At 31.8% G+C, this 60,948-nt stretch overlaps 6 protein-coding genes across 6 annotated transcripts; 2 read left to right on the top strand and 4 right to left on the bottom strand.

Moving 5' to 3' along the window:
- Positions 1 to 21,198: 21,198 nt before the first annotated feature.
- Positions 21,199 to 41,601, bottom strand: LOC130895089 (calphotin-like). The gene is made up of 5 exons (XM_057802221.1): positions 41,566 to 41,601; positions 40,307 to 41,164; positions 35,726 to 35,817; positions 22,160 to 22,190; positions 21,199 to 22,000 (listed from the first exon to the last, which is right to left on the bottom strand). Exons 1-5 carry the CDS (start codon positions 41,575 to 41,577, stop codon positions 21,266 to 21,268), a joined length of 1,728 nt encoding a protein of 575 aa, XP_057658204.1. The 5' UTR covers positions 41,578 to 41,601; the 3' UTR covers positions 21,199 to 21,265.
- Positions 41,602 to 46,054: 4,453 nt separating this feature from the next.
- On the bottom strand, positions 46,055 to 46,816 carry LOC130897447 (cuticle protein 8-like; the record flags this gene model as incomplete). The annotated part of the gene is made up of 1 exon (XM_057806344.1): positions 46,055 to 46,816. A coding segment is annotated over one exon (723 nt), but the record flags the coding sequence as incomplete, so codon positions are not given.
- Positions 46,817 to 47,890: 1,074 nt separating this feature from the next.
- Positions 47,891 to 49,077, bottom strand: LOC130897299 (histone H1, gonadal-like). Its single transcript, XM_057806114.1, has 4 exons — positions 48,861 to 49,077; positions 48,582 to 48,716; positions 48,378 to 48,518; positions 47,891 to 48,054 (listed from the first exon to the last, which is right to left on the bottom strand). The coding sequence occupies exons 1-4, from the start codon at positions 49,060 to 49,062 to the stop codon at positions 47,951 to 47,953; spliced, it is 582 nt and encodes a 193-aa protein (XP_057662097.1). The 5' UTR covers positions 49,063 to 49,077; the 3' UTR covers positions 47,891 to 47,950.
- A 487-nt stretch (positions 49,078 to 49,564) lies between these two features.
- On the top strand, positions 49,565 to 50,578 carry LOC130897370 (uncharacterized). The gene is made up of 4 exons (XM_057806235.1): positions 49,565 to 49,695; positions 49,781 to 49,997; positions 50,105 to 50,239; positions 50,409 to 50,578. Exons 2-4 carry the CDS (start codon positions 49,796 to 49,798, stop codon positions 50,510 to 50,512), a joined length of 441 nt encoding a protein of 146 aa, XP_057662218.1. The 5' UTR covers positions 49,565 to 49,695; positions 49,781 to 49,795; the 3' UTR covers positions 50,513 to 50,578.
- Positions 50,579 to 52,468: 1,890 nt separating this feature from the next.
- LOC130897214 (cuticle protein 8-like) lies at positions 52,469 to 53,456 on the top strand. The gene is made up of 2 exons (XM_057806000.1): positions 52,469 to 52,489; positions 52,699 to 53,456. Exons 1-2 carry the CDS (start codon positions 52,478 to 52,480, stop codon positions 53,413 to 53,415), a joined length of 729 nt encoding a protein of 242 aa, XP_057661983.1. The 5' UTR covers positions 52,469 to 52,477; the 3' UTR covers positions 53,416 to 53,456.
- Positions 53,457 to 54,637: 1,181 nt separating this feature from the next.
- LOC130895097 (cuticle protein 8-like) lies at positions 54,638 to 55,425 on the bottom strand. The gene is made up of 2 exons (XM_057802233.1): positions 55,414 to 55,425; positions 54,638 to 55,330 (listed from the first exon to the last, which is right to left on the bottom strand). The coding sequence occupies exons 1-2, from the start codon at positions 55,423 to 55,425 to the stop codon at positions 54,638 to 54,640; spliced, it is 705 nt and encodes a 234-aa protein (XP_057658216.1).
- Positions 55,426 to 60,948: the final 5,523 nt, after the last annotated feature.

Raw genomic sequence — 60,948 nt, forward strand, 5'->3', positions numbered from 1 at the left:
GTTGAAACGTGGGTCCATCACTTCCCACCCGAAACAAAAGAACAAAAAAAATGGACTGAAAAGAGAGAACCGGCTCCGAAGAAGGCAAAGAGAGTTCCATCTGTAGGCTAGTTCATGGAGTCGATTTTTTCGTAGACTATCTTGAAAAAGGAAAAGCTATCAACGGCGGGTATTATACGAACTCATTGCAGCGTCTGAGCGAAGAAATCAAGCAAAAACGGCCGTATTCGGCTAAGAAGAAAGTGTTGTTTCAAGACAATGTTAATAATTAATGAATTAAAGTTTAAATTGTACCTAATGCACTCTAGTCGTCAGATTTAGCCCCCTCGAATTATTTTCTGTTCTCATACTTGAAAAAATGGCTCGGTGGTGAAAGATTTTCCAACAATGATTATGTGATGTCGGCAATTAATGGTTATTTTGAGGAGCTTGACGATTCTTATTGTAAAAAGGTATCGTATAACAAAATGTCTGCAAACATGTATTTATTTAGAATCCTATGACGATATTTTGATAACGCTATATTTTAATTACATTGTAGCATGTTCAAAGTATGCAAAATCGTTCGTCCCATTTATTTGTCTATGTTTTAATATCTCAAAAAGTTTTAATAAGAAAAATAAATGGACTGGATTGTGGTTGTATTCTCCTTTTTTGAAGTATTTCTCTTCATATAATATTCAGAATTTGCATTAAACTTATTCTAAAATTGATTCACGCATGAAAGAGAAGCAGCGACCGCAAGTTCTCATTTCGATTATAACGACATAACATCAAGAAAAACTGATCAAACAATTAGTATTTCTATAGGAGTAACCATGCAGGTATTTGTTGCGTTGTTATGATTTGTTTAGAATTTTAATCCTTCCGTTGAGAGGACCTTGTATCCTGTTATTATTATTATTTTTTTTTAATTAAAAAAATCATTTTGTTTAATCGAGCTTGAAGATCATCTTAATCTATATTTAGTTTCCTTACAGGGAGTGAATAAGTCACGGTCAAAGTCAAACTAAGTAATACATTTTTAATCACATAATTGACCAATTATATTGCTGTTAATTCGTTTCAATTAATTTGAAACTAATGATGTCGTACCCTAAGTTACCTTTAATATAATTGTATTTGCGTCCCGCCTATGTTTTACTTCGTATACATCTGTCATATCGTGTTATGGTTGAACAGTTCTATGAACCAAACAAACTAGAAATGTGCATCTCGATCTTGTTTATTAATTTTTTCAACATTATGTATATAGAAACGTATATTTCTAGAATTGTAATGGATATTGAAATATTATTGAGAAATACGATAGGAAGAGAACAAACATTTCTTATATCAAATTGATCCTCTCTTATTTCTGTATTTAAGTACATGTAATCAAGGTCAGCAGATTTAACTTCGTATGGAATGTGGGGAACCTAATCTCGATGATTGGTGATTTTTCAATCCAATCTAAGAGAAGCAGATATTATTAAAATCAAATATAAAAGCAACGAGATAATAAAGCGTATGTCTTGATGATTTTAATTATCTTATATTCCATAATCCATTATCGACGTTTAAGTATATCGTTGTAAGTTTTTATTTGGTGAAAATCAACATTCCTCTTTGTAATTAAAGATACTGTTTTCTATTTCTTCGAGAAAGTAGGTGTTTGAGATAATAATCATATTCATCGTATTATATTTTACAAAAAACTCTAGAAGGTATGAAATTGGTTGGTGATATTTTGTAGATGTCCTTCAAAATCGAAAGTTGTCCATTGTAAAAAGGGTTATGTGGTGTGTCTAATGAAAAATTCTGTTAAATCGCTATTGTTATTGCTAAAGATAAATTTTAATAGTAGCAGATTCCAGATAGAAATGACAATGACATTTACTTAACTCTCTCCATCGAGTTTATAGTTACTAAGAGGTGGGATCTTCTACCACTGAATTTTCCTGTATATATAGACATTTAAAACGTACATGGCGTCTGCCGTATACCAAATAGAAACAAATAATTAATTGAATTGATCAATACAAAACGATTCTTTTAAAATTCCTGATTTTTTAAAATAAAACAAAAAAATATTTACTAGCTCTAGTGTTGCGGCTTCACATCTTTTTTTTTTCAAACACTCTCTTCTCTCTTCTAGCCGTTTTCTATCCTTTGGATATAGGCCTCTCTCATATTTTTCCAGTTTTCCCTGTTCTGTGCCACTTGGTACCAGTTAAGTCCGGCTGTTCTCTTGATATCATCATACCATCTTTGTTGTGGTCTGCCGGTGCTTCTTTTCTCCCCCCAAGGTCTCCATCTTGTTATTTTTCCGCTCCAGTTGGTGTTATTTCGAGCAACATGTCCGGCCCAGTTCCATTTAAGACTACCTATTCGCCTCACTATGTCCTCGATTTTGGTTCTATTACTTATCCACTCATTGGTTTTATGGTCTTTAAGCGTTATTCCTATCATTTTCCGTTCTATTGATCTTTGATGTACCTTTAATTTATTCAAGATTTTCTTTGTTAGGACCCATGTTTCACATGTTTTCAAACACTGCATACCATAAATTAAATTTGCAGGTGATCTAGTCATTTTATGGATGCTATAGGTAATAATTATATAAAAAAAAGAAACATTAACAAAACGAACAACAGATAGTGACCAAGGTACAATAAACTGATCGTTAAATTTCCCACCTTTATTACATTTTGATTTCGATCTCTGATTGTGATTATTCGTACTTCAATTGTTAGCTAATAACCGTCATTACGAGAGGTGTTACTATGTGCTTGTGGGTGTATTTGTTTTTCTTTTTTCATGTCAACAATAATTCACCGAATGAGTAGAATAAAACAGCTAATTTCATTGTTAGTAACAATACTCTAATCTGTTTGGAATTTAGTATAAACCGCTGCAAAAACAAACACTTGGAATATCGTAGATATACTATAATAATAATAAATCTTTTTGATATGAATTCACAAATTTTCCAAAATATTTTTTTCTTTAATATTTATATTTCACACTATTATTGTAATTGACTTTTTCCTTGTAAATATAGTTTTTGTTTAGAATTTATGTGTGTACTTATTTAATAAGGGCCCAATTTATTCTAATAAACAGAAAATTCTAAGTGCCTAATGTATGCTACACAAGTTATAGGTTTGAACAATAAATAACTGTCCTTAAGCAGGACTCCATCACCTTCATTGCTTTTTAACAACATTATTACTTTTTCCAGCATTCGTTTCGGTTTTATTTTCCAAATTTTTGAGCATTCTTCATTACTTTCTCAGTTTTAAGTATAATTTACTGTCTTTTGTTTATAACTCACGCTTTATCTCTATACTGGTACTGTTTTGTGAATTCTATTATATTTTGCCCATGCAAATAGTTTTGATTCATACTTTGTAGTTCCCTTCTAGCATTTGGCAGGGTTAAAAAATCATTAGTTACTTTATGTTTGTTTCAAATATCAGCTTATTGTCTCCTTTATGTCATTTTGCATTTTCTCAGCAGCTATTGATCTAATGTGTGAAGGAAAAAAATCTAATATCTAGTAATATCTATCTTCCTGCATTTAATAATAAGGCGTCTCAGTCTTTGGGTTACTTGTCTTTTATCTCCAGGTTTCATGAATTTTTTTTGTGTTTAAGTGTCGTTAAAAAGTTTGTAAAAACTTGAATCTCATCTTTGTTCTCTCGCTGTCGTGAACAGTCTGAATCTTGTAAGTAATAATAAAATTTGGTATACCCACCATTTCAAGTTTTATAATGTTTGTTATTTGGACTGAAATTGTTAATTTCAATATTTATATTTATTTAATCTGTTTTCACTTGTTTTAGTAACTCACGCACTACTTCTCAACAAGAATTTGTCTTTACTTATTTCGATTAATCTTCATGATAATGTAATTCCTGGAATCTATTCTCTAACCGCTATAATTTTGTTATTGAAGGTAGAAGTAGTTACGATTATCTGATAACTTAAATTTGAAATTATGTGAATATATATGTGATAAATTTATGATTTCGAGGTCAAACTGAATATTTGAAGATGCTTCTGCTTACAGCCAAAGAATTAAAAGTTACGCCTAAGCAAGCATAACTATAAAAATGTTGACCATCAACGCCATTATAATAATCAACCTACTTACACCACGATGTGTATCGAATCGAATGGCAGTTAAAACAAGAAAATTAAGAGCATTTTTAAGATTTACTTTTTTATAATCGTTATCGTGGTCCGAATTTGCATAATTGAATCATAAAATTCGTGTTGTTGCTTTAACACCGATTTCTTAAAAATATTTTATCTTTCAAAGTAGAACGCAGATATTTGGAAAAAAATAATTCTATTCTACAGGATATATTATGTCGAAGTTATATCACGCAATCAACTGACTTGTATACGAGCATCAATATTTTTCTTAAACAGTAAAAAAAACCAAACGCATATTTACTGTTACAACAGAGCAGTCCTTCTGGTAAATATGTAAGGTTGACAAAGATAGCTAAGACTGTTCCGTATGCGCTGCATAAGTTAAAAAGGTACTCTCATTTCCTCTTGGTACTTCATTTTCAAGTTGTTTTTCCACTTTTTATTAATAAAAATGGACAAACCATTTGGTGGTCCATGAAAGGAAGTTAGATTGAAGCAGAATTAACATTTATACAATAAACAATAAAAGGTATTTGATAATAAAATTAGATGCATAGTATAAGATAGAATGAATGAAGAGGGAGAAATAAGACTGACTAAATTCGAGAAGAAATAGCTTTAATTACAGATGTAATAATATAATATGACGGATCTGTATGTATGTGCACCTATAAGAATTCTAACTACCAAGAAAACATTAACCACGGAGAAGACTGAAGATAAGGGCGAAATCGAAGAAGATCTATTAATAATGAAACTAGATAAGTTTAATAAAAAGCTGAAAGGACGAAAACACAACAGAAAGTAAAGTAATAGGAGGAAATATGAGGGAAAGTTTGGACGCATTTTTAAACAAATGGAATTGATGAGATCAACAGCAAGTAGAAATGTAAGTAATTTTAGAAATTCCCACAATGTTATTATAATCACAATTATTAATAACACCATTTATTTTACATTTATATTTATTTGGCAGCTTCTCTCCGCATGATAAAGTAACTTTATTTACTTTCAAATAATATTTTTTCAAACGGAAATGACTCCATCACCATCTGACGGATTATTTATTGCATTCACCTAATACAAAAGAAAATAAATATACAGTTTGACTTATTATAATAATAAATACATTTTTTATGCCTTGAATTCATTAGCTCTGAGTATATACCACAATTTTCAGCAATTCAAGGTTCATGCCAAAGAACTGAGTGCAATAGTTCGTCACCTTTGTGGAAAGATATCAATGCGCCTTAATTGATTATTTGATGGTTAAAAACAATTTGAGTAATATACTTTTTAAAAAACTCTCAGGGTGAGCTAGAGGTCAAAATAATTCTAATATCATTTTTACTTGCCATTTTGAAACTTGGTTCTTGTAATATGTTCGAAATTTTTCAGAATATCATAATTATCACTTTAGTTTTTTTTTTATTTTTTCCTATATATCCGAATATTTGCTTCGGCGGGTATAATTTGGGTGTTAACCATCCTTCTTTACCTGTCTGACCAAGAAGGGTAGATAATCCGACACGTATTTTCGGCGCTAAGAAGTGCAGGTAGGTCGAGTCATAAAATAACCCAATAGAGGGAAAGTTGATAAATTTTTACGTAGGTTAGGTTAGGTTATGTAAATCTCTTATTTTATATGTACTTAAGTACTAAATAAAAATATAAAGAAATATAAAATTTACTTTATTCTGTAGAGTGTTACGAAAATGTTATGAGGAAACTTTATTAAGGGCAGATTTTTCATTTAAAAAAAGTGCAAAGTAGCCCCCTCTAACGGTAAATTTTTTCAGACCTTAAGTGATAATAGGTCATTTCTCTTATAGGAAAATCTAAAAATATATCTTATTATAAATGTTTAATAAATAACTGTATTTCATAAATCATGTACTTCAGTCGGTTAGCGCCCAAAATACACATAGGATTAAAATGACCCTTCGGTCTTGGCGCCTAGTTTACATGTTGTAAAAAGTACATTAATCCTTTAGCGCCCAAATTACATCCGCCCATTTGCTTTGCCGATTTTGTTATGAAATTACTCAAGGTACAAAATATTAATGAGAACACCTATCGGAGTTTGGGTCAAATTCCATCTAATTTACAAAACTTTGATGCTATTTAGAGTCTAACTGCAAAAACTAGCCTGAGGGTAACATTTTTAGTCACTCTCAAGAACAAACAAAGTAAATTGTATTAGATTTCTTAGCAGGTGGTTCGTCGTGTGCAAATATCGTGAGCGGAAAACGACTTCTCTCCATTCTAGTAGAAACTTCAAACGTTGTTAAAATTATTAGATTTAATGTCACGGTTAAAGGTGAACACACCGTGATAATGTTAATTATTTGTTTATTATTGAATGATACGCGGTAATGGGTTTGGTTGTGGAATATGCTTCATGTTTGCCACTCTCTCATATGTCGTACTCGCAAGATATAATTAATATTAACATTTTAATTGTTCCATTAATCAATTTATCGTTTCACAAAATAGACAGACTCACTTTATTGTTTGTAACATTCTTACTAATAACAAATTAATAGTTCATTTATCCGTATTAGTTAAAGTAGGTTCCTGCCTGTAGCAGGATAAGTATTGTGATTGGACTCCCAGTGTTCTCGGTGACTTATAATCACTAAAAAAATGTTGTAGTACTTGACTAGCTCTACTTCTTATTAATTGGCTTCTATTTATTTCTCATATATCAGGTAATTTTTCAAATTAGATCAAGTCAATGATTCCAGGTATTCACGCGGGGTAATTATTTTCAGGATTTTGTTACAAGACTTCTGCTTTTCAGAATCTGAATAGACTTTTTGAAGTTAGAAGATTATGAGTAATTATTTTGATGATAGTTACGCCACTGTTCGATACACTTAAGTATAGTTTCAAATAACTGGCTTTATTTTTAGAGAAGAAAGAAAATTGATCTAATTATCTTACACGCTACCAACAATATTTTTACCGATCTTTCATTGTTTTTTTGATAATCTACTTTCACTGAAAGACCTTGTTATAAATAGGAAGAGAATGATTCGGTACTTTTGGTGAAATAAAAATTATGGTCGGTCAATAAACTTTACAACTAGAAATCGACTTCGTAAAAATAGTCGATAGGTTCTCTCCATGTCAAGTTAAGTATTGAAATAAGTATCTTTTCATTTATAACGACCAACAAGGGAGCAATAAACAACTATAGCACAACTACCAACGAAAACAATCAGAAGAATGAGATAATAGTAAGAAGAAATACCACATGATGCTCTCCAGATGTGGCAAATAAAGAATTCTGGTTCAGGTACTTAGTCATCTCTTCGTGGGGGCAGGTAAAACAGATATCTACCCACAATATAATCTTGCGTGATTCGAGGTATTTATTAACATTCACCTTGTGCTCTTTCTTCGATCATCCAGGCACAGTGGAATGAACTGTAGTTCGGAGTTGACGGATACTGCGGTACGCACTCCAATGCACTCAGCTAATAGATTAATGAGACGTCTATGTGACCATGGAGGTGGCTACTGATTACAAAAGGGCTCTTCTTTGATTTGTACGTACTATGTTAGGTGTCCAAATCCAAATAAGACATTATTTACTCTAAATATTCAAGAAGTCTACTGGCTTTTCGAAGTCTGTTCGATCATCAATCAATCATCAAGTATTGAGTATCGGTAGAGATATTACAAAAAGAACTGACGTACTATCTAAAGAAATTGTCAATATGTGCACTATATAAGATCGATTGAAATAACCATCTACAAATTTGGTGTTAGATATTTGACTTGGAACGACAAAACTTAATTATTATCTAATTTCAGTTTTAATTAACCTCCGATCTCACATCCGTTGTTTGTTTGAACATTCAATAATATATCATTACTAAATAGTGCATATGAATAAACGAAAGTTGAAGTTAAATTTGAGGTCCGAATGAAGAAAGTTATTTAGGTGTGTGAGAATTATTCAAAACTATAAAATAATTATTAAAAACAGAAACGGCTACGAGAAACAGTAATGATCCGGCAAAGTTTAATAAGTCAATGCATTTAATGAAACTTTCTATTTAAATTAAGTAAGACATGATATGTCGAATGTATTTTCTATGGAAAATTTTTCCAATTATTTTATTATAATTGTGCATTCAGATTAGTAAACTTCGTATTTCTATGCACGTTACGAATGTATTTACTTCAATTTGTAATCCATATCTATTTTTACTAGAATTAGATACACTTTTACATTACATTGCTTCATTTAAAAGTAATCTATGAGAAATCATTTTTGAATACGAGGGTTAGCTTATAACTTTTTCATAATATGACTTGACATTGACAATTTGCATACTTAATGAATATAATAATGATTTTAGCTTAGTTATGACATTTCAAAAATATGTAGCAGCTATCAATTAAATTATTCGTAGTAACATTAGAAAACATAACTATAAATTTCACTTTTTTTATCAAAAAAATAAGATTCAGAATGTCACCAAAAGAGATACTAAATTCAATGTTATATTTATTAAAAAAATGAAAACGATAGAAAAAATTTAGGTAATTATACACTTTCACGGTCATCTGGTTTTTTGGCTCTAGAAAATCGAAAAATGGATGGATTTTAATGATCTTGGTCTCAAAATGTTCCATTTTACGGAGGATTTATAAAAAAATTAGTAGAAATAGCTGGAATGAAAATTTCTCATAGTTTTACTGTTTTAAATCGTAAAAAAAACGGTTTTGCAAAATAATCCTTTACAAAAAATTATGGTAATTATACACTTTCGCGGTCACCTGGATTTTTGGTTAGGTTAGGTTAGGTTAGGTTAGGTTAGGTTGGCTCTAGAAAATCGAAAAATGGATGGATTTTAATGATCTTGGTCTTAAAATGTTCCATTTTACGGAGGATTTATAAAAAAAATTAGTAGAAATAGCTGGAATGAAAATTTCTCATAGTTTTACTGTTTTAAATCGTAAAAAAAACGGTTTTGCAAAATAATCCTTTACAAAAAATTATCTCATTATCAGATAAAGTTCTTATATTTTTTTTTGTATTCTACATAAATTAATAAACAATTTAAAAAGAAAAAAATCCAAAAAGAATGATTTTTTCAGTTTTTATAGCTTAAAATGAAATCGATGAAAAACAATCAATTTTCGTGGATAGTTTCGTACTATGCTCTTCAATGTTAATAGTTTGCATTTAAAGTCATGAAACTGTAAAAAATATTTATTTTTTTTAATTTTCGTATTTTTTTTTATAAATCCGCCGTAAAATGGAACATTTTGAGACCAAGATCATTAGAATCCATCCATTTTTCGATTTTTTAGAGCCAAAAAACCAGGTGACCGCGAAAGTGTATAATTACCCTTTATTTTTAATAGAATACATTTTAGGCTGTAAAATACCGAAAAATTAACTTTTTTGAATTTTTTTTTTCAAAATATTCATTTTTTTATGTAAATTGCGAAAAAAAATATACGAACTTGATTCCACGACGTCAGAAACAGTTACGAAGGATTATATGTAGAAAGTCATTTTTTTTGCATTTAAAGTCATGAAACTGTAAAAAATATTTATTTTTTTTAATTTTCGTATTTTTTTTTATAAATCCGCCGTAAAATGGAACATTTTGAGACCAAGATCATTAAAATCCATCCATTTTTCGATTTTCTAGAGCCAAAAAACCAGGTGACCGCGAAAGTGTATAATTACCAAAATTTAATTATACTAATAGGATTAGTTCAATTTGAATTTTCATTGATTATCAAATACTATTAATTGAATTAATTATGATTTCACATATGAATTTTGTCGCTCAAAGATGTATAGTTTGTATTTTTGTAAATTCAATATTGTAACCTATCCCCAACTGATGATTCGTGAATATAGCTTACATTTTTATAGTTCTTAGATTGAATCTCATTAGACTTATCCCTCCAAAATTATGTTTAGATGTATGAAACTAAAAAGAATAAAATAAATAATTGAAGCAACAATACTTCATTTCCAATGCACTAGAAAATGAAGAAAGAAATTTTTCAAATAGTAGAAGCTGATGATGACAGTTAAAAAAGTCATATATGATTAATTGATACTAATAATTAGCTGAAGAATCCGCAAATGAGTAAAGTTAATTTCATTATATAGATACTAAAGTACGATGTAATAAAGTTAAAATTATTGAAAAATGTTTGTAATATGTGTAGTTTCCTAAGTCATCAGCTTTCTTTAATATTTCTGTATCTATAAGCTTCCAGTATACTTTCTCAACTTTGTCATCATTAGCTTCCATTAATAAATACCAATTGTACTTGTAGGTTTACCCATAAAATTCTATTTTCCATTGTTTATTGCATTTTAGATTAAATTATGAAAAAAAAATACTTAATTTTTCTATTATAATAATTGTTTATGATGCATTTTATCCTCATGCATTGTTTCCGAAACTTGTCTCGCAATAGTTCTTCTAAAGAGGAATATAATTACAATGTAAGAAAAAACTTCAGATGTACTGAAAAAATGTTTAATTGCTTCTTAAAATCGGATATTATAGCAAAAAACCTTAACCTATATTATCTGCTATTTACTAGTGTTCAGAAAAGGGCAATGAGACTATTGACAGAGGTGGTATATTTTAGTATTTTTTTCGAAATTATATCACGTGACTTCATTTGACGCTCTAAGCCAACGTAGAGCTTTAACATGAAATAGCACCTTAAAGTCACTAATTTTCCGACAAAATATTGAGTTTATTACCCATTTTCACGGTCAGTAAGTATGTACTCACATACATTTATCCACAGATCCTGACAACAATGGCGTCTAGATTAATTTTGTAAAACGTACATTGTGGTTACAATCGCCTATAAAATTTAAAACGTACTCGCTACTATTTTTCTATGAACTTCCTATACAATCAGTCAACCATTCATTTCGGACGATTCCCAAGAAACCGAATGACATTCTTTCCGACACTCCGAGTAGCGTCACATTGATTTATGGTCGATTTCATCTTCAGGGTCAATATCGGAGAATTAACAGTTGGTCATGCACCTTTTCAACAACTCAATACTATACGCTATAAACCATAACAGTGGATTGTTTTTTCGATCGATAACTGTTTTTGAAAAATATTATTCAGTGCATAAAAACGTTTTTATATTTATCGAGACCAATCTGTCACTTAGTACTTACTGGTTATGAAGATTTATTCCTGGATGCAAGGATGCACAAAATAATTACTACTTCGTAGAAGCTGTCATACGAGGCGTGAAAAAAATTATTATTGATTATTAATTAGGTTTACGTGAAAAAAAAAACAGTAGCTAATAAGATATGAAATAAATCAATTTATAACTCAACATTCAAATCACATCCGTCCTCCAAACGTACTTCAAAATAATGTAACGGTTCTTTGTCAAATAGTTTTGATCTAAGTACCTACTCTATTTTGATGTCAACGGTATCAATATGTTAAATATAAAATATAATGTTGCCTACCTACGTTAGAAATTAGAAATATTATTTTTATACTTATTAAATTGATTTAAAAATTCAATCAAATAAATATTAAAGTCATCAGTCTAATATTAACTGTCTTGTCATTTAGATTTATATCTAAATGACAATTTTTAAAAAAACACTATTTTAAATAGTGTTTTTTTAAAAATTACTCTTTTCTTCAAGAAATTCAAGACAGATTGAATTTCTCCACAATTCCAAACGTCTCGCCTGGGTTCGTGTAAGTATGGAACAGGTAGAAGGTTTTTGGTTTTTCCCAAAGTCAGGTATATGGGGGAGGTTTAATTTAATTGTATGCTATTTAGAAATTAAGAAAGTTACTTGGAATTTCCTGGGTCAGGTATCGGTCAGTCAGGTAGGGGTGGATTATCGTTTTTAATGGGAATTTGTACGGATAAATGTTTTCCTGTATTAAGTAGTTTTAAATATAAGGTCGCATGGCATGGTCGCCACAGTACTATAAAAAACCAAACTGTGGCAATTTTTAGTAAGTAATTTATTAATTGACTAATTTATCCTATTCAATAAGTAGCAACAACAATCGTTGAATTTTTATAGATAGTAATTTGATTTTATATGTACTTCCACGGAGCTCTTTGATTCTTTTATTGTGGTTATTTTGTTTTCTTCAGCTTTCTATCAATTTTGATGGCTTTTAGTTTCTTCCGTCTTTGTGTTTCACTCCAATATCTGATCTTGTAGCCAATTCTTTTATGTCTTCTCTCCGTTCATCGATCTTCCATTTATCTCCAGTTTCACACTTTTTTTATTATGGAATCCAGTTGTCGTCTCTCGACGTGTCCATACTATTTGAACCTCTCATAAAATTACTACTGTTTTTGGAATATTTCGACAGCTAAAATCCCTCACATCGAAAGAGATTTTGAAAACACAGATGATTTGGAGAACAACCTAGGCAACGAATTAGTATGATTCGCGGAGCTGCTGAAATGATATCCCATAGAGGAAAGTTCCAAGGGCCCAAGCTTGGTACAACCATGTAGAACTCTGGACTGGCCCACAAGTTTGGCCCAGTATTGGTAAAACTGGAGTGATAACGATGGGCCAAGCTTGGTCACCAAGACTGGGCCATGCTTAAATGCCAGGGCTGGGCCAAGCTTAAATTGCCAGCGCTGGGCCAACCTTAACTGCCAGGACTGGGTCGAGCTTAACTGCCAGGACTGGGCCAAGATTAAATACTAAGACTTATTCATTATATAACTTTTTCTTCTTTATCTTTATTTCATTCCTTTATTTATATTTAATCTTACTCTTACTATAATTAACAGTATAAAAATATCATTTAATTAGTTAAATAAAAATATTAAACGCTTGTAGATTGCACATATGATGTTCACACTTAAATTATTTAAGCTTTACGCGTTCACAATTGAGTTTTATTTTCTCTATTCAATGCACGCCATCTTTGAACTCGAAGATACGCATCAGACATAGTTATTTTTTGTAGTAATGAATAATAAAAAACACACACACTGAATAAACAGAGATCGGATTGATCAGACCCATAATAAAAAAAAGTATGGCTGCCGACGGGCGAAAATACTCGAACCACGCCGTATGTGACCGAACAACCGAAGCTTGGGTCCTCAATGAATGGCCAAGGCTGAGTTAACCAGGATTGGTAATCATTGGTGTGGCCGAAGCTGAGTTAAGTAGTCTGGCTTCCCAGGACTGGCCCAGGCTTGGCCCCTTTGTCAACTCTGGGGTTTCCTGTGTGGGATGTTGCTACTGTTATTGGCAGAATCAAACAAGAATCTCTGGAACTGAAATTTTATAAACTTTTATTCAATAACTCTTTAGAGTCGTGTTTTCCAAACACAGAAATTGCTTTGAGAATTTACTTGTTTCTCTTTATGACTAACTGCCGTGGCGGACGTTCTTTTTCAACATTAAAACGCATAAAAAATGAATAAAGGAATATAATACGCCAAGAACGACTCAATCATATATACTTTGCTGCTTGAAGAAGTTGACATTGAAAGTGTTATCTCTAAATTCGATCGTATTCAATCCAGAAAAGTTCCTTTGTTATAATTTTGTTACTAGTCTTAAAAATCGTTTTTTCATCACCAAAGGGTGAATCTAATGAAGTTAATAATAGAAGAAATCTACTTAAAAGTACGATTTGGAACTATATAGTTGTCGTCATTTGAATACCAAACGGCAATATTAAAAACTTGTGGACAGAATAAGGTTGCTAAGGTTGCATATTTGATCTCGTGGCTAATAAAAAAGGGTAGCCAAAATTTCTTGTCAGCTCTCATGGTTTAACCCCAATAAGTTAACTGTCCCTAGGCAAATTGGCTCGAATAGTAACTTTGATTTTATGCAATAAATATTTAAAATTATATACGGTCTGAACTATTTTCTCGCCCAAAATTTAAAAAAAAACCAAGTAACTTGATTTGTAAAAGTGATAGAAAATCTGGGGAGTTTATTACAAAAAATGGTATCGTTACCATCTTAAGTTTAATACCATAAACTTAAGAACCTGAAGCAAACCAAAGGCCCCTTCGTCGAATTTGCTACAGCCCCGCACTGAATTAATCCTGCACTATTTGTTCTTTGAGTTCTTTTTGTCTGTTATAAATATATTATATCAGAATTGCGTGCATATTTGTGCAAAGGTCCTTGTGATTTCTGCCCATTTTATTGCTTCTTAAAGTGCTATATTTGATAGCATTTCCACGTTTCCTCTGTCAAACCTTCTATATAATTATTACTTTGGCTTTTGATCTTTCTATCGTCATTTTTGTTAATTCGATAATTTTTCCTTGCACTTCCATGTTTCTTATTATCTTACTCCTATTTATTGTACCAATAAATGTATTATGTCATGTTCGTAGCACTTTTCCAATGTTTTTCATTTGGATCATTAAGAAAAATGAAACTGCATTGGAAGTTGATTATAGGAAGCAAGTGTCAGGCCGACCATAAAATTTAATTTACACTTGACTTTTGAAAAGAGAGAATAATTATTGGCCAATTAATTTATACTTGTAAACATTTGTGAACAAGGGGGATTGGAAAAACAACCATATTCCAACTTTTAGTTTTATATTTGGGATAAAATCATCACGTCAAGTTTGTTAAAAAGTGATGAACCGGTTATGTAAATGCATGTATCTCCGTTGGAATGAGTCACGACCCAGAAATTATTCATAATACAACTTTGGGAATAAAGTATTCATAACAAAATCACTGTCCACTGTGAAGATATTTCTCTTAAAGCTTTACATACTTTAAACGATCTTTAAGATGTAACCAAGCACTCCTGATACTTTCAAAATTACCTACCTGTCTATATTTTCTTCTTCATACGCTAATATCTCCTCATCAGCGTTTTTCATTTTTTCTATGAATAATTTTCTTATATTAATAAAGAGTTTTTATTCTTTCTACAAGATTCCTCCTTTCTCGAACGAGAGTATCGCAAAAGTCTCGAAGTATCGCAGATAAAAATAACAAATATTAATTAATTGTTCTAATTGTTGTTACTGAAACATATTTTTTCAAACCTCATAACAGCTAGCAGCTTGTGTTTACAATAACTCTTACACAATGTTACCTTTTTAAGATTTTTGAGAAATTACCACGTGTACTGCTATTATATATACTATAATTATTTCCTGGAAAGAAATTTGGTGATACGTGCTCATTTAATATTTATTTTAAAATTGAAAGTCGGCATAATAATTTTAGATATCGCAATAGGTTACGACAATCATTTTTGGAAATAAGGTCATAAATTTTATTTCTTCAACGAAATATATAAAAATATAAAGCAGCATCGTTAAGAAACGACCTAGAACGGCCCTTCGTTAATTATAAGGAAATATCTGGCTAAATAATACATACATTAGCTAGATGGTTAAAAGTTAGGTTAAAAATAACAAAATAATTAAAACCGTACTGCAATAATAAAAAATATTTATTTGATGCCTATTCATTCATTTGTCCATTTCCTTACATACATCCATTATTACCAACGAGAGTTTGAGAAAAGAATTGTATTATTGATATTGATGAAACATACAAAATTTACGAGACTTCTGCGAGATCTCTGCCGGAGTCTCGCGCGAGGCACGAGTCGAGATTCTCGTCTGCTATCGTAGCCAACACTAGGTGAAATAACTTGAAATGAAGAATATTAGAATTCTTCCTTGTTTGAACATTTTTGAAACATTTTTATTAATATAGTTTTCTGTTTTCTAATCAAACAAACGTTTGTTCTTAATTGCTTGCTCCAAGTCGTTCTGTTTACTCTTTGGCACATGTACGATTGTAAGTTTTACAACTTTCTGCAAAATAACGTCGACTAATTAACGGACGTACTAAAAATTATACGACGGAAGTCACAAAATAGTTATTTTTAACTACTTTATGCCGGTTAGGTTCACGTACCGCAAAATAAATAACTATATGGTTATTTACAATAGCGTGTCAACGAACCACTAGTATCACTGCAGTGGTCAGTATAGAGGGTAATGCGTCAAAATAAATCTTCAAAAGTATAATTGAAATGAGTGTTCTATGGTGTTTCTCATAAATCTGTGAAGCTATTATATAAACAGGCTAGTTAGAAGTGAAACTCAACATACTAATGTTAAACTGTATTATGAAGAAATTTTGATTTTCTGGGTGGATCATGTTTCTGTTTGTGTATATGAGAATATAGGAAAAACTTAAACAAAGAGAAAAAAATTAGTTGTATATTCATATAATAAAATATAAGATATAAATGAATAAATTATTCTCTATCACCCTGTGAGAGAATACAACCGATAATTCTTGATGATTTAAAACATCGTATTATTCAAAATAGTGCGGAAATAAGGCTTGAAATTCAAAAAGCTCGGCAGGAATTTGAAAATAGATTTTATTATTGTATGGAACTTAATGATGGTCGTTATGAACATCTGTAAACCTTTCCTTATACGCTGAGAGCTCGAAACTAATAAGTTAAACTATGGCAATTTGAGGATTTTTCAGATAACGAAAGAAGCCAATTTAATCAAAGACGGGAGTCAGTTTTAATTTATCAAATGTTTCAAATGGGTGCAGTAGGAAAAGTCTATCCATCTCCCAACTTCAATTTTAAAAATGCTTAATTAAATCGGTTTAGGAATGATTTTGGAATAGCCCTGTAAATGAGAAATGTTTTAGACCGGATAATTGTTAAAAAACATAATAATAACAACTGTAATTATGATTGGTTTTTGATGAATAGTTTTCTAAACCGGCTGGATCATGCTTGGATAACCAAATGCTTTGTAATTTTTATGAATGACATTTTTGGAGAGTTTCGCCTAATATTATGAATCATCTTAGAAATTTCACCTAAATACAATCTCTTTCAATGAAAATAATTTGATATAAATATCCCAAATATATAAAAATACTTATTACTTACTCATTTTCTTTATCTTTCTAAAAATTCTCACTTGCATAAAATCTGATTCAACCGATATCTTCGATATTATAATAACTATTCCACCGGTAGAACGAAAGGTAGTTCTTTTTGAACAAATTGTTCAATTTCACATGCTCCATCAATAATTGCTTTTACTTTTTTTCTATAGTTTATCCCGTTTATTTCTATGCCTTCCATTTTTTCCCTCTTCCATTTATTTAACGGTGGGAATAGTTTAAGTCTAGCCTCGACTAATTTTCTATCCTATCAGATATTTCATCTTTGATGCTCTAAATTTTTCACTATTGTGTTTTACGTTTTTGTTAAGATTTGTTATTATCCTTTTTTTATCTATCTCATATTTCTATTGGTCTTTTTTTCTTTCCATTCATTTAAGTAGTCCAATCGACCAATAGGTATATGAATGCTTCATATCAAAAATGAAAATATTTTATAAAATAATATTGATAATTATTTCTTTGTAGTTTTTTTTTTAAAATCGCAATAGTCGATATTGATTTGCAAAGGTTGGGTCGATTGTTAAACCATTAAATTTAATTGGGTAATCACTGTAATTGAAGCATAATAATTGGCAGTCTCTTAAACAAATTGCTTCAACCCACCCAAAGGTACGGAAAATATGATCATGATTAATTCTCTTCGAATATCAGCAACTAATGAAATGTAACGTGGGATTCTTGTGATATAATTTAAGTACGTTTTCAAGGAGTTTCAGACAAGTTTCTATTATTATCGACCAATTTTTCTTCATATATTTCATATAAATTTCATTGATTCGACTATATACAGTATGTTTTTAACAAAGGTTCGAATAAAATATTGATAAAAACTCTTAAATATATACGTTGTAAGCGAAAAATCGAAAGGAAAGAAATAATATGTATATTATAGCCCACGTGTGCATTAAGACGCAAAAACAGTTTTGGATTGATATTTTCCTTATTAATAAAATATAGATTTACATTTACACATTATTTAATTATACTTACACACAAATGGAAATTCTGGAAGGTTCCACTGATAGCTAAATATTCCACAGCAAAGGTTAACAAAGATTTGTTGTCTTGGTCATTAATATCTGAGAGGAAATGTTAGAATCAGATGATTTTTTTTAGTCGGTACTCTTTCGACTTTTAAAAACTCACATATTTTGTGGAAATTGCAAATATTAATATTCTTATCTACCGTTAAAATCTATCATTGAATATTTAACCCGCAGATAATTTTTCGGATTTTCATTGAAGTACCACATCAGAGTTTCGTTAATGTTTTAAACAGCATCCACTTCAAAAATTGGTTATATTTTATTGTAGGAGTTTCTGGGGAAATTTGAAAATCTTACATATTCAATTTTTTAAATCAACACATTATATATTTTAATACTTCTCTATCTCTCTATCGCTGAACTACTAAGTTTTTATTTCAAATATTCACATTGATAATTCGTAATAATATTATTCGTTGTGTGTAGCGGTATTGTTAATTTAGTTTCAGTTACATAATGTGGGTAGGTAAATGGTCGATGCATTAAATGCAGAAGCAATACTAATTTTTTTATAATTTCTTGTTATCGTAGTCATAAGAATTCAAACAAGGAAAACGGTATCCTCATAAACATGACTTGATGTTCAAATGAGCTGTTATTGGACAATAAATATGTACTAGACAAATCATTACGTGAGAAAACAGCGTATAATCATTTTTTTAGAAACCATTCGCGTGAACTTTATCTTGTTCCGAAGTGACAAATAGATCAGACAGTTAACCTAACCTAACCAAATTATTATTATATTGTATGTAATAATTTATGAGAAAATAAATTAAAAATAAATACTGGACAGTTTAAAGATATGGAAATAATGAAAAATAAAGAGAAACTATTACCTCAGTATATCTTTCATAAACAAATTGTTGACTATCGATACGAATAGACTTTATTACTACAAAATTCAATGTTATACATCTGATAAACCTTCTGGGCTTTGATCAATAATAGTTTTTTATAATTGAAGCAATTAAATATTATGAATCGCATCGTGTACTTCTAACAATGGACGAAGTCATTAATTTTTTTAATAACTGTTTTCCACAAGTTCCCATATCTACAGATAAACACTGAGGTATTCTTCTGAGTTAATAGATTATAGGAACGGCATCAAGTTCAGTAACTGTCACTTAGTGTTTTGTAGAAAATATAACTCTCTTACTTTAATGACGATAATTTATTGTCCTGTTTCTTTTAAGGTTTATTATGTATATATAATATAATAATAAAATGTACGGATCGTTTCGTAAACTATAAAATATCTGGTTTTTAATTATAAAGAACGATTTTGTATTTAGTATCCCCTGTCATAAAAAATATTTGCAGAACCCCGCGGTCTTGCCAAGGTTTGAATGTTTCAGATATCAATAAAGACAGTATGATCTACAAGCATACCTGTAGCAAATGAAATTTTCCAAATAGGAAACAAATTGTTTAAAGTATTTCAGAATTCACAGACGAATTGATCTCCTTATACACTTTTCCACCCAAAGATCTCAATAAATGCTAAACGGAGTGTGATATTCAAAAAAAGCTTAAGAAGGATACTTAAAATTATTTAGGAATGTTTATAAATTCCTATCTAAATTCTTCAAACTATTCCAAAACGTTTTTTTGTAACAATTGATTTGATTGATTTTTCAATAGTTGTGCTGCCATCTTTTAACGCATCAAACAATTTTAAGCATTGAAAAAATCGGTTTCTACAAATATATTTGTTTGCTATATCGTTATAGTTTCCTTTCAAAAATGAGTATACTGGTTGAGTATATTTTCAACAGAGGGCACTAGAAAACAAACCATTGTTTAGAACTACTAAAAAAAGGATGTGAAGCGTTTTAACTACTGAATAAATACCTTTGTTTAGGATTCATTACATTTAATTTGCTTGATTACAATATATTTTTCTATATTTCAAAAGAATGGTAACAGCTTATTATTATAAATGATAGCCATAAAAATGCATGCTTTGAAATATCAACATTTTGTATATTTATAAAAAATATCGTATAAAATGATGAGATCTTAACTTGATACAGGCAGGTTTGCTCTAATATGTCTAAGATATAATCCTACCAACTTTTACAATTATTTTTATGATCAATAAGTCAATAATTCGCAGATATTTTTTTTGTTTGGTTTGAACAATGACAATTCTAAAAGATAGCTCCAAATTTAATCAAATTCCATATCATCTAAATCGAAAACTGATTAATTATTTGAGAATAGCTTGGATAGAACATGTAAAGATTTTATATAGGGTATTCTTTTGCCAAACGCAAACCCATATTATGTCCAAATGGCAGATGGTAGTCAGATTTTGATTGTTTATCCCAGAATCTGTTACCTACATATATCAAACTTGATATTTGATATTTAGCCTTCAATGATAAATGTTCATCATAAGCCATTCGGAGCTTTAAAGAGGAAGATGATAGATTCAGATTCTATGCAGATACTTAAGTCATCAACTAATGATATTGAATGCCAAAATATGAATAATTCAAATTGATTTTTCTTGGGAAAGGTACTTTTTTCATGAGATACTAAAAAACTGTGAAAGTATAGAAAGTATATTAGTTTAATTGAGGATAGATTTACATTCAGTACCTCTCGTTTGCATTTGGTAGAAGACTTCTGGACATTCTATTTACAGATAAATAACTATTTGAGAAAACGTAGCCTAGTATCAGCCCAGTCTTTCCTCTGCCTCCTGCAAACTTAAAAATATTATATCAAAGGAACATATAGCTTGACGACTGATTCAAGAGTGTATGTTGAAAGTTTAAATCAAACATGAGATGAATTCCAATTTTTCGATTATTTTTCGCACCCAGTCTGAATGGTTAGGTTAGAATAATGCATACAGAGCATTATTCCACTATACCACGACTGAAATCTTATACGTATATGTAACCAAAATGTGACAGTTTGCAACGATTTTTCCAAAAGGTAGTACGAAGACGCTTATTTTGAATACTTTGAAGTATTTGGAATTTATTTTTAGAATAATTATGATTAGCATTTATTTTTTTAACAGTCTTTATTCCAATAAGTTAACTGTATATACAATATAGTATAGGTATATGGTCATCGTTTAGTGGTAGTATCCTCCGTGGGCCAATGGAGCAGCGTAAGATAGAGGGCTGGCTACTTTGTAGGCTGGTTGAGCGTAAGCGATTGGAGCAGCTACTTTTGCAACAACTGGAGCAGCAGCTACACCAGGATCTTTGTGAACTACAGCGTTGAATCCATTGTGGGGGTCAGCAGTGTATTCAACGGTACGTTTGCTACCATCAGCTTCGATAAGGGAGTAGCTGCCTTGAACGACATCACCATGACGAGATTCTTGTTGGCTTTTACTATCTCCGGTGTGGGGATCGCTTACGGAGTATCCGAAATCGTAGTTAGCTGGTGCTGAAGGTTCGGCATAAACAGCTTTGGCTACTGGAGCTGCGTAGGATACTGGAGCTGCGTAGGATACTGGAGCGGCTACTTTATAAGCTGGAGCTGCGTAAGAAATTGGAGCAGCATATTTAGCTACGGCTGGTGTAGCGTAAGCTACAGGAGATGATACGCTGGCATAAGAGACAGCTGGGGCTGAGGAGTAAGCTACTTTAGTTGGAGGGGCGTATGAGATGGGTCTAGAATATTTAGCAACAGCTGGTGTAGCATAAGCTACTGGAGATGATACACTGGAGTAAGATACAGCTGGGGCTGAAGAGTAAGCTACCTTAGCTACTGCTGGTTGTGCGTAAGCCAACGGTGCCGTGTAGGCTTCTCCAAGGATACCAGCTCGGGCTACTGTTACAATGGCGGCGAAAGCTAAGAGCTAAAAATAAAAAAGTCATTATAAATATGTAAATATTTGGAATAAATTCTAATTTTTTTGATTATATAATAATCTCAAAAAAATACTGACGAGTTAGTTTCTCTCTAAGAAAAAAATATTATTAAAAATTTTGTGCACTGCCGTACACTGCAAACTTACTTTGAATGCCATGTTTGCTTGTTTGGTGATACTTTGATAATTTTTTCAATGGTTGCATGGTATATATAGCGAATATGTTTGGCCCGAGGTTCGATTTTAGATTACTTTCACTCACAAACCGCGAATCAATGGAAAATGCTATACATTAGTTCTTATTGTTGGCATTGACCTGTTAGACATATTTGGCCAACGCCAATTATTGCAGGATGTCGTATGACATTATTGGGCGTTTTTCTTTTGTTCCATTGTTCAATTTGATAACCGTGTTAATTTTTTTTGATTTCGAATAAATCAAATTATACAATCGTTTTAATGTTTATATCATGTTGAAAATATAATAATATTAATACAATTTAGCAACAAAAACATATAAAAAGGGTCAAATAAAATAAAAAACTGAAGGATCCTTTATAAAAATTGTCATAATTTGCTTGTCAGTGAAATTAACACAAGAGAGATACATCCATCGGAATTTTTGAAATTCTCTATTTAGTTAGACGTGGTTTAAAGATGGAAATCTCCATACTTTGACTCGAATAAAAACTTTGTTACCAGTTACTATTTAATTTTGAAACACTTCAGAATCTTATTAAAAACTGGAAATATTTTTCGAAAAACAATTGAAAAGGAGTTAAGTATAGACAGTTTATAATAATACTTTGATGGTGCACTCAAAAATTAGGATTATAAGTAGTTCCAAGAAATGTTCTAGATAAGTGCTTACTTGTAATATTTGTTTTTGTTGGCAATGAACGTTTTATCCAAACGTTGCGTTGTGTAGTTAGAAATGAGTATTTCAGTTCAGTTTTAGTGGTAATTTTCCATTTACAACACCAAAGCGCACAATGCGGCATTATGTGAAGAGTTCAAAGTACACCAACTCCTCACACCGTCGAGTAGAAACAAAATCTTTTTTCGTGGATGTTATGCGCAAGTGTTACTTATAACTTGACGTAAAGTATAACTTAATGATGAGTAACTGGATTGGTCAATTAATACCAACTTGTTACATTCATTATTTCAATAGCTTTGTTCGCGATAGATATCCTGAATATGTTCTGTCCCCAGATTCATGCGCAAATTGAGCGTTCGCAGTGCTTATAAGACTGGATTCAAAATACTGTGTTCGTGGAGCACAGATTTCTAATTCCGAACGTGTTCTGACTACGTTCAATGTATCTTCGGACATGGATAAGGATTTTTAATCTGGCGCATGTGCCATTCATCCTTTTTGTGATATTTACCGCGAAATAACCTTTAACCTATGTGGTTTTCTATGTATTTGTATTCCAAAAACGTGGTAGTTGACTGAATATTTACCAATATTAAAAATAAACATTTGGCCAGTTAATTATATACATTTTATTCTCCTAGCTAGTTTTAAATTCAAATTACAATTTTAGAAGTTCATGAATCGTTCGTGGTGGAATATATTCTGAATAACAACATCCAAAAAATATTCAGAATACATTCGGAATGTGTTCAAATAGGTTTGTTCCCACTAAGAATAAATCGGATGGCTTTCTTTCTATTGATAACCATAGTAATTGGTAAATAAAAAAATCAACTTTTCTACAAAAATAATAGAAGATTAATAATATATTTTTGGAAAATAAAATCGACAAAATGAGGTGTTTAATCACGTGACATTGAACACCAATCAGAAAAGTGACGTTATTCAAGACGCCATGACAGTCTTGGCCTTTTTCGTGGTGAATTTCAAGTTCCTTTCTACAAACTCAAAATACTAACGTAAAAAACCTATTTTTCTTAAAATAATATGATTTTGGGGTGAATTTTGTTTGTATTATACTGAACTACTGAAAGATTTTTTAATGTCGTAATTTTCGACTGTCTTATCTACAATATTATAATCTCAGATTATTACTCAATACACCTATTAAAATTAAATGATTCTCTCGACTCGAGGCGTCTATAAAATACCAGTATATATTTTATTGCAAAATGATGATAATTTATCAACAAATATTGGTTTACGATTAATTCATATAAGGCAAATTAACATTAAATCCAACATGAACTTGTTATAATATACGAGAATATCGGACTGATATGCTTCTACCTAGTTTAAATGTGTTAATTTTCTTGTAAATATTCTAAATTTATTTTGCGAATACACATATAGCGAAATAACCCGTAATTAATTAATCATGATTGTGTGGTAACTGGTCGTTATTAAAAATATTTACAAAGATTATAAATCTTGAATGAAGGTGATTTAATTTTTTGTTTTAATTTGCCTCTCGTAATTATATTGATCGTTATTTTTAATTATACATTTTTATTATGTCAAAACTCATTTAATTCTGCAAACTTGGTGCGTTACATATATGATATTTGAAAATAAGGGAGATTAATTTTATATTATCGGCTTCCTGTAATAAATGATATTGTTTATAGGAAAGTCTTATACAGAAGTTCAGGGGTTAAGGCTAATAGTGCTAATTGTCAATTAGAATTTTTTTAAATTTTTGCAAATATATGCCAGCAACAACAACAAAATTCTGCTTGGTTTATAATATGAATCACAATATTTACAAAACTTAACCATACACCCCACAAAAATTATCGCATCACTGGTATTTTAAGATGTTTTTAATACTTAATTTTACTTTTTTGGGAAAATCTGTATATGAAACAACTTTGGAAGCAAAAATGCTCGAGTAAATCATTTCTGTCTTGGAAAATGCATTGAGATCGAGAACTTTCTAAACAAATTGTGTTATTGTATAGTGAAAACTTAAATTTATTTTGTTAATAATGGATGTGCATCAACGTTTAAGAAGACATGAAGAAGCCACTAGAATCATCGCGCTCATACAAGATGGCCGCAGTCAAAGATACGTCACCGGGGTAATTGGAGTTCAACAAAGCACTATATCCAGCGTTGTTATTCGCTACCAAGAAACATGGCAGCTAACCAGAAGACCCGGACAAGGCCGCGGAAGGATAACTTCGGTAGTAGATGATCGTTATTTGAGCTTAACGGCGTTAAGAATTAGGCATACGAGCCAGAGTGCCAGCTAGAGGTCCACGTCTTACCAGAGAACATCGAGCAGCAAGATTGGAATTTGCTCGAGAACACGCAAATTGAAATATTCAAGATTGGTCCAACATTTTATTCACGGATGAATCAAGATTTTGTCTGTATTCATCAGATAGGCGTGTACCAATATATAAGCGACGTGGTGAACAGCACGATTAGGTTAATTTTAGTCAAACTGAAAGCTTTGGTGGTGGCTCTATCTGAGAACCCTATGTAGTGACCTATATGCCTCATATCGGTGACAACTCTGTGCGCTGCTAGAGTGGTTCGGCAGTACTTAAAAGAGGTCGAGATACCCACCCTGAATTGGCCTGCACGTAGCCCGGACCTTAACCCAATAGAGCATGTCTGGGACCATCTAGGATGGCAAATTTAGCAATATCCGGCACCAATGACAACACTAGATGATCTTAAAAATGTTCTTTTTAACTTCTGGGAAAACATACCGCAAGGATGCATCCAGAGCCTGTTTAGAAACCTTACAAGACGAATGGAAGTTGTAATTCGAGCGAGGGGCGGCAACACACGAATTTTGTGGTTGATAATATTCACCTATGACTTGTTTTTGTCAAATCTACGCTTAAAACAGCTCGAGCTACTTACTTTTTGTATGATTTTTATCATTTAAGGGTATAGTGTACTGTAAGCTAGTGTTATTTATTTGAGATTAACATTTTACAGGGACAGTAAAGCGAGTTGAGTTCATACGATGATTCTTAAATATCCAATTTTCCTGTCTCAGAATATGAGGGGAAGAAGGGAAGAGGACTTCGTCAAACTGTTGACAGGAAACGTAACCTGAAGCTGGCTAGCTGCCAGCTATTTACACAACAAGCTCGAGAGCAATGATAAACCATAAAAATAAATTTATTATCTACATCGCTGTTTCATTTTGTTCTTAAGGCGTAATTAAGTATGCCCTTGCACCTCCTTCGAAACTTTCCATTATTATATTAAAATTTTATTGGCATGGATCGAAAATTACTCCTTACGTTTATTTTACAGACACATGTATAGGCACGCCTTATGGAGTATGACATAATACGGATAAAAATCGAAAGTGATTTCAATCGGCCTTGAGTTGCACTCAGGTAGCATGCCATTGTTAAATAATATAGAGCCAGGGTTGTCAAAACACCAATGAAATATAATGTTCAAATATTACTAATTTTGAAAATAGTGACTAGTAGCATCGCTATTTTGCCTCGGCCGGGTTTCTTTTTCATATTTTTTTTTAATTCTCCAGGGAACTGATAATTTAGGTTTGGTATTTTTTTTTCGATATATTAGATCATGAAGTTGCCCACTTTGCTGTAATTGTCGTTATCACTCCACCTTTAGTATATGTTTGTAAACGTACCTTTACGTTTCAACTTATTGTGTTTAGAATGACTCGAGCAGTCAAATCTTTTTTGCCGAGCCAGTTACTCAGATTTGGGAACAAGAAATAGTCATCCGAGGCGGATTGGGTAGCCTAATTCATGTACCCTTGCATTGTTCTCCTCCAAATGTGATGTTTTTTTTCTAATTTTCAATAAATCCAACCAATACGTTGCCATACTTGCCAGTGATTGCTTAAGAAGTTATGTCGCGTCTAAAAAAACGTAACTATGACTTTATTGATTAACGGACTCACCAGGGGGACCTTAACTAGACGTGCAGAATTTTCGAAATTTTCCGGGCTCACACGTTTTTAATTAATTTGAGTGAACCATTATTTCAACTTTGGAATTGATAGTGCAGAGCTGCGTTGCGAGGGGTTGCCATCAAGAACTGTCAAGTTTTGACAGTAGTTAATCGCTTTTTTATCAATGTTAAAAAAAGTTTCAGCAGCAATTGAATTTATATAAATGTATAATATAAGCAATAAACCAAAAATTTTCGTAAGCTCACGTTCACCGTCGAGGTCATTAACCTCCTAGAAGGTGTAAAAAGAGCACGTGGTAGGTTTGAAAGCCATTCTATTCAATACTCAGCTTTTTGCATAGAGTTTTAAAAGCAGCAGATGAGTGCACTAGACTAGTCCACGAGATGCTTGTAAAAAAGCTGGTTTGTAGCTTGCATACGTTTCCCGGGTACTTAAGCCTTAAGGATTTTTTAAATTTAAACGTTTGAGTGGAATGGTTACATGAGTAATAATAAAATGAATAAACTTGGCAACGTTTATCAGGTGGATTCACGTTGATGATGTGAAAGGACCGCGCCTCAAAGCACTATCAGCAGGAGTGCGATTAGTTTGTAGAGATTTCGTGCCAATCATCGACCACATTTTTTATTATATCTAGCACTGGATAAAAACACATAAATAATTAACCGTTAAGTTGTTTCGATATACTTAATCATACCGGTAAAAAATAATAGACTTCACATCACTTACTAATATTTTGCTGGTAATGTCATTGAATTCGACCTTTCTAATCATATTACCTAGAACTCGAATCTGGCAAATATATTTCTAACGTGGTTTGTTACGAATAAAATTGATAAATGCCTTTTAAAAGACTATTTGGATCAAGAACGACATTTTTTTCAGACGGAGACTCTGCATCTTGAAACGAAATGACTTTTGTAGCTTCCATAAGGTTATAAATATTGCATAAATTGAGGAAAAAATTCAAATCTGTAATTCTTATCTTATATTTTTTTGAAAAAATATTATTGTACTGCATTAAGGCAAGGTTCTTACGATTTTGCCAACAAGTAATCTATTTATACAAATATCATCTCAAAAATCGGATTGAGTAGTTATGGAAAATGTTCTGGCTGTTCAAATAGTTTTTGACCACAAACTCGTTAACAAAATGAGATTTATGAGGAAAATAATACGAAAATCTATATTTATATAGATTGGATCTGTTTAGTACAAGATTCTTGTAGTTGTTTTTTTACTGCAGAAAGGAGTTGAACTTTTTTTCAAAAAAATATTTAATTTCGAATTGTCGCATTTGCGCTAACACATTGGCTAGTCTGACCGGATCTAGATTTCACCTTGACTAAGATATCCCTGTCATTCAAAGGTCGCGGAATAAATTGTGAATAAAAAAAGTTGAGTTCTTACATCAACACCCAACAGTTAGGACACGCATTTACCATTACTCTGAATTTATCTACAATGATCTAATGTATCAATTTCTTTCATTCACAAATATGTCATTGACTTTAGACGAGGTCATGTATTAATAAATTGCTATGAATAATTACACTGATTACGAAAGGTGAGTAATAGTTGAAGAAAATAAGCTGATTTAGATACACACTTTATAGTAGATTTCTTCAAATTATAGACCGTTCGGTTTAATGATGAAATTGTGTGGGTTATCCCCGAAACGTCAATATTTTTGACTTTTTCAAAAACTATACATTCCGAGGGGAATTGGATTGCTCTTCGTAGCTCTTCGGATTCTTATTGCGGCGAATCGTTCCGCATAGATTCTTATCATCTTCTCTCTTCTTTTTATAGATTTTTATGGCTATAAGCTTTTTCTGTTATTCTGGTCCATTATCTCCTTATGTTGAACTTGTGTCTAGCTTTCTGAATATTCAATTTTTTAATGTCTTCTATCGCTTAGTCCTTCAGCATTATTCTATGCAGTCCACTTGGACGTGTCGATAACATCTCTGGGATTTTATAAATTTAACTATGTCCTTCCATCATCTCTTTTAGTTTCTCATTCATTAGCCTTCTATATTTTCTTTCCTTTCAAATGTTTAAAGGTTTTCTTCTTATTCCTTCGTAAGACACAGTTTTGCGGCGTATGTAACAACAGTTTAATGTCTGCTTTGTAGATTCTCAACTTGATTTTGTGCGAAGCTTCTTTTGATTGCGGCCTCTTCTATTATTCTTTTCGAAGGCTCTATTAAATAGTGTTGCATATAGTACTTCTACCATTAATCATTAACATATGTTATCTATACTACATAATATTTTTCTGAATTACAATATATTTCTTTCTTCCACTTTTGTATGGAACGGTGAATATTTAGGTCAAAATTCTAAAAATGTAGAATATTTCCTTCAACTCAGAAGCCGATCTATTTTATCGCTATTATGTTTACTAAACTGTTAGATAAACAGAGTATCTGCTCTAAGAAGTCGTCGCAATCAGGTATTTCTTTATATTACTGCATTTAGAATCCATCTATAGTAAATAAAAAAAAACAAAAAAAAATTAAAATTACTTTCTGACTCGTAATCAGAACCTATTTATATAGTTAAGTGATTTGTTTTAGTGCTGGTCGGTTATTTAACATATTACTCTATTTAGCTGGAGCAACTTCAATATAGTATACATACCTTACGTTAATGATATCGTTATTTTATTGAATGGTACGTTTAGATACTTGAAACACCATTTGCAGTTAGGTGTGGACCAATTTTGTTGCCAAGAAACTCCATTTCAAATTTGCAATAGTACAGTAAATTTAAATTAATTGTAGTATTAATCAAAGTATATTTATATTTCCCCGACGACCAATTAATGCTTGCTTATGATGGGGAACATATCAGGTACAATATGAAAAAACTATTGAAGTGCATAAAAATATTGGATGTTAAATAACTGGTTGATGGGAAAACCAGAGACAAACTTAAAAGTAGAGCACCAAACAATGAAAAGCGTGAATTCTATTATACCACGCGGTATTAATAGGTAACATTGATTTGAAAATAGAATACGGCGAGGAAGTGAATGATAGAGAATAAATTGGACAAAGACAATTGGTCTGGTACGGACAGTAATGTGAATGAGGCAGGATAGACTACCACACACTCCTCAAGATTATAATCCAATATATAATCCCATATTTCCAAAGAGGAAAGAGGTAGAATCGGAAGCAAATGATATTTCGGAGATTCGGAGATTTCATATTCAAATATTTGACATATTTAAGGTAGCTGTACAATGAAACATTGGCGTGAATGAATCGCGAAGAATGCTTAATGGGTATAAGGACATTTCAGAAATTTTGATCGGGCTAACACGATCTTGATCTATTTCACTGTTAATTGGAAACTGATCGAAGTAATTGGGTCATAGACATATGATAGGATTCTTTCTACCCTAGTTTACAGGAGGGTAAATGCGATCAGTAGTATTAAAATTTAAAAATTAACTCACGAAATTAAAGTAATGAAAATCAAAGGTCTTTTTAGGTTTAGTTTTGGAATTAAAATTTTTACCGAAAATTGAACAATTCCCGTTCTGGTTTAGGATTCGTAATCAGAGTATAGATTACTTTTGACTGTACTATATAATATCGTAGGTGCATAGCGTGCTCCATACTCGAAAATGTAACGGTTACATAATACAAGTACGAACAAAAGTTATGGCTCTTTCGTTACGTATTTGATCATTTCTCCATACTCATTTACGTGCCGCATAATAATATTGGATCTGTTATGTATTCAATTATCGTATGATTCCATTTTTTAGATAATTCAAATATAAATTTATGTCATTCAGATATAGCAATACCATCACTTCTTGAAAGATAACATTGGTAATCTCCAGTAATGTGGTTGCACTACTGAGACCCGGTCGAAAACAGGATTGGCTAATTACTAAAACCTCAATGATTTTAATGGTATTTAATCTGATGTTATTTATAATATTTTGAAATACGACAAATATATTCATATTGATCATAATTTGATAGAAGTGTTACTAATAAAATGAACATTTGAAATAGTATTGAATAGTCTCAAACAATTTCGAAGAGCTACGAATTTTCTACTACATTTTGTTGTTGTATCCGAATTAACCGTCATAATTCTATTAATATACTTATGTGGCTTTTCCGCATCTACAGAAAACCTAATAATTAGTAGGAAACATTTGCTGGAACGACTACTCGTGAAAATAGTTCTCATCATTTTTTTGTAGATTGATTAATTCCATTGATTTACATCTTTTTTAGTTTATTGCCTCAATTAAATTTCTTTGAAATGCAAAGGAATATTTTTGTGCTTAAACTATTTTCATCCCATTCCTTTTGGTAATGCTTATAGTGAGATTGATATTAACATACTAAACGAAATTATTCTTCTTATTATTAAAATTTATCTTTTTTCTTCATAATATTTTATTTCATAAAATTGTCTCCGTCACTGTGAACCATATGATTTTCGATATGCAATAATTGTAACTGTCATAAATATTGAAAATGGTTTTAACAACTCTCGGTTGCCCATAACATAAATTTGTTGCCCACATATCATGATTTGCAGCATTTAATCTGATTAGCAATTTGTCAAATTTCGCAATAGGCCTATAAATAACAGATACAATATTCAATTTAACCGAACCACTTATTTTTTTTTAGAATTCGATTCGGTTTCACAAGGGATTTTGTTTGAGTAAAATTAATGAAAGTGTCCTCACGTAGATAGGTTGTGAAACCATCATACAAGGTGTGCGTAATAATTGAACGAACCAAAATTTTGGAGAAAAGTTTTCTCATAAACTTCTCTGGTTGCTTTTTAGATAATGTAACAATGCTTAGCTCTCCAATTTTAATCGCCGCAACTTCTGAACATTATAAGAAAAATTGTGTTTATGGAATGTGGTGTCCAGTCCAAAAACTCTGTCACAATAATTATGCAAGATGGACACTGATTATTTTCGATTATATTCTTTCTTTATTTTCACACATTTCCAGAACATGTGACTAAAGCTTGTATACCACTATACAAATATGATGCATCGTGTAATTACTACAGCTTTTAAATCATCGCCTTAATGGATATAATCAAGTCCTGTTTTGTTAATGTTTATGTTCATTCTAGAAATTCTAGTACCGTAATTTGGTATAATAATTGCATTCTACTAGTTGGACACAAGTGGAAACTATAATAATAATTTGGCCATGATTTGTACGGAAATTTCTTAACGTTTTCACACAATTAAAACGCATGTTTGTGATTAATTAATTCTACTGAGATAATTATTGATTCTATATGCATTTGTCCATGATTCAGATGCAGAGATTCCAGGAATTTCGCGGCAAGCCTAACTTGGTTAGGCAAAATTATATAATGTTAACAGCGTTTTCAATAAACACTTTAACCCAAATATAAAGTTACTGGAACATACTGCACAATATTTAGAGGGTTTAATATGCCAGTATGTGTAAAATACTTTTGGATTGGGAAATAGTATAGTTGTGAAATCAGCAATGGCAGTAGGTAGAGCTTCAAAGAAAAGATAATGTTTTTTTGTCATTCTTGTTAGGTATTCCAATCTACTTAAAAACCTTTCTTCAATATCACTTTTATTGGTTTTCGATGTTATTATACTTAATTTACTCCACTATTCTCTAATTTTATGCTATTCAAGTGTTTTCATACTTTGAAGCATTTTGATCTCTATCATTTCTCTTTATTTCCATATCTGATCGTAGCCAAGAAAGATTAACACATAACTAACTTACATTTCTCGTTGCCGGTTCGTATTGAGATCAATTTTCAAAATAACTTTGAAAAAATTTTCTTATGGATGAACAATTTTTTGGTCTGAGTGTAATATTTCCTGAATTTAGGACCATACATAAAATTTATTTATATAAAAGATAGATTTCGAGTTTTTTTAAATTGATCAGAATTTGTTTTGTTGTCTATCTACGGACCTTTCGCTTGGTAACTTAAGTACGATAATGCATGAAATATTTATGTTATTGTTTATTTCACTAAATGTATTATATTACACAAGTTGAGTTTTTGCTTGCTTGCATAGGTTTGTTTTTTTAATTGGTAAAATGTATTGTAAATGTGAACGAGTTTTGTAACGTTCGTGTTTATATGGCTTATTGTCTTACTTTAATTAAAGCAAAAAATAAAAAAAGTACAATGATCCAATCTGTAATTGTTGTTGCCTATAAAGGTAATCTATAAGCTGAAACGACAATACTTCCAGTGGGTTTACAAAAAGGGAAAATTTAAAAACGTTACTTCTTGGAAACTGGAGCATTATTTACATTCATAGCAATAAATTATTATTTGCCAATGACACATCAAATTAGAGGACTGAAAAAGGCCACATATTTAATGTAAATATCTACGACAACTTCGTAATCTATTCAAATACTCTGGATTGACATGTAGTCCATAATAATATATGATCTAAATTCTTATCTAACATTTGTTTCGCCATATCTATAAATTGTTTTATTGTAGTTGCTCATTTCAATTTTGTTTTCAATTTAATTTACAGTCAAGGAAGCACAAAGAATTTTTTATTTGAAAAACCCACTCAAAGAGATTGTCGAAACTGTTTTCGTCGTTTAGTTGTCACAACAAAAATGATTTTTGTGATTAAATGTACTTACCCACTTTTGTGATCTCCTGTTATATAATCAAATAATGTATACACGAAGTTTTCGTGTTTTTTGGATTAAGCTTAGAGTTATAGTTCATTTCTTTGATGACCATGGTATAATTGAATTTCGAATTTTGTGGGATAATAAAAAATTAAATATAAGAAAACATTAAAACTATTTTTTACTTTAGTCTAATTTGCCTCGTCAGCGCTGGCCACACGCGATCAAAAATTAAATAAGTTCATTTGAACTAATAGAAAATGTCACAAATTTACATAATTGAAGTATCTAGCCAATTCGTATTTCCCAGAAGAAACATTTTAATACAGGTCTTATAGGTACCACACAACTCAAATTCGACGATGCTCATGGACCCTATTCCAAGGTCTCATTACTAATTTTGTGACAGTTCACTGTTCAAACCTGTTTATCAGAGCTCACCAGTATACAGCAGTCAAATCTTAAAATTTTTCTTGGAATTGGAATGGAAATCTTCCCAGGCACAATTTCAATCATACAGCATGACTTTGTGAACGAATTTTTGGAGCTACTTGCTCATGGTGCTTCTTTTGGTTAATTTAGACTAATTTTGAATCGAATGGTTATTTCAATCGATTTAGTGTGTTGTTCTTTGAAGAAAATCATGGGTCACATACCAATAGTATCAACTCGCTGGTTTTCGGCCGGGTTTGACATTTTCGACCCATTTAGCTATTTTTATTTTTATACAATATTCAATTTTTATCCGTTGTTTGTTACATAGATCTCTATTCCAACTTATCAACAGATGAGGCTTACAAACAGATAAATCCTTGTTTTAACTTTGCCCACACCCGGGTAGAGCTTGGGAAAAAACTCTTATTCTAGAATTTATAATCTCCAATTCCATAAACCAAACAGAATTAAAAAATGTAACATAGACCCCTATTCCGTCAGCTGCAATTATATTTTGTGGTAAAGTTTGGTAGCTCTGCGGAAATTTCTTGATCTCGTTTCACAGTTAAGGGTTAGGATTCAGATCAAACTACTCATATGTGATAGAGTATTGTTGTCGGTCGGTTAGTGTAATGCTTGACGGATATAGTAGCTTCACAATTATGACAAACGGGATGATTTTCTTAAAACATCAAATATCCTTAAGTAAGTTTACTGTAGCTTATGCGAAGTTTTCTTATTGGCATAGTTGGAAGTTATGAAGTGCTTTCATACTGTTGCGCCATAGATCACACCAAGAATCTTGGATGAAGTTGAGCACAGGTCTTTTACAAACTTGATGATTTTTTAAGTATTGAGGCTTCTTTGGCATGGAGATCTGCAGTAAAATGTCCATTCATTCTGGTGTAAGATAGAAGCCAGATAAGAGGGACTGATATATGACGAATAAGAGAGCTTTGAAAATATCTTCTACGATTGTGATGGTCGATAACAATGCTTTTAATTCATTGAATTGACGCAAATATATGTATAAAGTACACGTCGAAGGCAAGCGAACTTACGAGCTTGAAATTTACGTTACTACGCACCCGACACCGGAATCTGGTATCAATTCGAAATATTTTTTATATAGAATTTCTGGAACCGCTTTCTCTCGAAGTGTGCTACAACATGCTTAGAGTGATATATCGATTATAGGAGGAGGAAAAGATGGTAAACGAAGTGGAGGGATCAGTAAAGATGCCAGTAATTGAGAAACAGAATTCGGAGTTTTGATTTTGGTTCAGTAGGGAGAAAAGTCATTGTTGTAAGAAGTGACTGAGTATTATAATAAAACAATGGTGATGATAGAAACATTGGATGGAACATTGTGGTTGAATATGAGCATATTCTTAACTACTTCATATTTATTTATTAACGAAACTCAAGAAATGTGAGGAATATATCTTTATTTGATTTGATTTGATTTGATTTGATTATTCTCTAGTAAACCATCTGTTGTCAATGATTTGTGTAACTTCACAATGCCTAATTTTCGATATAAATTATGTACGCCGAAAAATATTTCGAATTTCGCTTTCTATTCCAATTTATGTTGTATATTTTTCAAAAAATCGATATCTCAAAGATTATTGAGTTTTTCATATGTTCAATATAACAAGAAAAACGGGGTATGATTCGTACTACGGCTTTTTCATACAATATAGGAGTATTTCTTTATTTCTTCCATTTTCAGATGCACACAGCTGTACTGTCTATCGTGAGTATCTCCAAGCTTTTTATCTTCTTTTTCTTCTGATTTTATCTGTAAACATAGTTTTTCTTGGTCTATTCTCCTCTTGTACTGGTTTTTTGAATATTATTCGCTATATCAATTCATCATATTTCTTTTTCTACACATTTCTGTCAATCATTGCCTGTATGTTCGTTGTAAGAATAATCATAGTGTTAGAATTAGTCAAATAATTCTTTGTTTTCTAGTATTAATTTGAGTATTTTTAATATATTGATTATTTCCCTAATATGAAATTGAATTTATCGTTCAAATTTTTCCTCATCGTCTATGGTTAGTTCGGTAACTGCACGCATTTGTAAAACAAAACTATTTTCATTTGAAAATGCCGACAAAATACAAATAATATGTTTTGATTATTTAGTTTCAAATTCTACTGAATTTGTAGTGAAAGGTTGTTGTAAGCAGGCCCGGGCCAACTGAGCCTCGCCTCCACCATGGTCTTAATTAAAAGAGTATAAAATCCGATGCCATTGAAAAGAAACTCACAGTCGACATCATACAAACATGGCATACAAAGTGAGTGTAGTTCCAATTTCATTTTTCAGGTGTAATGTGTAATTTCGAATTTACTTTGGTTCTAAAATTGTTTTTTTATTAAATATTTCTATCATTATAGAAACTGATTATTCAGTTCTTTTCATTTGAAAATGACAGTATTTTGAAATGTTTACAGTATATTTAATTGAGCACAGTAACATTTTAAAAACAGGAGCTTTTAGAGCCCATTGAGATTATTTGAGAAAGTTCAAACCAATTTTGCTGCATTTATTCAATTATTTGTTAATTGTAATCATATTTAGATAATATATTTTCACGTGTTTTTAAAAATTTGTTTTTCAACAAATTATTCTTAATAATTTTCTGCTGAAAAATTGTACATGACATATACCATTTTTATTTATAATATAATGTAGATTTTCATCTGAAAATTGAACAAACATCTTTCAGTTTTTCCTAATAAGTGAAATCATGTTTTTTTGTGTTTGTTATCAATTCTTTTCACGTCCAATAAAATAAATTAGATTTTTTGCTAAATATTTTTTTTCTTACAGTTCGCAGCCTTTGCTGTTTTGCTCGCAGTAGCTCAAGCTGGAATTATAAATGATGCTTACTCGTCACCTTTGTCTTATGCTGGTTCTGCTGTAGCTAAAGTAACTTATTCTGGAGCTCCTGCTGTATCTTATTCCAGTGTATCACCTAGCCTAGCCTATGCTGCTCCAGTAGTAGCTAAATTCCCAGCTCCAATCTCTTATACCGCTCCCGCAGAAGCAAAAGTATCTTATTCCGAAGCTCCAGCTGTATCTTACTCGAGTGTATCGTCTCCAGTAGCATATGCTAGTCCAGCTGTTGCTAAAATTGAGGCTCCAATCTCCTATGCTGCTCCAGCAGTAACTAAACTAGCTTATTCAGAAGCTCCGGCTGTGTCTTACTCGAGTTTATCGTCTCCAGTAGCTTACGCTACCCCAGATGCAGCTCCGATTTCTTATAATGCACCGGCAGTAGCTAGGCTAGCTTATTCTAAGGCACCAGTTGTTTCCTACTCTAGCAGTCTCTCAACACCAGCATATACAAAAGTCTCAACTCCTGTTTCCTACTCAGCACCTGTTTCATATGCAGCTCCTACCCCAGTTGCTTACGCAGCTCCAGTTGCTAAAGCCGTATATGCCGAACCCTCAGCACCAGCTCACTATGATTTCGGATATGCTGTAAGTGATCCTCATACCGGAGACAGCAAAACTCAACAAGAATCTCGTCGTGGTGACGTTGTTCAAGGAAGATACTCCGTTGTTGAATCTGATGGTTCTAAACGTACAGTAGAATACACCGCTGATGATCATAATGGTTTTAATGCTGTTGTACATAAAGAGCCTGCTGGTGTGGCTGTGAAAACTGTAGCTAAACTTTCTCCATATTCTTACGCTCAACCCGCAGTTTATACCCAGCATGCTCCAGTTGCTTACGCACAACAATCTGTTAAAGTCGCTTCAATTTCTAATGGATATACTGGAGCTCAATATCATTGAGCTTTACAGAACGAAGTTATTTTCTGAATAGGGAATTTGTGGTCACGTATTACATTAAAACTAGTGTTTTATTACTATTCATTTTTTTAAATGCTGCTGTAATATAGAACGCTTATTGATATTATCTATTTGTATAGAAGTTTGCCATGATTAGTCACGTGTATATTTATTGTTAAATATATTGTTTCACATGAATTTGTGTTGTTTTATATTTATTATAGAGCTGTAACTGAAGAAGTTACAACTTGTTAGTGAGTGAAAAGAAAAAAATTGCTCAAAGAATGAACTTCCAGGAGAGTAGGAAATATAGACATAGAGAAAGTCTTAAAAAGAAAGTCGTTTGCATTATGTTTGCCTTTTTGTCCTCTAACTTGGACTCACTGGAAATTCTACTAACATTTCGTAAGCTTATTGATAATATGAAATTGTGGATATCGTTCTATTTTTGAATAAAAGCATACTGAGAATATACTCAAACACTGACTTTTTTAAATGGTTTTATTCGTGCCGCCTCTTGCTTAATGCTTTTTAATAAATTGGTTATTAATTCTCGTCCTTGGCCATTCAAAACTTTATTTTCAGACTTTAGAAGTAAACTCAAACCAACACAAAACTAATGATGGAAAAGTTTACTATGCCTTTGGAATATTTGATTCATTCATTTTCATTCTACTCAAATATCTTTTTCTATTTCCGGCAGTAAGGCGCTTGTACTATTTTTGTCCTTGTTACTCCTACTTCTACTCCTTTTGTCTGGTCCAATCTAGATTTCAGATTAAGTTTATATCTAATTTGATCTCTCGGGATCTTGTGACTTGTCTACAGTTCAATGTGATATTCAATCTTTGACGTTTTTGTCCAGTCATTAACAAAATAATCGACTGTACAAGAATCTGGGGAATCTAAATTAATGAAGCAAAATCACTCAAAATTCACAAAATGTATAGTAGTTACACCTACAGTAACGCTAAACACACACACCATACCACAAACAGAGTGCGTAAAGTACCTGGGTATCCAGCTAGACAAAGGACACTTATCTTTACCAAAATAGTTAGGAATTAAATTCAGCAAACACTATTGGTTACTATGACGTAAATCCATATTATCCTCGTCAAATAATCTCTTAGTCTACTAAGTCACCTTCAAGCCAATATGCACCTATGGGATCCAGTTATGGGGGACAGCAGCCAAATCTCACCTTAATTTATATTATAGAGGTGTTTCAATCTAAAATATTACGCTGAATCGCCGACGCACCGTGGTTTATACCCAACAATGAAATCAGGAAAGATCATCAAGTGGATTCAGTAAAAGAAGGAATAAGTGCTTACAGTGAACGCTACTTAAACAGACTTAATAATCACCCGAACGAGCTAGTAGTGAACCTTCTTGACAACATCGAATAAACACAAAGACTAAAAATAACGAAACCATTAGACTTTAGACTTAGAGTTCCTACATACACATACAAAAGAATTATCAAAGAAAATAGTGACGAATGATGGCGCTGGACATCAGTCACAAACATACTCATACTTCAAAACAAACAACCAACTTGCTTATAGTATTAAGGAAAGTATATATAGTTATATTTCAATATGGGTACTGATTGCATTTAGTCATAAGCAGGACAAGAAATCTCTTTCGTAAAAATATCATTTCTCCTAAAATAATAAAAAAAGGAATGATTTCTACAATCTTCAAACTCGCAACTGATACTTTCTTATTTGATTTAAAAAATTCAGAAAACTTTACTTAGTTCCTTCTTAACCTGTTCCACTTTGTAAAACTTAGTTGTATATTGTGCGGATTACTCATTGCTAAAGATAATATGGACATTATATATGAAAATGCTTGAATATCCAAAACGTTTTTCGTTATTAAATCGACAGTTGACAAGATGCCAAGAATATAACTCCACAAATAATAATTATTGTGGATCACGTACAGTAATAATTTAGTAATTTGGCGAGGAGATTCAAGTATATAGTCGATGATATATATAAAATAGGCCTACTGGTCAATCTGAAAATAAGAATTATTCTACTGACTAGGGGTCGACAAAGTACTTCTGCCATTTAAATCAATTTTGATGTTTCAGTCTAGCATATCACGAGATTTATACTTCAGTTTCCGAATATCTGTTCTTTCAAGTTAAAAAAAAGTAAAAGATAAGATATGGAAAATTGTAGACAAATAATGTCTATTTTACATCTTTCCCATCAAAAACAACTATATTTTGGACCTATAATTAACTAAGATATTCACTTATTAAACTAATTTTAATATAATCTCGTAAAAATAATTGACATATATAAGTAAGTGTCAAAATTCGTCAATATGATTATATGATCATTTTTTAAATGAAGTGCATTGAGTTGTCTATACTCGATGAAAATCTCAAATACAGAAATCTAGAAATAAAATCATTTTTATACTCTTTAAAAATATATTTCAAAAATAAATACACCGTATTTACAAAATCCCGTCAGATAGGTCTAGTGGTATACTTTCAAGGCGGGTTGAGCGTAGGCAACTGGTGCAGCTACTTTAAGAGCTGGTTGGGCGTATGCAAGAGGAGCAGCATATGCTGGAGCTACGGCTTTAACTGCTACAGCAGCAGGTTCTTTGTGTACTACAGCGTTGAATCCATTGTGATCATCTGCGGCATACTCAACGACACGTTTGCTTCCATCAGCTTCGATGAGAGAATAGCTACCTTGAACGACATCTCCCCGACGAGATTCCTGTTGAGTTTTACTATCTCCGGTATGGGGGTCATTTACGGAGTATCCGAAATCGTAGTGAGCTGGTGCTGAGGGTTCGGCATAAACAGCTTTGGCTACTGGAGCTGCATAAGCAACGGGAGCGGATACTTTATAAGCTGGAGCAGAGTAAGCTACAGGAGTAGCTACTTTATAGGCTGGTGCGGCATAAGAGACTGGAGCAACGGCTGGCGCGGAGTAAGCTACTGGAGCTGATACACTGGAGTAAGATACAGCTGGAGCTGCGGAGTATGCTACTTTAGCTACTGCTGGTGCGGCGTATGAGATTGGAGCGGCGAATTTAGCTACAGCTGGAGCAGCGTAGGCTACTGGGGATGATATGCTGGAGTAAGATACAGCTGGAGCTGCGGAGTATGCTACTTTAGCTACTGCTGGTGCGGCGTATGAGATTGGAGCGGCGAATTTAGCTACAGCTGGAGCAGCGTAGGCTACTGGGGATGATATGCTGGAGTAAGATACAGCTGGAGCTGCAGAGTAAGCTAATTTAGCTGTTGCTGGTTGTGCATAAGCTAATGGAGCGGAGTAAGTTTCCCCATATATACCAGCACGGGCTACTGATACGAGAGCAGCAAAAGCCAAGAGCTGCAATAAAATGATGTTATAAAAACAGTATTTATACGAAAGATATGACTAAATTTCCTACTAATAATACAAAGGGTGAGCCAAATAACAGATATCGGTTTTCTACGTGAATAAAACATTTTCAAATAATATTTTTTTCGTAAATATTGTTGAAACTTTGAATTAGCTTGTATTTAGGTTCTTTTACCATTTCTATCGAATTGTATCTATTTACATAATCTATGAATATAAATTATAAATAAAATTATGAAATAAAAATATTTGTTATTGTCCTCGTACTCTTTTAATTGAGAGTGGTAGTAATATAAATTCATTACAAAGAAAGAGATTATACGTTGTGATTTGTCATAAGGAACAAATTTAATAATAATAAATTAAGTAAATAAAATACATATACTTACTTCGAATGCCATGTTTGTGAGTTACTTCTTGTGTTGTGACTGTGCGATTTGCTTCGTCTGAATCCACTTTTATAGTTCAAATAATGTTACATAGGCGTGGCCGATCGCCTGGACCTGATTTAATACAATCATTCAAAGAACTGATCAACATATTTCGACACCCCCAAGTAAAGAAGGCCGTATGTAAGTAACATTTAGGTTATATTGTATTGAATACCAGACATAAGTGTCCGTTGCCGTTGAAATGTCATATAATTGTTATTAAAAAATTATAAAAAAAGAATTATATTTTTTATAAATGTCGTTGTTATTTATGATAATTGTTGAAAACTTATTTCACCTAGTGAATTTGAAAACAATATGAATTTTTCAGTTTCATATTCGATTTTTTAGTAGTTTTCTAACAAATTAAATTTAGCTAGGGGTAATAATTTTCTGTTTCTTTCCATTATTATTTTATATATATACTATCTGGGAGTTCTCGTAGTTTTGGTAATTTTTTCACAGTATACGTATTTTAGACAGAAACTTTTCCCTGTAAATTATTTCGTTGGATAATGGGACGAGCAATCTGGACTGAAACAATTTTATTCAAAGCCAATAGAGAAGTGGAAAGTGTAACGAAAGCGAACACTTGTTTCCATTGGAGCATTTCCAGCGAATAGAGAAATAACGAGGGAAGATACAATCTGTTATTTTCGCAAGTAGACCGTTTGGCGTAACGTTCCCAAATTTATATAGAGACAGAAAAAATGAATGGTAGAATTCATTAAATTTTTAATTCGATTCACTATTTAATATTATTATTTCATATGTCTTAAAAGTGTGTGTATGCTATGTATTTCTATTAGATAGGTTGTAGACATACATTACATTAATAGGTATATACTAATCTTGTATTGGAAGGAACTTATCAATACATGGAACTACGGTAGATTATCGAAAAAATGGAGAAATTAGTTCAAAAGTTGCCATTTTAAAACACCTGATATTTCTTATTTATTAGTCGAGAGTAAAGGCTAAATAAAATATAAATGAATTCGAAACTGTCTTGTTCTATCACACGGCACAAACAGGCAAGACACAAGATCTTGATTTGTACGAGCTTCGCTACGGGAGTAAAAGTTATCGAGTTTTTTTGTTAAAATTGAACTTGATCATTTATTTTGACCTCCCCTTTTGCGAGATATGATGTTTAATTGGTAAGCAGAATTTATCCTGAAAACATTGAGACTACGAGCGAAGATTTTTGAGTGACATATGACAAAATCAGGAAACTTCAGATACTTTATCAGCAGATTCATAAATAATTATTAAAAACTATCTAGGTACGTGTAACCAAGCGATTTTCAATTGATGAATGAACAAGGAAGGTTGGATCAAAATTATGATTGAAAAACGTTTTTAACAGATGCAGAACGGTGGTTTTATCACTGTGATTCTGCCTCTGATTCTGCCTGTGAGAGCTTCGTTATTTTAAAAAAACGGTTATATAAAGACGAGTGCAATGGAAAATCAAAGAGCAGTGACTGCTGACTATAGATTCTGTAGACTTCTGTAGACTCAGATTTGATTTCCATATCGATGAATTAACCATGTCAATGAAATATTATCAGGTTATGATGAAAAAGTTTAACAAATTCTATAACAATGTCGGTCAGAAGTTTTTAATAACTGGTTTCATCAAAAGAACAAGTGTAGAGAATGAATGTATTGAAAAAAGCATACATTTCAATATAAAGACTATCAATGTCAACATAATTTTATGACAGAAAATCTTTTGACTACAATGAGTAACTATCAAATAATTACCAATTTATTCTCAAAATTATACAGGTGAAAATATAAACCAATGAGATATAGATATTAAACACGTCGACGATAATGTTGAGGAGCATTGGGACACCTAAATAGTGTCGTAAATACGAAACGTAACTGAGAAAATCTTGGAGCATACTTTTGGATGAAAACTTAACGTAACAGTTATCTGATTAAAATAATTATGATAAAAAGTCTTAAATGACCAACTATAGTTTAATTATATAATATAAAACAGACAATCCAGTAGACGACCATTATCATTCATTGCATAATACAGAGCATATCGGCGCGCCAGAGGTATTCGTGATACCAAAATCACTTTCACTAGAGGTGCATAGATAGTATACCTCGTCTGTGGTACTCCACCGGAACGCTACAGACAATGTCACGTAATTCTGACATTGACCTAATGGTCTGCACAATCGGATATGGAGAAACTGGATTAATTGGAGGCATTTTGTTATTTCTAATTTCATTCGAGCCAATAAAAATATTTAAGACCGAATAACTGTTAATTTTTATTTGGGAAAACGGATCATGAATTGAATGTTTGGAAACTTACTCAAATCACGTTCACTGTTGTTCGGAATCTGATCGAGTTAATCGTGTCGCAGTATTATGATATAATCCTTACTATCCTAGTAGACCGGTGAGTTTTCATTTAACTATGGTTTTCTGAACTTTAAAAATTATTTATTGCCCTTAAATTGTTTTCTACTATTAATTCTCATGCGTCATTATTAAATAACTAGAATCTATTATATAATTAAATAAATATCATGGAAGAATTGATATATACAAAAGATAAAAAAATGAAATGCTCTTGTAGATCATGTTTTAAATTTGATGGATCGAAATTTCTCATTTAAGATCCGCAATTAGCTGGTAGGTGATCTATCTGACCCAGGATCGTAGATTCCGATAACTATAGAGTACGTTTGAAAATTTTGGCATCTCAGAAACATTTTTGTAGTCCAATTTCCTCGAAGAAGTACATAAATTTTTCCACAATTTACTATTTTGATCGAACATATTTAAAGGTCAAGTTGTAGAAAAGTATAAGCCAAACTTTATCTTTTTATCAACATAGCTTTCACAGTATGAAACATTCTGAATAGTTTATTTACTCCATATTTCTATTGATAAAATGACAGAAATTCAAAAAATGCATATATTTATGTATTCATTGATTACAGATTTTTCTTAAAAGGATATGCAATTCTGTTCTTGACCTCCTTTTACATAAAGATCTTTAATTTACTACTATCAATTATGGGTATAAGTTAAAGAGTAACTCGAAAATTTTAGGTAGACCAGTTTTCTGGTATGATCAAGGTCGATACAACGAAATTGAGAAAGGGCATATATTAAGTAACTGACAACCTTGCAAAAAGAGTGTAAAAGGCATGAGATTTGTGAAAGACTGTGACTATATATTGACAATAGTGTATTTAACTTAGTTACCTCAATAAAAATGAGTACACAACTATGTTACGGCCCTAACTACAGAATCAGCAAATAATGTTTCAGTATCTCCTAATAATAATAATTTAGGTGTGATAAGAAATACCTTGAGTCAATTTATTCAAAACTGAATGTATATATGATATAATTTGAATCATACTCCTTCAAAATATTTTATATTAAATATATCATTTTCCAGGCTTTTGTAGTTTTAAAATAATGCAAATTGCTTAACATAATACAATACAACGTGCAAGAAATTGCATACAAGTCTCTGTAAACAGTAAAAGTGAACAAATTACTAACCTAAAATTTTATCTAATATTTTATACCCAGTTTAACAATGAAAATAAGAAAGCTGAGTTTTACGAAAACCGATAATGTCAGGATCTTGCATGAATCAGATGAACTTCATCTGAGCATGCTTTTGATCAAGAAATATTGCATCTTGCATTGCATTGCACGTTGTATTGCATCATGTCAAGCGGTCTTTAGGGTTTATACTTGATAAAGGGAGAACTTGTGAATAATTCTCTTACTAGATAGATAGATATCATGAAGAGGATCTTAATAGAATATAAAGTTTAAGTTGTGTTATATATATATATATATATATATATATATATATATATATAAATTTGATTCCGATAACAGGTGTTGTCGTTAAAAACTATCATCAATTTTCCAAATAACTCAACCATTAGTATTTGCTTTGAAGAATTCTCCATAAATTCTTTCGTTTTTTTTTGCAGTTTTTCCTCTAACTCTTTCTATTCTTCACGTATTAAATTGTGCACTCTAAATGAATTAACCTGTGAATCTTATTGAAAATTATGCTTTGCAAATCTAACAATTGTGTACACATTACTTTTTAATTTCATATTTTCATAAACAGTGACCTTTATATATGAAATCGTCATGATTTTGTGTCTGATAGGATTTTTATCTCATGCTCGTGTTCCATTATCGACTTCTTTATTGATCGACTAAGTGTTCCGTTCTTAACTTCTTTTATAAATTTTCTTATAAATTAGCAATTGCTATTCTAACGAGTATTTTTCTAATTATAATGCTTGTTTCATTTAAAATTTGAAAACAATGCATTTCGTTATCGTTTCAATGAATTTCTAATTCTAATAAAAAATTGTCTAATTTTCGGAATGCATTTATTATATCATAAATTTGTTTGAAATTTTATAAAAATATACATAAATAAATTATAATCAAAATTCAGTTAATTCAATTACCAAACTTTATGCGAAAGTACTGGAGCATGAGATGCATAACCGTGAGTCCATGGAGCAGTATAACCGTGAGCAACTGAGCTGCTGTATACGTTAGCAAGAGAACCAGCGTGAGCAACGTTCAAAGGAACAGCAGCTGTCCATGGTGAAGAATGAGCTACAGTAGCAGTGTAAGTAACCGGAGCAGCTAATTTGGCTACTGTCAATGGAGCAGAATGAACTACTGGAGCAGCATAAGCAACTGGTGCAACAATTTTGGCAGCAACAGGAGCTACAGAATGCACGGCAGCGGGCTCTTTGTGTACTACGGCATTAAATCCATTGTGAGCATCTGCTGTATAATCTACAGTACGTTTAGTACCATCAGATTCCAGGAGAGAGTAGCTACCATGAACAACGTCCCCACGACGGGATTCGTGCTGACTTTTGGCATCTCCGGTGTGAGGATCGCTTACGCTGTATCCAAAATCATAATGAGCCGGTGCAGAGGGCTCCGCGATTACAGTTTTAGCTACTGGAGCAGTGTAGGCAACTGGAGCTGTGTAAACTACTGGAGCCGCAGCAGCGTAAGAATGTACAGCTGGGGCATGATGTTGGACGGTGGAGTAACTAGATATGGCATCGTGGGATCCGTGAGCTATAAGAGCTGGAGCATGATATCCTAGACCCAAATTTCCAGCGTGGACCACAGCTAAGTATGCTGCAAATACTACGAACTGAAAAAATATATTATGTATTGAAAAGTTGGAAAAATTGTATTATTTAATTTTTCAAAGTGGAATACTTTAGTTTCCATGATTGAAAAACTACAATATGAATCTGTATCAAATGCAATCATAAGAAATGAAACAAAATTTCTCTTACTTTGAATGCCATTTCGTCGTTGATTACTAGATCTAATAATAATTATTAATGAATTGATCTAATATTTATATATGTTTTAGTTGTATTTCGTGTTTGGTCCCACCCCGGAATAGATCCTTTCACAATTAACATTGTTATTATATTACACCAACCAACTATCCTTGAAGGATTTTAAAGGTTGTTATGATATCTAACAAGCAATGCAGTATGTTTAGATTTCTCGAAATAAATATTCCCGATGGGATAGCGCGTGGCTATATTAAGGCTTTCATTAAGATTTTCGACGTATTATTTTGAAAACTAGTTATTAATTCTCAATTATGTAATTGTACAATGTGTTAATATTCATTCTTATGTAATAAATTTTGAAGAACGGCAACGCAATTTTTAATAAAAAAATATATTTATCAAATGTATTGTTAGACAATATATTTATACATTTTGAAATATATGCAAGGTTACTTAATTTGGTAGAAGATAATCATTTAATACAGAATGTCCTACATCTTCCGAATTCATAAAAAATCAATTATTTTTGTAGTCTACAACTGACACATTTTGTGTTTTCTTTTGATCTAATTTTTCTGTTCATCGCATTAGAAAGCTTTGTGTTTTGTAATGAAATTTCCCGTAGTAAACTCAGCTATTGCCAAGACAAAAGTATAAAAAAGATTAGGTTGTTACGTATTCCTCACAAGTCTTCAATGAAAACCACTGATTCCTTACTTAAAGACTCTAAAACATCAGCAGTAAGCAAGAGTTCAATCAAAATTGTGCTATATCTATAAATCGTATACACACTTCTGTTAAAAAGTTTACATTGAAGTCATTTTACATATGAAATGGGAAGCAAGCCTGATTGGATTCTTTAAGATTTCGTCAATACAAATTTGTGGAATGAATGAAACAAGGTTTAAATGAAGACAATGTAATTAAGTGGAGAAAATATAATGTTCTAGTAATAACAAATAATTTTCCATAGATTAATAATATTAATATTTCCTTCCATATTTCGATGGTCGTCGTGGTCGACGCTGCCTTCTCTTTCTTCCTTTGCGTCTTGGACGTCTACTACGATCCGACACCACTGCGCTCGCTGCAAAGCAAAGACATAGATACTGATAAAAAAATACAACTTTGATAATAGTTCTAAATTCCTGATAATTTAATTAAATAACAGAATACTTAATACATAAACCATTAGTCACAATTACACTGTCTGCCACGCGTTTCGATAACCAAGTTATCGACTGAAGCTCTCAGTTTACCTTCAGTTTCTGAAGATGATAATTTGGTTACCGAAACGTGCGTCAGTGTAATTTTAACTATTAGTGTAGGGATAGTTTGTTCAATATGAATATCACCAGAAAATAGTAAATAACAAAATGATATCAATTATTTAAATAGTTTATCATTTACTGTAATTATCATATTTTCGTTTTATTCCTTTTCGTCTACAACATGTACTGGTATTTTTATCACGCCGTCCGCGACTACGTAATTGTTTTATCGGTAGTTTTAAGTTTCTGGCTTTAGTCGACAATCGTGAGACTTTTGATGCTGGAAAAAGTTAAACCGTGTGAAATTCATTGTTACATGGAGAATATTATTTGTTTCACTTACTCTTTATATTTTTTCCACGCCTGTGTTGTTTTCCCTGCTGACTTCTACCGTTCCGTCGCTTTTCTTTGAAAGTGGACCATCTTTTAGCTACATACCTGAAGTTTTTAAGTAAGTCGTAATACTTCGTCTCAATACCTGACAAGAGAACTCATATTTTATTAAGCAGAAGCTTGTGGAGTAATATATTTAGGTAATTAGACCCTATTAGATATACTAAAAGGAGTATAGTAGAGATTGGAAGTTGAGTAAAACTGGAAAGGATCAATAAAGCTCCCTGACCTAATTTGAATTTTCCGTTTGACTTTTTGAGAAGACCAGTTTTTACGCCGATTTCCAGCGCCTTTTTAACATGCAGAGAGTTGATTTTCAGCTTGTTCTTCCTTTGAGAATTAATATTGTTGAGTATTTCTTCGAGAGATGAACCTTTACGGTCCTTAAAACTGACGATAGTATCTACAAATTTCGATAGAAGAGAGGTCATCGTGGAAATAGTGACCTGAAATCAGTGAATTGTTGGTAGACACGTTACAAAATTACTTATAAACGAATGGTTTTATATTAGTAATTGAATATTACTTACTTCAATCTTCTATACATCTAATTTTGAGGAAGTTCGCCGCTGAAAATGACGTTTTTCAGAGAAAAATTACTCTTGGACAAAGATTTTAACAACAATTGACATAAAAAACCACAAATATAAAGCTTTTGTTGTATTTCGAAACTTACGTCACATATTTGTCATTCTATATCAAAAAATAATCTATTAGAAAATAATTAGAATCCCAACAATTAATACATTCCGAAACAGGTTTTACTCAACCATCAATCTACAATATTTGTATATGCAGTTATGGAAATTTGGATGATACATTTAAAAGATCAATTTTATTGATTTTTTATGTATATATGGATGGTTTATTGATTAGAAAGAGACTCATATTTCAATTTGACACTATTTTGACTTATTCTAGTGTGTGTGATAATATTCTTTTGACATTTCAAATGATTAATTTGTGACAATTAATAAAAAATTTGGTGTACGCTACGGTACGAGTTTATTTACCCAGAAAAATTCCATTAAACGGCAAAGTTTTTCAAAATTAGATCTAAAGGAGTAAGTAATAGTTAAAATACTAATATAAAACTATTCGTTTATAAGTAATTTTGTAACGTGTCTACTAATAATTCACTGATTTCAGGTCACTATTTCCACGATGTCCACTCTTCTATCGAAATTTGTAGATACTATCGTCAGTTTCAAGGACCGTAAAGGTTCACCTCTCGAAGAAATACTCAACAATATTAATTCTCAAAGGAAAAAAAAGCTGAAAAACAACTCTCTACATGTTAAAAAGGCGCTGGAAATCGGCGTAAAAACTGGTCTTCTCAAAAAGTCAAACGGGAAATTCAAATTAGGTTAGTGAGCTCTACAATACTCCTTTTAAAATATCTATGAGTCTCTAGTTGCCTAAATATATTACACCATAAGTTTCTGCTTAATAAAATATGAGTTCTCTTGTCAGGTATTGAGACGAAGTATTACGACTTACTTAAAAACTTCAGGTATGTAGCTAAAAGATGGTCCACTTTCACAGAAAACCGACGGAACGGTAAAAATCAGCAGGGAAAACAACACAGGCGTGGAAAAAATATAAAGAGTAAGTGAAACAAATAATTTTCTCCATGTAACAATGAATTTCACACGGTTTAACTTTTCATTTTTGATTATTGATTATTGATTTCATTTTTGTTATTTGGTTAAATTATTATAAATATTTCGAAAGCTGTATAAATTTTTTTATCATTATCGATGTCTCTGTTTTGCAGCGAGCGCAGTGGTGTCGGATCGTAGTAGACGTCCAAGACGCAAAGGAAGGAAGCGAAGGGAGCGACGACCACGACGATCATCGAAATATGGACGAAGAAAATAATTTTTGTAATCATTTATTATTCAAACATTGTATTTTCTCCACTTAATTACATTGTCTCCATTTAAATTTTGTTTAATTCAATCCACAAATATCCATTAAATTCAACATAAGACGTACAATACCATACAATTATACCTTCTGGTGTCAGTTGCTTAGTATTGATTGGCAGTCGTGTAAAGGTACTTACAAAATTCCAAACTAGAATTAAGTGTAAAATTTGCCACTCTAACTGGTTATATGTCGTCACTAGATAAGTTTTAGAGCCAAACTCATACTACTACTACTGAATAACAAGTAGAGTGATTCGTTAACTAGAAAATTGAAATTATGCACTGGACGAAGTAATACGATGTTGTTCTGCTATTTACAAATTTACAGAAAAACTTGTATCAAAATGAATTTAAGTCGTCTCAGCTGGAAGCTATAAAAAATTATATTTTAAAAATGTTTATCATATTGAATCGTATTCCACTACACTTTCCAAGTGTAATGTTTAAATTTATAATTTGGTAACAGACTCGGAGTTATTTAATACTGTATATCCTCAAACGAACCACATATTAATTTTAGCAATATATATTGGACAACTAATCGATCGCTATTTTCCTGATTTTCATAAGTACGCATTAGAGTTTAAACCTACATTATCGTTTTCAAAAACTGATTTCCAAAACGTTCCTAAACGTTATGCGGAACTTTTCTGTAAACACAATTAAAAAAAGTGGTTCTTCCCTCCCAAAATTTGTATTGTATTTTCACACACTCCAACTGGCAGTAATACTTTATCAGATGTTTATTTTGATTGAATATTCTCCCTATTTTTCGGAAGTATTTGTCCAATTCAGCTGATTGCACTTTTAATAATGATAATTAATTTTTAACTGAAATTCTGCCAACGAAATACTCAGTGTTGGTCGAGAGCACTCAGCAACATCAACTCTCGTAATTTTTATTGACAGTGACCTTTATATATGAAATCGCCATGGTTTTGTGTTTCTCTATGAATTTTTTAGCTGAAATTGGTAGTGCGTTGATCGACACACATAATATGTATTTCGCTTTTATCTTCTTTTCTCACAAATTTAGCAATCGCTATTTTTATACTATCAAATATGATCTTTGTTTCGCGGTATATGGAAAAATTGTAATCTATTAGTATTTAAAGAAGTAATGGGAAGTAAAAATCCTAAGGGTGAGTCCTTGAAGTAGCGTACTCGATTTAACTAATCTGCTGAATGCTTTTCATGGAATAAACTTACCTCAGTGTTAAGAATGAAAGCAATATATAAACTGCATGAGGAACTGGTGCTAAAGCATGGACGACAGAGAGATATTATTTTAGGGTTTGCTCCTACTTCTTGTTCAACTTTCAAGCATCAATAAAGTACTAGGATTACAATTACGGTTTTATTACCTTAAGATATCCCAATTTTTGCATAAGGTCCCTTCACGAATGTTTTAGTACTTTGTTCCTTTTCAATTTTATGTACATTTTCCATAATATCTGCAGGGCGCATTTTCAGGGTCTTTTTTACATAAATTACAAGGATAAAGTTATGTTCTTATGACGTATAATATAAAAAAGTTAATTAAATCAAGACCAAGACAGGATGTTCCGTATTATTATTTACGACCTTGCAACTGTAATTCATCTCGATTAAAAATTCAATATCACATTCAAAATATATCCTGTATGTTACTACTTTTAAAGTTATTTACTCCAATTACATACGGTAATATTTCACGAAACTTATTACAAAATCAGACATTCTGATAAGGTAACTAAACAACCTGATCCGTTAATTTTAATAACCTTATGTAACCTTGAAGGATATTTGGTAAGGTAGTATAATTGTGAAAGGATCTGTTCCGGGGTGGGACCAAAAACGGAGCACAACGAAAACATATATAAATAATGAATGGTTAATTAAAAACTATTCTCAAGTTTATCAATAAACGTACAGCATGACATTCACAGTAAGTATCAAAAGTTTGAATGGAAACAGAATACTAAAGGTTGTTTTCTGGATTCACTGATGTGTTTCGCAAATATATGAATTAATGTTCAAATTGCTAATTGAAATTATTAGATGACATGAACATTTAAGTAATAATTGTGAATAAGAAGAGAAAAATTGTACAATAATTAATTAGGAAGAAAATATAATTTTTTATTTTGATTACAGATAGTAGTATTCGCAGCTTTGGTGGCAGTAGGCCAAGCTGGCAATTTGGGTCTAGGATATCATGCTCCAGCTCTTATAGCTCACGGATCCCACGATGCCATATCTAGTTACTCCACCGTCCAACATCATGCCCCAGCTGTACATTCTTACGCTGCTGCGGCTCCAGTAGTTTACACAGCTCCAGTTGCCTACACTGCTCCAGTAGCTAAAACTGTAATCGCGGAGCCCTCTGCACCTGCTCATTATGATTTTGGATACAGCGTAAGTGATCCTCACACCGGAGATGCCAAAAGTCAGCACGAATCCCGTCGTGGGGACGTTGTTCATGGTAGCTACTCTCTCCTGGAATCTGATGGTACTAAACGTACTGTAGATTATACAGCAGATGCTCACAATGGATTTAATGCCGTAGTACACAAAGAGCCCGCTGCCGTGCATTCTGTAGTTCCTGTTGCTACCAAAATCGTTGCACCAGTTGCTTATGCTGCTCCAGTAGTTCATTCTGCTCCATTGACAGTAGCCAAATTAGCTGCTCCGGTTACTTACACTGCTACTTTAGCTCATTCTTCACCATTGGCAGCTGCTGTTCCTTTGAACGTTGCTCACGCTGGTTCTCTTGCTAACGTATACAGCAGCTCAGTTGCTCACGGTTATGCTGCTCCATGGGCTCACGGTTATGCATCTCATGCTCCAGTACTTTCACATAAAGTTTGGTAATTGAGTCAACTAAATTTTGTATGTGATTTATTTATGAATAAATTTATTATATAATAAATTGATTCAAGTATCAGTAAATTTTGATTGGAATACCCAATAAAACATTTAAAATCCGTCATAATTCAATTTTTTTGTGTCGGCAATGAAACAATACTTAAATAATTACCCATAAATTTGAATACTGTTTTCACACTTAGTGGGTTAAAAGAGTAAATTCAAATGAAACCAGGTAAGTTTCCTGTGTAGGAAATTTATTTGGTTGGACGGTATGAATAATTTTACTCTAATTCTAAAACTATTATTACATAAACGGAAATATGTTGTCTGTTGCCTAAAGTCTATTACATATGAAAAAGATAAAGTTAGAAACCTATCTTTAGCTCGATTTCCTGAGCTAATATTGAAGTGTTACCGGAAAAACTGGTTGGCTTACTTAATACAAAGGAAAATGACTAACTTTAAATCCACTACTGATGGTAACTTTAATATGACATTTACATATATTTCTTCTTATGTAGGTTGAAGTTTTTTAAATTATATAGAAGTAAAAAATTAGAAATAGTTGCGTAATTAATATTGAAAAGTTGTATACTGGTTAATAATATGATACAGTTTATAAGAATGACAGCAATCTTACATCTCCTTCACCAAACAATCCAAGCGAACCTCCAAGGCTGAATTTAGAGATCTGTAGGCTTTGGGACCACAAAGGACTGAACTCTCCACAAATGGTTTTCCATGTGAAAACTTTTGCTTTTTGATAAAATTCATTGTGAATCCAAGTAGATTTTTCCAGAACTTAACAAGTATATAGAAATATAATCGAAAACAAGAGATATCTGTCAAATTTTAGTGTTAAGAAACGGATCCTTCCGAATAATCGTTGATTTGAAATATTTTTCGACAATTTTTCTCCATTTAATGGCCCTCTATTGAAACACCAATACATACTTATAAATATATTTGAATGTTAATATTATTTCGGAATCCTAAATTTCATCTCTGTACAGTGTGCTATTATGAATTAATCCATAGTCTTGTCAAATAGAAATGTTATATATATCTATTGGTAGGAAACGATTTATCCACTTGAAATATTTATTCGCTGGGACATATTCAAATTTAAGATAAAGTAAAAAACATCAATTAGAATAATTATTTATTACATTGCAATTTCCGTAATTAATTCATGTATTTATGTACAAAACTTGATATAACGTGTTTACCAAACGTTGCGTGTAACTGTAGGAACATGAGCAGTGTATCCAGAAACAGACCATGGAGCAGAGTAGCTTTTGGCGACGTAACCAAGAGTAGCAGCGGGAGCAACACCCCATGTGGCAGTTTTAGCTACATTCCATGGTGAAGAATGAGCTACAGAGGCAGTGGAAGTGATAGAGGTAGCTCCTTTAGCAGACCATGGAGCGGCAATTTTAGATATAGTCCAAGGGGCAACGGGAGCTGTGTAAGCAACTGGAGCAGATATTTTGGTTACTACTGGAGCAACAGCATGTATGACTGCCGGTTCTTTGCGTACAACAGCATTGAATCCATTTTGTTCGTCAGCAGTGTAATCTACAGTTCGTTTGGATCCATCAGATTCCAAGAGGGAATAGCTACCTTGTACAACATCGCCACGACGAGACTCGAATTGGCTCTTCGCGTCTCCAGTTTGAGGATCATTCACAGCGTACCCGAAATCGTAATGGGCTAGTGCAGAAGGTTCAGCAAGAGCAGTTCTAGCTACTGGAGCCGTGTAGGTAATTGGAGCTGTTAAGGCAAGTGGAGCAGATGGAACTTGTTGAACAGTGGAATAAGTTGATATAGCTCCATTTGTTCCTACAAGAGCGGGTCCATAGCCATAACCTATGTGGCTGGAGCTGGCTACAGCGACGAAAACTGAGAGAATTATGAACTAAAAAAAAGAATTGTGTCAATAATATTATAGTTATTTGAAACTGTAATTATCAATTTTAACAAAGTAATCAAACTACTCACTTTAACTGTCATGTTGCTTGGTTTTTGGTAAACTGAACAATATATTGGAAACACTGAAATGATTATTTATACTATGAGATATGTATGTAAATCATGATCCTACCCGGAAGATATTTTGACACCTTTAATATATGAAAAATCTCACAAAGGTTTCCGAAGGTCGTTATTCTTGCAATCTAGTCCAAATTCCTGTTCTTCAAACGAAGAACCAGCTATTAATTAATGCGTGGTCTAATAAGTGAAAAAAAAAACAATAATTAGCATACTATCAATAAATATATTACCACCGTTAAGTTGCTTAAAATTGCAAGTCGTCAAAAAAAGTTGCCAAATGGGATGATTTATTATAGTTTCAAAATGTTATATTTCAATTTATTTCTTCTAGAGCATATTAAATCGTTTGGAGATTCCCCTTTTTTTTGAAATCAAAGATTGTATAAATACAGTATATACTATATATACAGTTGGATAAAGAGTGTTTTCTCTGTATATTGTTTTAAGATACTTTTGTATACATATATATAATATATAAAGTATAAATTATTTGGAAATCAAGCGAACATAAACAGACACTTTGGTGGATGAAAGAATGAAACGCTTCATAATAATGAAGTTTTGAAAGCAATAGAAAAATATGAAAAAAGTATATTTACTTTATATAATATCTGAATGTGAGTTTGAATTTTTTGACGGGAAAACTGTCTGTTGAATGTATAATATTTGAAATTAATTGTTGTTCTAAATCTTCTTCGCTTATTATCAATATCTACTCCACCTAGAAACCTAATAAAAAGAAAAAAAGAACATGGTTAGTGTGTTGGAGATTTAATTTAGGTTGAACTCTAATATTAACATCAAATTGCTCGGAATTAGTTTCCGCTCCCATCTAATTGGAAATAAGTTTGGATATGAATATAAAGCAGTTACTATTACTACTGTTACTGTTACTAACAATCAACTATACATAGTTGCGACGAGAAAGTTTTCAGAAATCATATTGTTAATTAACGCAGGTTGAATCTTTTACATATAATTTTGCAATTTATCAAATTTAACCCAGTTTGATTGACCTAATTAGGTATATGAAAAATTTCATTGATAAAATAGAACAAGAACTCACACATAAAGTATATCCCTGACAATTTTTGAGAATTTCCACAACCCAAAAACGAAGGACTTTTTTTTAGCAAGTGAAAATATACATATTCAGATTTAGAAGTCCTTAATCATTTCATAGATTTTGTCTTCTCCAAAGATATACCAAATCTTAATCAAGTACAATTAGCTGCATTACCAGGCGTACCAGTACTCCTTGAAAAGTAATTTGTGCAATTATACTAATATTTATATATTTGTCCATCTACATAATACATATATACGTATTTATATTATGTATATGAAGCCGTGTATATTTATGTAAATAATCCCTCCAATTCAATTTTCTCAAGTTCCCGGATGTGAAATAAGTGAAAATTCCACCTGAACACACCATGCAATCATTCCGGGACGCGAGCGACTCCTTCGGCCCCTTAGCTCTTCTTCCATCTCACACAGCTCTAGTGAATTACTCACAAGATTAGGATCATGTGTCGGTGAATTAATTTGAAAGTTAGCGAGTTACGATGCAATACGCGTCTATTGTGCCCAAACGTACAATGGAATTGTGACTTTGCATAGATAGGTATATATATATACATACATATATATATATATATATATATATATATATATATATATATATATATATATCGACGTCGACGTCGACGTCGACAACTACGGCAATTCCGGCGATGGAACCTCGTACGAAATTCAATTAGTTCTCTATCTACTTTTGTATAATATACATCAAATTATGTCATTTCGATGTATAGGTTAGGTTGAGTAATTTAGATCCGGTGAATATATTATAACCCGAATTTTAATAATTATGATATATTTTGAATCTTATTCAAATAAAAGTACCGTACAATCGCAACAGTTTTCCACAATACCTCGTTATTGATAGCTGGACAATCCGGAATGATTTCGAAGTACACCAAACCTGCTTAATTCCACCAAACACACAACATCGCTTGTATTAATGCCTTTAATAAAACGATCACCCCTTTGCAGGGCCATGAGCTGTTTACAATTCTTTTGGCACTATTCGACTACTTGTATACATCTTACTTAATGATTGCGATGTGTGATATGTTTGGAAAGTCCAAGGGAGTCCAATAATAATCGGTGAGTGCTGATACTAGATTGGTTTTATTTTGCTTCCTTTGTAACCACAATATACCAAGCAGGTGGACGATTTTCAAACGCTAAATATCCGATATTACAACTATCAAACCAAAGCTTTAATGTTCGCTAATTAACTGTGTCTTCCTCTTTAATTTTACATATTTTCCTTGCTGCTACTGCTGCTTCATACTTCATCATCAATAAACATAGAGATAATGATTAGAAGAAAGTAAAGAATTGTACTCTTCATAAAATCAGAGACTAGTTTTAACAAGTAGCGACATGTCGAAATAGAGACGTTTTCACATATGAAAACCGACATTACTCATGTAATTATCGTGACAGATTAAGCTTAGAGAGCTGGATGGATAGGTGCGTTGGGCAGCTATTTTATAAGTTGGTAGGGCTTCATAGGAAAAAGGTTACTTCAACTACAGATTTTGATTGTTATGCATCAGCTTCACGATCTATAAGTTGAAACCATTGTAAGCATCAGCACTGTACTAATCGATTCTCTTGGTACCAACGAGTTAGTGACTCTATTTTACTACTTCACATAGTTCTTGTTGTTTCTTAACTGGTCTGGAACATAGTATGAAACTGAAGCTGCGTAACATAGCAATATGCAAAGGATTTTTGCGTAAATTATTTAGATTCATTATAGAATTTTAATATTCCAATGCAATTATCAATTTTTAAATAAATAATTGATTGAATAGCATCAGACGATCTGACATTGATCTAGAAAAAATCAATTTGTGCAATTTCAAGGATAGTACGTTTATTAATGGTACTTACTAATAGTCAGTAACTAGGTCAAATATATGAATAGGATAATTGTAGGATATATATGTATTGATCTGTGATTATTATATTGTTACGTATTCTTACATCAAGAAAATATACAAGTAAAACAATGAATTATCAATTGATAAGTTGATAATAGTATTATCAACATGCTCAACTGGTTCAACTGGTAACAAATATTGGTTCGTTCCATTGTAACTCACTTTTTTCCAAGAGCCAATTAACACTAATGAATAAACAATAAACAATATAATCTTTATACAAAGACAAGAAATCATATTACTCATCCTAATTGGTAACAGATCTGTTGAATCGAGGGAAACGTTTCCATCGTTTTATAATCCTTATAAGTAGATTACTTCTCCTTTTAAACTTTGATTCTTTTCATATTTTGACTTCTTTTTTCATTTTTGGTTTCGACATTTTGCTGTCCATTCCTTCAAATTCAGTATATCTTTCTATATGTCGTTCCTCCAGACATTTTTGTCACTGAAACCTCCAATAAATTTTAATATAACACAAAGAAAAATAAATAAACAGTCCATTTTTAATTACTATTAAGACATGAACGAGAAACATTATCGATAATAGGATTAAGCAGATTTCTCGACTAAAGGTGATGAAGAGCTGGAATAATATACTTCCGGAGCACTGGAGTAAGTAACTTTTCCCGAAACAGGTACTGTAAAGCAGCTACTTTGTAAGCAGGCTGGATATAAGAAGTTAGTATCAAGTTTGTAGCCAGGTTGATTGTAGGAAACTTGGAAACCAATAGTTTTTGCTTGATAAGCATCAGGCTCACGGTGTATGACCATCAGGTTCAACAAGGGAATAACTACTTTTCACCACATCTTCCTGACGTGCTTCTTGTTCGCTCTTGATATCGCCAGTATGGGAATCTTCAACAGAATAACTAAAGTTGTAGTGAGTTGGTGTTGAGTCATCTTCATTCACAATACTGGAGTAGAGTATCTAGCTGCAGAGGAATATGAATCTGTAGCATTGTATTTGGTTAAAGCTGGAACAGTCTAGGCCTGATAGGAGCTTAAAATTGCCGCTTGTATGGAAGTAAAAAAGTTGAGAAGCAGATGAACTGTGAAAATTGAGTATATAATAATATTACATGGTATCATAAATACTAAAATGAATTAGAACAATAATACATATCTCACACAACATCTGGCAGAATCTAGTTGTAAGCCAGTATATTGATAAATCAACATAATAAATTAAAGCTTCTACGTAAATAAAATTGCGTTAAAGAAGAAAACTTTTGTGCTTATTTTTTGCAAGACAATGATTTGTCATTATCACCTTTTTTTATATTATGTGTGTGTTATGTAAATACCTACTTTAGATTCCTTATTTAACTTTCCTCACATCAGTTTAATTACTAATTCCCATAAGAACAAAATGAATTAGATAACACCAGTGATGTGGCATTAAGAAAATAATTCATAATATCTTTTAGACAGTACATAGTCTTTAGCAATAATTATCAACATAAATTTATGACATATTAAAACATTGAGTCAATGCAAATACAAAAATAGGATATTTATTACCAGAAATTTGTTCGATAATATTGTTTCATTGCACTTATCCAATGTATAACACATTGTATCGATTTACATGCTGGGAGTTTTATCAACACGGTAATAGATTATTTGGGAAAAGATTGAAGGAATGTTTGAAATATTATATAATTTATTTTCTGAATTTTTGAAAAATAGATTAATAAGGAGAAATTACACACTAATTATATTTTTCAGAGACAGAAGAAGACATTACAAATTAAACAAAAATAAATTTATTTGAAAGTAGTCAAGAGTTAATATCAATTTATGAAACCTACAAAATACCATTAGAAGTCAGTGTTTTTGATAGATTTTATGACTCATTTTTTTGTAAAAGAATAACCAATTAGTCAAAATGAATAAACAAATAAATTCTACAAGGTTTACTTGTTGAAGATAAAAACTATATCATCAATAACAACTTAATTATAATAAACGGGTGTGGCAATTTTGGTCATAAATCGTACGATTGCTATAAATTAATGTAAGATACAATAACCTTGCTCATAATTACGATGCTTTTTCGCAAGTTCCGTTTTGAACTATACATAAAATTTTTTCAGTAGTTACGACGAAATAACTTTTATTCACAGTAGTACATTTTAATTATAAATGAATAACCTTGCTTACATAAAAATACTATATCTTCGATGTTCTATGGGAATACATAACGGAATACCCATTCTTTAAATAGTTTAGTAATTTAATACAGAAGCTTGGTGAAAATTGGATCACCAAAATATTGAAGATGAATGAAAGAATGGTTAACATAATTTATTCCAATGAAAAATAATTTTTTAACTCGAAATACGAAATATATTGAGACATTGGTAAAACCATTGTGAAGACTTAGATGCAAAAAATTGTCGCACTGCATTTTCAACATCCCATTTGGATTCAAATTTATTTTCACGCAACAATTTCC

The sequence above is a fragment of the Diorhabda carinulata genome, chromosome 1, assembly GCF_026250575.1.
Source record: "Diorhabda carinulata isolate Delta chromosome 1, icDioCari1.1, whole genome shotgun sequence".
NCBI lineage: Eukaryota > Metazoa > Arthropoda > Insecta > Coleoptera > Chrysomelidae > Diorhabda > Diorhabda carinulata.

Bases quoted from the DNA above. Each gene is read 5' to 3' on its own strand.
- LOC130895089 (XM_057802221.1), bottom strand. The intron at 35,818-40,306 runs GTATACCACTAG...TCAAAAAACCAG, and splicing joins ACGCTCAACCCGCCTTGAAA to TACAAGAGGAGAATAGACCA. The intron at 22,191-35,725 runs GTACAGCTGTGT...AAATTATCAAAG, and splicing joins GGAGATACTCACGATAGACA to TATCACCAAACAAGCAAACA.
- LOC130897299 (XM_057806114.1), bottom strand. From the start codon at position 49,062: ATGACCTCTCTTCTATCGAAATTTGTAGATACTATCGTCAGTTTTAAG. The intron at 48,717-48,860 runs GTCAGGGAGCTT...TTCTCTTGTCAG, and splicing joins AAACGGAAAATTCAAATTAG to GTATTGAGACGAAGTATTAC. The intron at 48,519-48,581 runs GTAAGTGAAACA...AACTTTTTCCAG, and splicing joins GCGTGGAAAAAATATAAAGA to CATCAAAAGTCTCACGATTG.
- LOC130897370 (XM_057806235.1), top strand. From the start codon at position 49,796: ATGTCCACTCTTCTATCGAAATTTGTAGATACTATCGTCAGTTTCAAG. The intron at 49,998-50,104 runs GTTAGTGAGCTC...TTCTCTTGTCAG, and splicing joins AAACGGGAAATTCAAATTAG to GTATTGAGACGAAGTATTAC. The intron at 50,240-50,408 runs GTAAGTGAAACA...TCTGTTTTGCAG, and splicing joins GCGTGGAAAAAATATAAAGA to CGAGCGCAGTGGTGTCGGAT.